The sequence below is a fragment of the Aulonocara sp. 'chitande type north' Nkhata Bay genome, linkage group LG20 (assembly GCF_057382095.1).
Source record: "Aulonocara sp. 'chitande type north' Nkhata Bay isolate Kocher_YH1m ecotype deep benthic linkage group LG20, A_spYH_male_GT1.1, whole genome shotgun sequence".
Classification (NCBI taxonomy): Eukaryota; Metazoa; Chordata; class Actinopteri; order Cichliformes; family Cichlidae; genus Aulonocara; species Aulonocara sp. 'chitande type north' Nkhata Bay.
In genome coordinates this window covers 9952693-10024781 of record NC_141363.1, presented here as the reverse complement: position 1 = coordinate 10024781, position 72089 = coordinate 9952693, and the positions used below count along the sequence as shown (strand labels likewise).

The 72089-nt window shown below is 40.2% G+C and overlaps 1 non-coding gene across 1 annotated transcript; it reads left to right on the top strand.

Moving 5' to 3' along the window:
• The first annotated feature begins 25327 nt into the window (after positions 1 to 25327).
• Positions 25328 to 25433, top strand: LOC147305181 (U6 spliceosomal RNA). The gene has a single exon (XR_015126756.1). It is a non-coding gene; the product is annotated as a U6 spliceosomal RNA (small nuclear RNA).
• Positions 25434 to 72089: the final 46656 nt, after the last annotated feature.

Below are 72089 nucleotides of genomic sequence, written 5' to 3'. Positions count from 1 at the left end.
GCTGCACAAAGGTCATCCACTCGCACATTTTTGTCGTTGGGAAAAGATCTGAATGACTGAGTAAGCTAGTGGCAATGTCTTGACCCTTAACTTGCATCCAACGGGCTTATTGATTTTTCCCTGAGATTCTTGGTGTATTCAAACCAGGAGGGGCAGGTTATGCAAACACTTCCATGCTAATGTGTGATCCCTTGACTTGCAATATTCATTGTTTTCTTTTCACTTACTGTTGTATTAATGTGTCACAAAGCTGTGCCTCATCTTTTTTCTTTTTTTTACTGACAGCTGTGGCATGGTGTTAATATCTTAGCCTGCAGCAGAAAGCCAAAGCGAAACCGGAGAACTTGCAGCAGGTTAGTAACAAATCCAGATTTCAAATCTCAGTGACATTTACAATAAAACAAGTCACAAAAACATCCCCAAGAAGAGTGTGCATGCAGTTTAATGGGACTGTTGTAATGCAAATAACGATGGGAGTAACTTCCTCTTCCTCCTTGTTGTCAGGCTTCATTAAAAGATCCTAGATCCTTTTTAAATGTATAACATTTTCCAACAATTTCACCTTAGATCCTGCTAAATTAAAGTATACAACAACACATTTAGCCAATAAATATGCTTATATGATTAAAACTGTTAGGATAAGATCTTATAAGATGCTTAAGATCTTAAGCATCTTATAAGAGAAGAAAACAGCAGAAAGACAAAGGAAAATGAGAAATTTTCTCCAAATGCTGAATGACAGTGAGCTAATGGAAAAACTACAGATTATATGGTGCAGGGATAATGCTTGTGTTTGAATTCATTAGAGATGTGCTCACAACTTCTACCTAACGCAATAATACTATAGCAGCAGAAATTAAGGTGATCACAACATTAAGATATCTGGCAACTCTAAAAACGAAAACAGAGCAGCTGTGATGACTTGGGTCTGTTGCTACCTTCTATCGTCAAAATGAACAAATAAACAATTACAGCACTTTCGCAGTCTCATATTTCGAGCTGTGCCAGGTGTCCCCCATGAATTTAAAATAGATTAAGTGCGAAAATTACCACCAAATGGTAAATAAATGTAAGCAAACAAATGCAATGATTACCATGCAAATAGGCTGCTGCACAAGTAGGTCTGTTTTTTCATGCAGTAATCGCTTTTAAAGAATGCCTTACACGTTATTCAATAAATGCTTATTGCTTAAATTATTATTGATAATTACACCACATCTTCTTGCATGAAGTGTCGTTGGGCCTGTTAACATCAGTATAGGGAGCATCACAGTCATTCTTATTGCAATATTTTCTAGATAAGCTGGAAGGTGCAGCATTTATTTTGTAGTGTGGTATCTGCTGGTGCGAGTTTGCATGGTCACAATAAACTTGAAGTTACACCGAGGTCTGCCAGACCCTTTCCTGCTTCCACTGGGTTAAAGGTGACGAAGCTTGAACTATTTTAAAAACTGTAAATTTATTTTGAAAGAAAAAAATCTGTCAGGAGATGAACATGCTTGAATTGCAGAGGAAAACATGAGGTGGAATGATGAGCGACATCTTACATTACTGACATACACAACTGGGTTTCTGATATTCATGTTGCCAGTTTTACAATAACCTCGTGGCTGTGGATTTGTCCAAGACCCCAGGGTAGAACATTTCACCAAATGCAGTGCTAAATTTATGGCGTACTTTGACACATTACCTAATATGGCATATAGTTTATATGGGGTTTGTGCAATGGCATTGTTTGCACTGTGTAGTTCATAACCCACTTTAAGGCTGCGAAGACTTTAATTAAAGCCATATATATTATATACCTGCATTACCTACAGAGAAAAATGAATCATAAAGGATCATAATAATTTATGGTGCTATGTTATTCAATAATGAATAAGGTGGATAAATCTTATTGTAAAACCCCAACTGGTGTAAATATTTTGATGCACGATCTGTTAAGACTTTGTAAACTGTGCAAGGCAAAGCGCCATCTTGTTTTTCTACAGCTGATTCAATCATCTGCAGTGGATTAAACTGCTCCTGCTCTGACCTGAACCTTTCATTATAAAACAAAAAAATTTTGACATTTTGAACACACAGCAGAATGTATACACAACCAAGAGACTCATTACTCTTTTGAATATACTAATTAATCCCTGAGCGATTCAAAAGACTGGTTGCGGTCCACTCCTTGCGCTTAAAGTGCAAGCGGCGCAAAACGCAGTAATTGCCTGGCGGCTGCAATGCAATAAACACTTAATTGCTCTCTGTTTGCGATGTAACATAGAACATCACGTATGACATTCTGCTCAATGGTGCCATTTTGCTGGGAGCCTAAACCGCAGCGAGGTGAGAAAAGAAACAAGGCGGCAGTTACGGTGTGAACTCTTCAGGTGGACTCGGAGCATAATTAATCAACCTTTACAGTACTGAGGTCACGGAGAGGTTATAGTCATCACGGAAGTATCGAAGGAAGCTTAAAAGAGAAAAACGACCAAGTGGCTATCTGTCACATGGCCCTGACCCCCCCATCCCCCCTCTCTTAAAACCACATAATTATACAATCCTGTAAAAAAACTCATTTGTGAAATAAATTGGCTCCAGACCATAGGTTAAATTATGTCACCTTTTAACTGATAATGAACTTTATTCACAAAGATTAAGGTAACGAACAGTGTCTCCACATTATTTACATGGCGCTGTGAATGAAGCATCTGTGTTTAACAAATGCAAAAATCGGGGGGGTCTTGTTGATAATTTCAAACATCAATGCGTGCCAGCTCGTTGCCGCTGAATATCGAATGGTAAATGCTCAAGGCGGATGATGCATAAAAAGAGATGACATATTTGTTGATGCATGTTGTTTTCATGCTGGGTGAATGTACAGAAAGACTTTGTCATAGTTTACTATAAGAATTATGATTCATGCTTTCGGTGAGTAGGCCGGAGAGTGAGCCATACAAGCAGCCATATGGACAGCAAATAAATTTAAACTAAATCAAATACCAGACACTATATCAATGTGTCAAAGTAGATATAATATCCCGCCCTTCCTCACTAAATAGTAGATACATTCTGTGTTGTGAATTTAGTCTGAAAATGATCCAAGTAGCTTCTAAGTGCTACCAAAACTGAACCAGACCTGGGCAGTACTGTGTCATTATTAGTGTTGTTCACCGATCAATGGCCGTGAGTACCATTCACAGAGAGTGTTGGCCATTGATCAGTGGTTGTTGATCAATGGTCATGAGAATTTGCATAATTAAGATTAAGGAACTGACCCCCCAGCCCATTGTTCCTTCAGTGGGCTGGTTTCAGTCATTATGCAAATGTACTGTTTATAAGATTGGCGAAACCTGCAGTCAGCTGAGACTGAAGAAGTCACTTGGATGAGTGACGAAACGTTTCTCCCACAAAACGCTATGTCCAGATGAACAGAATCAACTTTTTGGAGATTTACAGTGGGGCAAAAAAGTATTTAGTCAGCCACCGATTGTGCAAGTTCCCCCACCTAAAATGATGACAGAGGTCAGTAATTTGCACCAGAGGTACACTTCAACTGTGAGAGACAGAATGTGAAAAAAAAATCCATGAATCCACATGGTAGGATTTGTAAAGAATTTATTCGTAAATCAGGGTGGAAAATAAGTATTTGGTCAATAACAAAAATACAACTCAATACTTTGTAACATAACCTTTGTTGGCAATAACAGAGGTCAAACGTTTACTATAGGTCTTTACCAGGTTTGCACACACAGTAGCTGGTATTTTGGCCCATTCCTCCATGCAGATCTTCTCGAGAGCAGTGATGTTTTGGGGCTGTCGCCGAGCAACGCGGACTTTCAACTCCCGCCACAGATTTTCTATGGGGTTGAGGTCTGGAGACTGGCTAGGCCACTCCAGGACTTTCAAATGCTTCTTACGGAGCCACTCCTTTGTTGCCCGGGCGGTGTGTTTTGGATCATTGTCATGTTGGAAGACCCAGCCTCGTTTCATCTTCAAAGTTCTCACTGATGGAAGGAGGTTTTGGCTCAAAATCTCACGATACATGGCCCCATTCATTCTGTCTTTAACACGGATCAGTCGTCCTGTCCCCTTGGCAGAAAAACAGCCCCATAGCATGATGTTTCCACTTTCCTGGATGATTGAGAATGCATCAAGACAAACACAAACATCCTCACTTTTTAGTAAGTTTAAATTACTCCTGGTAAGTGTCCCAGTAACAATAAGATAAATTTGAAGCCTATTGGTCAAACAATGAAAAAAGTCTAGTCTATCAGACTACTCTGCACATTTAATAATGGCATCAAAAGGGTCGCACATGACATTAAAATATGATGGTATTAGGTTGGTACAAAGTATCTCAGTGGGATGAATTCAGAGTGAGAACTGGTGGTCACCTAGGTTGGCTATGGTGCCTAACCATGCAGACATTAGTGAGCCCTGTAGTTTTTGATCAGTGACTATGGCTATTTCCCATGTTGTTACTGCACACTGGCTTTGCCATTAAACATAACTGTGAAGTCAGTCTGACTCAGCCATATGTCGACACCCTCTAAGGCGAAGATTTTACATTTTTCTGATCATTTACACCATAGAAGTTGATGTTTGTAGACGTCTTAGCAAACACTTTCCTATTTACTCTTCCAGCAGACACAGCAAGAATACCACATACAGCATTTGTTGTAATGTTTCTGTCTACCTGCTGTGATCCACGTTGTATTTTATTTGCCACTGTGTACCTCCAGTATGTTAGTGCAACTAACATACTGGAACCCTATATTTTCTTGCTTCAGCACTCCTTACAATCTGTGTTAGGTACTTAATGTTTCTTCATGTGTGACGGTGTTTCCTTTCTGAATGAACAATGAGCTGGTCAGGTTTGGAGTTGAAGAGTAGTACTTTTCTTGTGGAGAAAGAACATGTTTGTTTTTTAAATTTAGAATTCTGTAAATCTTTGATTATAATTGCAGAGGAGATTGAAAAGAATTAAAGCTTTTTATGACAATAGTGGCAGGAGCATTGTCTGACGATTACAACCAGATTGCAAATAGACAGTAGCACCAGTATTGTCCTACATGGGGGAAGTATTGTACTCAAAACTACAAACACTGCTCTGGTAGTCAGATTTTGATTTCCAGAATGATTACAATGTTTTCTTTTTGGATTGAACAGCCATTTAGAATCTCTTTATTTGGCAGAAATGCGTCCTTAATAAGTTAGCTTAGCTAGACCTGAATTCTCCATCACTCCCACCTCCCGCTTGCTTGTAGTTTATATTTCTCCTATCCAATCAATGTCTTAATTTGGTCAAGCATGATACTAAATTAGCATGAATGACACCGAGGTAGAGTACTTAATGGCCCTGAAATAACCGCTGAGCTGTTTGCAAGTCTCGCTAATATTAATGGCAGGCTAGCTCCAATTATGAGCATGTTTACAAAATGTCTAGCTTAGACAGGAGACAGTAAAGACACTGATAAAGACAGCACTAGGTCTCTAATCACTGTGTCAGATCTCCTTTTGCAGCACTTCACACACTAAAGTTTAGCTTGAACTCTTCTTATAACAAAAATAAACAGTACGTTACACTGACAACTTTACCTTGTGGAAGTTGTTAGGGTTCTGAAGCTGTCTTTATGTTACAGATTCTTCCTTCTGTTGGTAACACATAGAAGAAAAATGGTGCTGCTGTTGTCCACAGGGAGAAGCCAAATGAGGATTTAGAGAGAAGTCAGGAATATCGACAGTCTGAGCTGTGACTGATCAGTGCCTCTAACTGTCGAACTAATGCGCAAAACCTTCCATTTTCTTGTGAATGAAAAATCTTTTACCTGTTTCGTTCTTTTCAAACCCTTCTTCCTTTTGCATGTTATGTTTCTTATCCCCCCCCCCCAATATGTGATGGTGAAAAATGTTCTCTTCCTCTTCATGCTGCAATGGATTATAGGCAGACGTGAGTGCCATGACAGCTTTGTGACTCTCTGTAAAGAAAGAAAGAAAAAAAAAAGGCTGATTCGTATTTGGTAAATCTCCTTGTCTCGTTGCCCTTTCACTGCTAATTTTAGATGACTCCTTGGAAGTCAAGTTGTAACTAGCACATGTGAATTTCTGACATCACCATGGTCCTTCTGCTTAAAATTGTTATGTCAAACTGACCCAAATTTGTAGATGACAGTCATCACTGTGAGACTGTACAGCAGTTTTCAGTGGGAATTTGACAATTGACAGTATCCAAGGCCATCAGGTGAGAAGTGTGACCATCATTTTTTTATTTTATTTTGTTTGTTCATAGGACAGACCACCATGAATTAGTGTGTCTGAAAAGATACAAGCTTCAATTCAGTCAAATATTTGTTAAATACACAACAATACAACACAAAATAGCATTTAAAGAGCATTTAAAGAACTAATGGAAAAGGTGTAGGCTTTAATCTTTTTTTAATCATATTCCTATTTCCACCATTATTGTCTCATTGTCTCCTCTCTAACGTCGTTCGTTAAAAATGACTTCTATTCTTGCTGGATGTTATCAGTCTAATTTCTTGGAGCTCTCCCACAGATGCTGGACAGTGTAGATGTTTTAAGTAATTTCAGTGAGTTTCTCATCTCAGGCGCTCCTCGTTCTCCACCTGCTTTCTTCTTTTTCTTATGTCCTGTTACTTCAGTGTGAAACCTCTTTTATTTTATTTGTTTTTACCTAAGCCATAATGAGTGTCTCAGGGGAAACAATATTTCACACCTGCCGTTATTTCAGCCCAGGCCTCACATTTTCAAAAAAATGTCCAAATGAAAGTTTTCCAGCTTGCTCCTTGGACACTATTATTTCAATTTTCTTCAGTCTAGTTTTCTCCTGCTTTTTGCTTTAGTGATACAGGCTTCGTCCTCAGACATCATCACCTCTTACTCCACTTCACATTCATGGATGTTTATATTTATCTAATATAGGTAAAGGGGGCGTGGCAGTTGAGAAATTTTGTGTTCACAATTATTAATTGTCCAGTGTAAGGATATTTTTCAATTTTATTCAGTTTTATTTATACAGCGCCAAATCACAACAGCAGTCACCTCAAGGCCCTTTATATTGTAAGGTAGACCCCACAATAATACATACAGAGAAAACTGTCATGGTAACGTTGTGATAAGATAAGATAAGATAAGATAAGATAGAACTTTATTAATCCCTCGGGTGGGTTCCTCTGGGAAATTCGACTTCCAAAAAAAGCACAGCAACGACCGAAGTTACAGTTACAGTTGTGGTGATATTAAGATATTAAGTTTAATAGCAGGCAGGGATGTTACACCACACCACCATGTCACATAAAGGCAGTATTGTCAGACTCTGCTCTTTTAATACTGCATAGTCAACATTCTATGCAGTGATTAAATATACTTAAAATCTTAGAAGGACACACACACACACACACACACACACACACACACACACACACACACACACACACACACACACAGATTCAGTAGAACAGTATTTTAATCTCAGTTTTCTCACACGATGCTTCTAAAATATCTACAATAGTGGTTTTGTGAATATTTAAGAAAGCAAGAAATGATTCATGGTCAACAGACTGTCTCCTCTCTGGAGTCCTTGGAGAGTGACAACAGGGACCTCCACCAGGAACAGAGAGGTACGTGGCCAACTACACTGCCACAAAAGAGAGCATACAAGCTATAAATCACCAACTGCAACTCCAGCTTCACGAGCTTCAGCAAACAGCTTCAGAGGTCTGAACGTTTGGAGAAAAAGTGCGATTTGTAACAAGGAACAACACATACCTCATTTCATTTAGTGTGCAAAATTTTAGAGTATTGCATAATGAGCTATGAATGTCACACTCTGTGGCAATAAATTCAGGACACTAAAAAAGACTTAAAGACAATGCAACGGTGGACAACTCTAGAAAGTATTTTGGAATCTTAAAAGAAGAACTTAGAGGGAATTTACGGAAATCGATCTTCCTCTATGGAGGGAGAAAATTGAGGCAACAGTAAAGAATGTAACAACAGGAAATCTAGGGACTTAAATCAATCAAATCACTTTTATTGTCACATCACATGTGCAGGTACATTGGTACAGCACATGTGAGTGAAATTCTTGTGTGCGAGCTTCACAAGCAACAGAGTTGTGCAAATACAATAATGTAAACAAGCAAAATACAAGAATGGCTACATCTGAAACTAATAAATATATGTACAATATATAATAGTATATGCATTTCTGGATGTGTATACTAAATATTTTTCTACGTGTGTGTGTGTGTGTGTGTGTGTACACATATTTTACAAATTAAATAGAGTAAACAATAAATAAAATATATAAAATAAAATATACAGAGTGAGACATGTGCAAAACAGTGGCATTACTGTACAGTATGGAGTGCATAATGTTAAAGTTCCAGTAGTGAAGCTGAGGTGTCTATGAAGTGTTCAGCCAATCCAAGTCTCTATAACAGAATGGGAAGACATAAAGGTCTGGATGCCCTTGGCCCACATGGATGTCTTGAAAAAACAAAAATTATGAGGCCCATTCTCATCTCTGTAAATTTATTGCTCCAGATCAGAAGAAGTTTAAAGGTCAGATACTTTGAACTGGAGGTATAAGACCTGATTAAAATACATACAAATACATACAAAAATTCTAATTGAAGAAGACTAGAGATACAACTACAAAAGAAAAACTGAAGGAAAAGGTTGCTTTCTCGAAGAAAAAAAAAGAGTAACCCGAGAAATTCATATTTTCACAGAGGATTATGAAAATTTGAATGCTTATAAGGCAACGAAGGCAGAAAAAAGGCACTGATCAAAGAAAACAACACCCTGCAGCAAGAGAATACGCTGCTAAAGACAAAGCTCTCAAAGGAGCAAGAAGAAGAATAATGAGCTAAAAGCCTTCTCAAGATCAACCTGAGCTCTGGCAGACACAGTCGAGAGGCTCGGCAGCAAACTTCAAGGTGAAAAAAGTTTTTGGCCCCACGTATGACTTGCTGAAAGTTGAGAGAGATGACATAAACCGACACAGTGACATCCTTCACAATGAAGTCGAAAACTTCAAGATGATGCTTGAGATTGAACGCTCTTGAGGGGAAGCGTGCGGGAATGAAGGTGGAGAACAGAGAACATGAACAACGCCCAATATGCAACAAGATGCCCTAAAACAGGAGATCCAAGAGTTAGCGAAAAGAAGCCAGCTCTGGTCTATATCTGGACAACTCAGTTCAGTTTCAGATAAGAAGCTGGTATTTCAGTTTTCTTCTCTTTGAACTCGGACTTTCCCGTCATGTTGCATTTGGTTTATTGCTGCTCCTCTTTTAAGTAATAAGACAACCTGACTGACTTATACCCTTATTTATTTACTTTTTGCTGTTAGTCCTTCTAGAAGCAAGTGTTGCCTCTGGGCAGTTATTTTCCAGCTTCTCTCTAAATAAATAAAAGGACATCTAAAACTTTGATTTCATCAGCTACATAAAAACTGCATGTACATGAGAAATCTCTGTTACAACCCATTAATCTCCTGCACGGCAGGCCGACTATTCACCTGGGCACAACCTTAACCCCTTTTCCACCCATCTGTTGAGTGAACAGTAGCCCTCGGATGTCACAATATGCAGAAGCAGACTGTATGTATTGTGAATAGTGGGCCCAAATGCAGACACAAAGGAACGTGGACCCAAACTTGAATGAACAAAAAGCGAGCCGTTTAATGTGGCTGATGGAGAAATACAAAGCAATGCACAAAGCAAACAAAGACGAAAATAAACAATAACTTGAACTGGGAAAACTAAAAATAAACATAAAAAACCCTAACATGAAACTTGGCGTGGATACAAAGATACCTGGACTTAAATACACAGAAAAGTAATGAGGAAAGTGGAAACGCCTGGAGAAACAGCTGATTAGAGTGAACATAATTGCTGTGTCCCAAAACCTTGGCCGCATCCTTCGGAGGACCCGGCCTTCGCAGGCTACGTGGGTTAGGTCTTCAGGAGGCCGGGTAGGCCGGAAGTGAGCGGATATGAAATTGGACGGTCTAGCCTTCTCGATCTGTTCCCACCCTTACTTCCACATGTTTCCGTTTTCTAGGGCCACAGTGTGAAAACGTTATGAAAATGGACCCAGATATGTTGCTCGTTTACGAGCTCAGTGCAAAAAACTCTAAATGGTCAAAGCCTAACAACACAACCGCTATAAACATTTAACTTTTGTACCACCAGATTTTCATATAATTACATTTAAAAGTGTATTCATCTCCTGGTTTATCTCCTGCTTCGACTGCCATTGTTACAAGAAAAATACTGCAATGAATTCTGGGCCAGCTAGCCATCGAGCGGGTGGGTGACAGACGTCTCCAAAAACGTTGGAGCACTTTTGCAAATATGAGATGTCTTGAGAAACCAAGCAGCTATTTGAAGTTTACAGAGCTACATTCTCGCCTGAAAATATCTTAAAAGTTTTTTTTTGTAACCCAGAAAGAGTAATAATAAGAGTAATATTAAAACTAAACATTGTTGGAAACTGGAATTGGCTGGGCCGCGCTATGAATTCTGGGATATGGTGGGCCACGAAGGATACACCCGACCCATCCTTCAAATCTAGGGGAAAGGAAGACGCATTTGTCGGCTGCATTCGGAGGAGTCTACGAATAGGGACAGCCTTCGTTGTGTCGCTGTGACGTAATTGGTCTACAAATGCGGCCTAGGTTTTGGGACACAGCTAATGACGCCACAGGGGAAGTGAAACTAAACACAATAAAAATGGGACACCAGACCTCTTCAAAATAAAACAGGAAACAATGAGAGACTTAGACATGGCACACAAACTTGACAAGATGAAGCACGCAGACAAGAAACACATGACATATAAGATAAGACTTATAAATCAGGAGTTATAGAAGAAGTAAAACTAGAATGAAACTCAACTAAATCCTAACTAATAATGGCAACACAAGAACTTGAGATATTTACAACAATATAAGGAAAAAAATACGAAACAAACTCAAAACTGCTGGGTCACAGACCCAGCCCCTGACATCGGAAACCAGATCTGTAACTATATTATCATAAAAATTCAAATGAATAAAAATGTACACAAATGTAAACATAAATTCATCACTATTTCAGTACAAAGTCTTGATCAATGACCTACAACACGGCTGTGAATTCCACATTGTGGAGATGCATCATTAACATTGTTCTCCGTCATCTATTTCTCCTGCGGCTGCTGGAAGGAACGAGCAAGTTCTGGGATTGGGGGTAAAAAGCCGATCAGTCGCTCACATACATTTTCCTCTAGCTTTTCACAAAAGAAATATTACTATTATGTTGTCTGATGTTTTACTGGAGCTCCTCCACTCGAGCTAAACCCGGCCCATAAATAGTATTTTGGTGAAGAGGTGAATGAATCCATCTTTTGAGGATTTCCTCCTCTGCACTCGAGAACACTTAGCTGCAGTAATGCAGGGTAAGCAGACAGTGAGTGTTTCTGTTAAAGTTTGGAAATGACGCTTTAGCTCATCGGGTTGAGCAGCTGACTCATATCTCAATAACAGCTAAAAAGCCCCCCACCCCCCAAAAAAACAACAAAAAAAAAGGTTTGAAATTTTTTTTTTTTTTACTAAAACCTGATTTAAATCCCTTTAAACGTGTCACGTGTTAAACACATACTCATGCTCAATCCTTTGATGCCTGCACTGCATTTTTCACTCTTACATGACTGCGCGACCTTTCTCTGCGAAGTGATAGTTTTAAAGACAGTAGGGGACCGTATTTTATTTTCCGCCGCATTCCCGTGATTTAAAAACCTGCTGATAGCCGAAACAGGATATGGGCTAGAAATTTTACAAGAGAAATGACTTTTCTTGTACTCGTCTTGCAGCTGGTATTCCATGTGGAGACTGTGTCAAAGCAGAAACGTCTTCTCCCCTCCTGCCTGTAAAGGCACCAAATATAGTGTCTCATTTGTTATCACCCTGCTGCATGAATGTGCACTAAGAATTGTCATTTTCACACAAACCCTGCCCCCCCATCTACGCGTGCCACGAGTCTTGCAAAACAAGATCACGACCCAAGAGCAAATCAAGTAAAAAGGGGTACTGCGTCTTTAATTAAAATCTTTTAAATGAAGATATTTCCTCAGCTCCATTCCTACCAGGTTTACATCTGTTTCCTCTGCCAAGACAGGCTGACATTTTGTGTTCCTGTAATGACGATGCAACGAGCTTCCGAAGGGGTTTTTATAAAGTGCAGATCTCAGAGGTGGTGTGACAGCTCTGCTGAGAGTGGTAGATGACATGTCCTTATTGAAAATGATTTTTGTTAGAGAATGATGGCAACATCTGCAGAGGGACTAAAAGAATAAAGCTTGACCTTCTCTCTGTGACTGCTGAGGGAGGAACTGAAGACAGCGGATAATGATATATTAACCTTGTACAAGAAAACGTGGCAGCTTTTGTCCATGAGGAAAGTGAGACGCATTTGTTTGTTTCCCTCTGGGGTGGTTTAAGAAATGACAGAGAATTTTTAGGCACTCCACTACAAGGCAGAATGATGCTGCCTTTTAGTGCTGTACTTCACAAAACAAAGCGTCTTTTCTTCTTGTGTCAAGTGGGCCCGACCTTGGATCAGTGAATTAGCTCCTGCTAATGGAAGACTTTGCACTCGCACAATGCAGTGTTTTACACGACTCAGCCTTTATGCAAACTTTCTGCTTAGTCGATGAGCTACTTTGCATCGTTGGGCTTGTTTGCTGTAGTGTCAACCGCGCGGAAGATGAAGCTGATAAAAGAAAAATAAGAAAATGTTCTGAGTGCGAGCAGGCGGTAGGATCTCACTGGACTTCTTTCACACTTGCTGAACTCAGTCGGTAGAATTCATTAAGCAGTGATCATTGCAGATTCTTACTCTTCATTAGGTGCAAAACATGACCTAGTGGATGAGTGTGTGTGTGTGTGTGTGTGTGTGTGTGTGTGTGTGTGTGTGTGTGTGTGTGTGTGTATATGTGTGTGTGTGAATTGCCTTTTGACTTGGGTGTCATAAAATGTGGTGCTTCAGCACGCTCACGGGGACAGCTGCTTGACAGGAGGTAAATTCTAGAGGTTTAAGGGTGATGAGAAGCGCAGAGTGAAGAAAGGATCATCTGTCTCTTTGGTCATGTTTGCTGAGCTGGTAGTTTCCACTTTAATAATTCAACCCCCATGTGCACAGGATTGGACCTCTGTGACAAGGATCAGCTCCATCCATGCCACGAGAACCAGGGAAGGCGGGTGGGGGACAGAGTTGACAATAAGAGGAATCATGAGGTGGTAAAAAGAAAACATAGAATCACTTAAAGGAAGTGAAGTGGCCACTTGTCCTGTAAACTCCTTAAAAAAAAATGCTGGGAACGTTGGGAATGTTGAACATGCAGCAGAGGCAAAAGAACTCTGGTAACGTTCAGTGAGGGGATATGAGAGCACTAAATTACACAGCCAGTGCTAGTAGATACAAATATGGTATCAATTTTAAAATCCTACGTCCAGTAAATGCACCTATGCTATCTATCTGAAGCATCTATGTCCCGTCATTCTCGAGTTATTGGATTTATAAACTTAGTTGTCTGTGTCGTCCGCCCCCAGGCAGGGTGACCACAATACCCCATCAGCCTTTTACCACCGAGCCGTAAAAATGCCTATACCTATTGAGAAAGCACAAGACAATATTAAACACTATCCAGCATAAAAGTGTAATTAGCATAACAACATTAAAAGTCCAAAGTCCTAATAGCTGCACAGTCTGCAGTGTTTATTAATTCATCTGAAGTTTGTCCTTGCATACTTTGCAAGAGGAAAGGCCATTAAAATGAAAAGGGGTTTTCCCTTGGGAGCATGAATCTACACAGCAAATCTTTTAGTAATCTGCATAATATGTCTTCACATATGAACAATGTGAATGTTTGCAGTTTTGTGAATGTGAACGGGGTCACTCCTACGCCCTTTTCTCTGGGCCCTATTCCCAAACATAATAGTGATTATTATAATGGGTTTATGTTGTCTGTTTTTGGTCTAATTTAGTTACTATTCTGTCCAGTTTTCTTCTGGGGTTTCCAGCTGTTAATCATTTAGTGAAGGCAGGTTTATATGGTTATGTTCTGAGCACTTTTATATGGTTATGTTCTGAGCACAGATGGATAGGGGCACAGGAGCAGTTAGGGCCAAAGAGGAAAGAGCCACTGAAACCCCTTGAATATATTGACATGGTGAAATAAAAGAGGTGGCACTTTGCTGTGTTATTTTCCTTTTGTTTGGCTGGCTTCCCTTGGGTTGTTCTTCTGTTTCATTAGGATTTTGCTAATGAATGCACCTGCTCCTGCCTGAAAACCTGCTGCTTAAGCATCCATTTTTAAACTTTCTGATGGCAAACAGTAACGTGACATATAAAAAAAGCAGACAACATATTAAAAAACATCCGGTTAAGGTCAGGCAGGTGTAGAGGAAAACACATATCATTGATTTTCTTTCGTCTTCAGATAGTTCCTGGGGTTTCTTTCCTGCTGAACTGGGAATCTTGCTCCACAAACCTGCCGACCAGAAGGTGCAACATCTACTTGGAGAATGGGGAAATATTTAACCTTTGTCTTGGTGTAGTCGAGTCAGTGTAGACATCCAACTTCAGAGTTGTAAACCACCCCCAGACCTCAATATTACCACCATTATCTTTCACCGTGGGTTTGATACGCTGAAATATCAACCCTTCTCTTACTGGCAGAAACATCCAACCTGGATTTATAAGTGGTTAGATTTTCTCCCCAACTGCTCTGCTGTGAAATGACAGCATGCCGTAAAACACGTCAAACATTTGGCTTTGCTCCCCCTGTTGAGAGGCTGCTACTTATCCTCTGAGATGTCACTTCCAGACTGTCATTTGACAGGATTCTGCAGATTGCATTCTTTATTTAAAGCAAGCAAAAATACATCCTTTAGGTGTTTTGTTGTAGGGCCTAAATCGCTTGTTTGCTTAGTCTATTGTGTTTAAACTCATACATATATATAAATATATTGTGGCGTGTTGGGGGAACAGCTAGTTCTCTCCCATCATGCCTTGGGACATGTGCTGCTATTTAGATGTTCTTGTTTTATTGTTTATGGTTACACTACTTTTAACTGTTATCTTGAATGTTGTGTTTGTACTGCGGTTCAAAGTCACTTACAGTTATTGTTTTATAGAATGAATGCAACCATAAGTGAGTTCTGTTATGCTGTTAATGACCCTCAAAGCACAGTGTAGCATCAGCAAGTGTTGTAATAAAGAGCTCCCCCTACCAGCTTGGGGTTGAATAACAAGCTCAATCTCTCTCTGTGAGCTTCTTTGTAAAGATTACTCTGCATGCCACATTGGTGTCAGAAGTGGGATTCCAAGAGCATGGCCACTATTCTGAAAGAGGAAGAGGAGCTGAGGAAGATTGAGGAGCTTATCACTCGCCTGGAAGCGGTGAATGGAGCACGATCGAAGAAGCGGGGAGAGCCCCGGGCAGCAGCAAGCCAGCCAGGGGAAGATCTGTGGGGCTTACCAGATGGCGCCTCACACCCCCGCCCACTGGGGAGCTGTCGGAGCCGCCAAGGCATGCTGCAGGCTCCAAGACCACAAGCAACCAGCCAGCCTCCACTCATGGTGATGCCTGGGAGCAGCACACCCTCACTGATGGCAGCCGAGGGGGACAACGCCAACTGTCTCCAGGACCAAGTGCAGCCGCCGCTGCCATCAGGGGCTCCTGTTCGGGGGAGCATGAAGCTGCCACGCTATAATGGGGAGGCACCTCCAGAGACCTACCTTATCCAGGTACAGATGGCTGCTCAGCTAAACGGATGGTCAACAGAGGAAACAGCTGTCCAAGTCGCCCTCGCCTTGGAAGGCAGGGCCCTGCAGATCCTCACAGATCTTCAGCCAGAAGAGCGTTTAAGTTGGCCTGCTGTTGCCAGAGCAATGCAGAGCAGGTTTGGTCTCCGCACACATGCAGATGATGCCCAAGATAAACTTGCTAGCCACCCACGGAGACAAGAGGAGAGTCTGGGTGCCTATGCTGCCGACCTACGTCTTTATGCATGTAGAGGGTACCCTGCTTTTGATGCTGCAGCACAAGAAGAGCTTGCCCTCCAGGCTTTTGTCCGGGGTCTCCAGCCAAAACGACTACAAGAGCACATCCGTCTGCATGCACCAGAAACCCTGGCGGCAGCTCTAACTGAGGCCGAAAGAGTGGAGCATGTGCTCAGCCCAGGTGCACGCAGCCCTGGCATAAGTCACCAAGTGCGCCAAACGGACTACGAAAGGAGCGACAAGGAGGAGGAGGCCTGCCAAACCACCAACACACCACCCTGGCGACCTCGGCGAGGGAATAGACGAGCAGGAGGCCAATCCAGGGGTAACTGCCATCGGTGCGGAGAACCAGGCCACATCGCACGCTACTGTCCAGCACCAAGCCCACAAAGCCTGGCACCCCAGCTCCCTTTAAACTAAGGCGGGGTGGCACAACGGAGGAACTGCCCCCTGCCACCACTCTGTCCTCCGAATCACACTTGCGGGTTGGCCGGCTCGGCCAGACACGGGGACTGTATCTGGACTGTGACCTTGCCGGCACCACCTGTAGAGCCCTGATAGACACTGGATCCACGCTTTCCTTGGTACAGGCTGGAGTCTTCCCTGGTACTGATGGCCCAATACCGCAGGGTTGGCAGCCTACTCAGCTCCACATCACCACAGTCACGGGGGAGCGTGCCAAAGTTAAGGGGGAAAGATCCCTCCCGGTGACTGTTGCTAACTGCACCGTGGACCACCAGTTCTGGCTAACCAGCATCCAGGACCAATGCATCATTGGCCTGGACCTGCTAGCCAAATGGAAGGCCACAGTGGACGTGTCCCGAGCAATCCTTTATCTGGGCACGGAGGCTGTGAAGCTCCACACCACAGAGGAAGTTCCGCTGCCTGCCTCCACTTTTTCAGCCAGCGTCAGGAAGCCCGAGGACCCGTTGCCGCTGGCGGGGGAAGGGGCCTCCCCTTCACCAGCGGTACCGCAACTGTCTGCAGAGACCAAGCAAGCTGTCGAGGACCTATACCAGAGGAGCTGCGAGGGTCTCCAGGCTGATCAGCGACGGCAGCTGCGGGAGATACTTGACTTGTTTGCCGACATCTTTGCAGCCAAGGATGAGGACTGCATGCAAACCAGCCTGGTACAACATGACATTGACACTGGGGATGCACGGCCCATCCGCCTCCGCCCTCGTCGCCTTCCCCTTGCCAAGCGTGCCGCAGCAGAGCAGAAGATCAGGGAAATGGCAGAGGCGGGCATCATCGAACCCTCAAACAGCCCCTGGGCAGCCCCGGCTGTACTGGTTCGGAAAAAGGATGGTACCTGGCGGTTTTGTGTCGACTATCGTCTACTCAACAGCATCACATGCAAGGACTCCTACCCATTGCCCCGGATTGACGATGCCCTCGACGACATTGCTGGGTCCTGCTGGTTCAGTTCCCTCGATTTGCGCAGTGGCTACTGGCAGGTGGAGCTGACGCCAGAGGCCCGCCCAAAGACTGCTTTCTCCATTGGCCAGGGACTGTGGCAGTTTAAGGTGATGCCCTTCGGCCTCTGCAATGCCCCAGCCACATTCGAGCGCCTAATGGAGAGGGTTCTGGCTGACATCCCCCGCGACCGCTGTGTGGTCTACCTGGATGACCTCCTCGTTCACGCGACAGACTTCGAGAAAGCCTTGGCTAACCTGACTGCTGTTTTCCATGCTATCCGCCAGGCTGGCCTTCGCCTCCACCCCAAAAAGTGCCACCTCTTCCGAAAGGAGACGACCTTCTTGGGTCACGTTGTGAGCGGAGCAGGGGTTTCCACTGACCCTGCGAAGGTGGCCGCTGTGAAAGACTGGCCCATTCCGGGCAACACTGCTGAGTTGCGGAGCTTCCTTGGCCTGGCATCATACTACCGACGTTTCGTCAAGGACTTTGCTACCATTGCAAGCCCCCTGCACTGGCTCACACAGAAGGGCCGGGAGTTCCATTGGAGTGAGGACAGTGCCGTGGCATTTGATCGGCTCCGATCTGCACTGGTTGAGGCACCGGTGCTAGCCTACACAGACCTGCAGCTCCCTTTTGTTGTGGACACTGATGCCAGCAACACAGGGGTGGGGGCTGTACTGTCGCAGGAAGGCCCTGAGGGGGAGCGGGTCATCTCCTACTACAGCCATTCTCTCAGCAGACCGGAGAGGAACTATTGTGTCACCCGTCGAGAGCTGCTGGCCATCATCCTGGGTCTCCGCCATTTCAGACCCTACCTCTACGGGAAGAAGTTCCTCCTGCGCACAGACCATGCGTTCCTCACTTGGCTGCTCAGCTTTAAAGAACCGGAGGGACAGCTAGCCCGGTGGTTGGAGATGTTGCAAGATTACCACTTTGAGGTTCGTCACCGGGCGGGACGTCTCCACACCAATGCAGATGCCCTTTCCCGACGCCCTTGTGAGGAAAAACAGTGCAGGTACTGCCAACGCTTGGAGGACCGGGAGGGCATGACTTCAGTGATCGCGTCACCACAGGGCGGCCCTGAGAATGACTCTGTTCCTGGTGGGCATTGTAGCAGTCTTCAGGTCCAGTCCGCCGCAGGGGATACTGAGGGTCTGGAGGCCATGGATCCCCAACAGCTGCAACACGACCAGAACCAAGACACTGCCCTTTCCCGGGTTCAGTGTTGGACTGGAGCCGGTCAGAGACCATCATGGCCAGAGGTATCTGCACTGGACCTCGAGACCAAGGCTCTCTACTCCCAATGGGCCAACCTCACAAACCGAAATGGCCTCCTCTATCGCCGCTGGCAGGCTCCCGGGGGTCACCGTGAGGTCTTCCAGCTCGTGGTACCTCAACAGTTGCGGTCCAGGGTGCTCCAGCTGGTCCATGGTGCAGCGGGGGCAGGACACTTTGGAGTTACCAAGACTCTGCGGCGACTTCGGTCTCGGTTCTACTGGCCCGGGTGACGCCAGGACGTAGAGCTCCATGTCCATCGGTGCGATGCCTGCACGGCTCAGAAAGGGCCTTCCCAACGCTCTCATGCCCCCTTGCAGCAGTATCAGGTGGGGGCTCCCATGGAGCGGGTTGGTGTGGACATCCTGGGACCCTCCCCCACCACTGACCAGGGGAACCGCTACGTCCTGGTTGCCATGGACTACTTCACTAAGTGGCCTGAGGCCTATGCAGTCCCTGACCAGAGTGCTGTTACCACTGCTGAGCGTCTGGTCAACGAGATGTTCTGCCGGTTCGGGGTACCAGAGGAACTGCACAGCGACCAGGGCCGGAATTTTGAGGCTGCGGTGTTCAAGGAGGTCTGTCAGCGGCTGGGTATCAGGAAGACCCGGATGACGCCACTGCACCCCCAAAGCGATGGGTTGGTGGAACGCTTCAATCGCACCCTGGCCACCCAGCTTGCTATCCTGACCTCCCGCCAGCAGCGTGACTGGGATCAACACCTTCCCCTGGTCCTAATGGCCTACCGTTCTGCAGTCCAGGAATCTACTAAGTGCACTCCAGCGGCCTTGATGTTCGGTCATGAGCTTCGTACCCCAGTGGACTTGGTGTTTGGATCCCCTCCCGAGCAGGAAGTGTGCGGGGACCCCGGGTTGGACTACCTCCACAACCTCCTCGCCTGGCTCCGAGAGGTGCATCAGTTGACCAGGCAGGCTCTCCAAGATGCGGGCTCCCGGCAGAAGCGAGCTTATGATACCCGCTGCAAGGGGGAAGGACTTTCTCCCGGTCAGCATGTGTGGGTCTACAGCCCGGAGAGGAAAAAAGGGCTTTCTCCCAAACTGATGAGCCAGTGGGTTGGACCCTGCACTGTTCTTGAGAGGCTGTCCGACGTGGTCTACAGGGTGCGGCTGGTCAAACGGAACAGGGTGGTCGTACTCCATCGTGATCGCCTGGCACCCTATCAGCCCTTGAGTCCATCCAGGGAGGCGTCAGGGTCCCAGCTTCAACTGCAGGCCCCCAACCTGGCCTCAGAGGCAGCTGGGGGACCCACGGAACGTCCTCAACGAAGCCGTCGCCTTCCCCAACACCTCAGAGACTTTGCTATGGACATGCCGGTTGCTGGGGACAGCTAACCACTCAGGTGGGGGCTGTGTGGCGTGTTGGGGGAACAGCTAGTTCTCTCCCATCATGCCTTGGGACATGTGCTGCTATTTAGATGTTCTTGTTTTATTGTTTATGGTTACACTACTTTTAACTGTTATCTTGAATGTTGTGTTTGTACTGCGGTTCAAAGTCACTTACAGTTATTGTTTTATAGAATGAATGCAACCATAAGTGAGTTCTGTTATGCTGTTAATGACCCTCAAAGCACAGTGTAGCATCAGCAAGTGTTGTAATAAAGAGCTCCCCCTACCAGCTTGGGGTTGAATAACAAGCTCAATCTCTCTCTGTGAGCTTCTTTGTAAAGATTCCTCTGCATGCCACAATATCATGTATATCTTAATAATATCAGTGATGAACACTTATTTACAGCTATGCATGACAACACATTTACAGTGACCCAAAAGTAACACTGCACTAAAAATTGTTTGGTATTTCCAAATAATGTACACATTACCTTGTCGAGCTCTTTGCTGACATCACTGGTTTAGTCCAATCATCTTTCTGCCCGCCTTCTTCAGGCTAATCAACCTCTGCTCCCCTTACTCTGAATCCCATTGCTCATCTGTCACTCTGCCTTGCAAACGCCTTGGTGCAACCCACCTCCTCCTCTTCTCCGCCTCTCCCATGTTACTCAGCCTCCATCCAAGCCTCCATCTTCATCTTCACCACCAGTGTGTAGACTACATCCGGACACCGCTGGGATTCCCTTCTGCTGAGGTCTCTGATCAGTTCTCAAAGTCTAATCGCCAAATAGCTTAATTGAATTCTGTATATCAATAAATCATGTTCAGTTCCTTTTAATGATCTCTCCTCATTGAATCATAATTTGTAAAGATTTGAATGTTTTAAAAATAATTCCCTAAAGTTAAATAGACCTTGATAATTCTCGTACAATTGGCAGTTTATATAGTAGGTTTCACCCAGATTGGGAGATTAGGAGGAGTTATGGAATAAACATACATAGCTATGCAACAGTCATTACAATAAGATTCTCTATTGCTTTTCTTTTTTTTTGTAGTGAACAAAGCGACCTTCAGATAGTGTGGTCACTTTTAATCTGTCTGATTGTGACAGATACAAATAATGTAGCTTTCACAAGGCTCTTTAGAGCTTCATACTGCCCCCTTCTAGAAATCTTCAGTCTAGCCATAATTTGCAAATATAATCCTCTCTACTTCTGCTACTTTAGCTATAATGTTGCCACTGTTGCAGTCTTACTCTAAGTTTGTTCTGTACGTTACCTGAATTTTCACTAAAATTGGAAATATTTGACCTTTTGGACAAAAGCCTTAACATGTCAATGTCAAAAAAAATGTGTTCATACAGGATTGCTGTTTCTTTCTAAAAAATTTACACAAAAGTATGAGAAAGTTTCGATCCCACTGTACCTGTGATAAGAAATATTAGCCAGTATAATAGTCTGCTGGACTTCTTATCACAGTTTCAATATCTGATTTTCTTTTTCTTTTTTTTTTGATGAGCTCACATAAAACAGAAACCCACATATAAAAATGGGAAAGAAATGAAAATGAAAAAAAAAAAAAAATTACTGTATTCAAAACAATAAAACCCGCACACGATAAAAAGTAGGGAAACCAGATATTACTGATATACATCTGTTTTCTTTGGGTGGTACTGGTAACGCTGATAACTCCGAAATATCCTATTCAAATAAGCCTGATTCACATGGCTTAGAGCAGGACGGGAGCTGTGAAACACACTCTATGGATTTAGATACTTATGGTGGCAGAACTGTTTTTGTTTCTGGGGCTTTGATTTTTCACATTGCTCCATGCTGTTACATTATTTTGTAAAAATCGTGACAGGACTGATAGGACAGAAAGAGGGCAACTGAACCTTAGAATAAATAAACCTACCAAAAAAAAGAAAGAAATAATTTTTAGAATGAGTGGCATTCATTTTTAATGCACGGCCAGGCAAATTTTAAAAGTGGAACAAATCTCTCTCTAAAAAACACACACACACTTTCCATGCCCGTGACATCAACTGTAATCAAACCGCAAACATGCATCATTCAGCGTACTGCTCAGGAACAGATATAAATCTGTAGTGTTGACATCTTCACTCTAGCATTTCAGCGTACTGAAGAAAAAAAATGATGACATAGGAATCAAAACAAATTGATGTGCTCCTAATCTGCATATTGATTGGGAACTTCATCAGGCATCTCTAATGAGCACACAAAAAACAGACTTTGAAGACGAGATTAGTAATTATGATGAAGTTGCCATTCAGAATGATATGCAGCTCTTCAAATCAAGATCCCCATACATTTAAACATAATCAATTATGATGTTTCTCCTTCAGATCTACAAGAGAGACCGCTCGCTGCAGATGTTTATGAGGTGGATGTTTTGAAGCTAATTTTAACTTTAGCAAGTCATGTTTCTAACTAGACTAGTTAGAGGACAGAGATCCTGTATGTAAGTAAAGGATATTATTTATTGATGTGCAGGAGATTGACTAAGCTAACCAAAGCATGTAGGCAACAGTTGAAACAGGAATCCAGATGCTTGGCGATAGAAAAAACGATCATCTCAAATCAGAAGGTTTTTCTGCTCAACTGTCTCGGATTTGCACAAAGATTTTTATGGTCCAACATATTTAATGATTGCTGAGCCTCACAGCAAGAAGGTCCTGAGTTCAATTCGACCATCAGGTGAGGGTCTTTCTGTGTGGCGTTTGCATGTTCTCCCCGGGTACTCCAGCTTCCTCCCACAGTCCAAAGACATGCAGTTAGTGGGGATAGGTTAAATGGAAACGCTAAATTGCACATGGGTGTAAATGTGAGAGTGAATGGTTGTCTCTGTCTATGTGTTAGCCCTGCGACAGACTGACCTGTCCAGGGTGTATCCTGCCTCTCGCCCTAAGACAGCTGGGATAAGCTTCAGCGCCCCGCGTGATCCTGAAAAGGATAGGTGGATGGATGGATATCAAATAGTTTTCAAGATGTTTTGTTTGAAAAATGGCCTGTACACCCACTTTCAGGCTTTATTTTGTCTTGCACGTTGAATCTGAGGCAGTCTTTGAACACAAATATCAAAAACTAAAAAAGATAAAAGCCTCAAATTTTCAGGTTTTTCTTACCATCAACATGAATCAGGTTCTGTAATTTGAGACAGAGACATCCAGAAATATCTGAATGTTGATTAGTTAAAATACAAAGTAAACATCCAGCACTCCTGCTATATTTGCCCCCACAAAATTTCTACTGAAAACTTCTATTACAAAAAAACTAAACATTGCAAAAGATCACTGGTGGTAAATATCATATTGTTAAATTTCACTGCAAAATAAAGCATGAGTAGTATTTGATATATACAAAACTTAAATTTCACAGCAATCTTTCTACAAGTCCAAACTTTGGACCATAGAATTTTTATGCAAATAAGACGTGTTTAGTAGAGTTAGGGGCGGCTGATGGACACTTCAGATCAAACTTTCTACAAAAGGACGAGATGAAGCTGGAAAAGAAGATGACTGCATGGTTGAAAATCAAAATGTCAATAGGAATGAAGTTTCAAGAACCAGAGTGGTAAGGTCTTCAGACTAGAACCTTAGTCAACTTAAATTTAAAGTCAGCATGAAGCTACCACCTTCTTATCGCTATGGTGAATAGTTTTGATCTGTTTGTGATCCAAAAACGTCACCCTTGCCAGAGGCAAGAATATGAGTTTCACGTCAATCTGTTGAACTTATCCTCCAGGGTCCAACGATGTGTGTACAGTATTTCATGGTCATTAATGACATGCTTGTTAGGCTTTTTCACTTCAGAGAGAAGCAGTGTTCTGAGCCCACATACATTGCCATCTCTAGAGCTGGTTAAAAACAGTGCCAAAATATCCCCATTGCATCATAAAGTCAACAAAGAGAATAAAGTAAAAAACAAAACAAACTCTGACTACCCATTTTGACAAATCCCTCGTCTCTGGGGTATTCTGCCTGACAGATTGTGCTATTTTTTTTGAGAATTACAGGATTTCATCAATGCAGTGTTTGTTTAGTGTGGCCTCAGTTCCCCCGTGAGTTGTAATCCCATACCTATGAAAGCATTCTTCTCTTCCTTGGGCATATGTGTCCCCTGGTGTCCCCAAGTCAACCACGACTGCAGCAAAGCAATTAAGTGCTGCTCTGGAGTCCCATCCCACTTGACTCTTAGTCAGCATTTTCACTTAGCACGCTGTCTCCCTCTCCAACCAAAAAAGTTTCAGCGTTAAAGCATTCTGCTTACACTTGACAATCAAGCCTCTTACAGCACCGAGGGGGGCCACCAGTGCCATGACATCCTGATAATAACCTGTGTTGTCCAGCCTCACAACATGAATGACCACCACATATTTAAATGCTCAGCTTCAGTCTGTTTCCTGAAATTGCCACTGACTGCATTTAACAACATGCAATGACAGCGTATAGCGTAAAGAACAAAATACAAATAAAAATCCATAACAAATGAAAAAGTCGTGGTAATTGGACAATGACTGTTTTCTGCAGTTACAACCAGTAATATGAAGAGATGGATCTTTGTCACCAGCTACATTTTGTAAGTGCTGCTGAGCTGTGTTTATCCTCGTGGATAATGATGACATCATAGTCTAGCATATATGCAGCTCTCCAATTTTTGTCACTTTTTCAGTGAAGTGTTTGATTACTTGAAGTCTGAACAAGATGAGGAGCTGCACTTGATACAATGAATGCATACAGCTCTTGGTTTCTTCCTTCTTTTGTTGTTTAAGAAATTGAAGACTACTCTGTCCTTGCTTTTTAAGTATGACTATAAAGACAGGTGACAATTGAATGGAAATTCCAATAGAATAAGGTGTTGGGTCACTTTGTGCTGTGAAAACAGCTTCAATGTGCTGCTCTTCTTCTTCTTCGTCTTCATCTTCGTCTTCGTCTTCTTCTCCTCCTCCTCCTCACCCTAGCAACCTCCTCTGTTACACCAGCCCTGTGAATGTAATCCTTCATTACATCCATGAATCTTCACTGTGGTCTTCCTCTTTTCCTCATTCCTGGAAGCTCAAACTCCCAGCAAAAATCTCAGCATCCTAAGCTCCTAAAGTCTGTTGAATACTACTGAAAAAGCCATACTGCAGCCATACCACACATCATTCACATAATGTTTATGCTTGTCAAACCATTCAGTGACGCCTCATGCACTATGGATGTTACTTCGGTAGCACATATACTAAAATTGGAACGATACAGAGAAGATTAGCATGGCCCCTGCGCAAGGATGACACGCAAATTCGTGAAGGGTTCACACCGATCAGAATGTGCTGGGTATCCGGAACAGCTTTGTATTACTGTGATCTTTCCATGTCAGAGGGTGTGTTTACCCACACCACGCCAGCAAAGCACCCTTAAAAACGAGGCACCTACTTTTACCACTATAGGGGTGAAGGTTTCAGCCCTGCATGTCTTCAGGCCTATTAGATAACAGAATTAGATTGGAATTGGTTTCAGAGTCTTTTTGAGTTAGAAGTCCTTTTTAAAACCATTTTGTGAAGAAATAAAATTAAATAAACATCCATTATCAGTTCATAGGCTTTTTGTATCTTTTTAATCTTTATCTGCTGTGTACTGAGCTGTTTCCTTTAAAGCTGTTTATCGTCCATCATTTGATGCTTTCATCCGTTTCTTGCTCATTAGCAGTACATCCTTGTTTATGTTATACAAGACGTGTTTTATGTTTGTCTCAGTGCAAAAATCGGCAGCTACATTAAAGCCCTTTGGCTCAGCTCTTTAGCTGATCTGTACTGGTGGCGTGTTAACCTCAGACTGCCAAACAAACACTTCAGATGTGTGCGGATATTGAAAGGAGCAGAGACACTGCAACTTCTGCAATTTGTTCAGACATGCACAAAGAATTTTTTATGCTTATTATATGCCTGTGGATGGAATGCTAATTTCACAGACAGAGGTAGAAGAGGCAAAGGTGACCACAGCTAAACACTGCTATAATTAAACATATCAGGGGTGGCTGAATGGCACTTAGTGTAAAAAGCTGGGAGTGATGACAGTGTATTGTATGCATTTTACTGTATCCTAACAAATGCGTTCATATTTAACTTAAAATGTGATTTTTATCTGCGTTCTTGAGGACTATGAATATTAGATTAAGAGTAAAATGTAAGAGAAACGTGATATATTTCTGTCCAAAGTCTGCAAAATCTATCTGCCTGCAACTTTAAAATATGATGCTTGCTGTTTAATCCATGCAAAGATTTTACCGAGATCACATTTGAGAGTTGGTTAGGGCCCAGCCAGTGAGAGAATGGTAAATGGACTGGTACTTTTCTACACTAATGGAGCACTCAAAGCACCTTTTTATTACAAACCTCATTCACCTGATCACACACACACACATACACACACATTCATACAAGTGTTTTTTTCTATACTTCAGAACACTATCTAACATTCGTGCTTACACTCATGGGGGACGCATGGGGAGCAACTCTGGGTTCAGTATGTTGCCCATGGATGCATTCGTATGCAGACTGGAGTGCTGTGCGATTTGGGTATTGATCTGATACCAAGTAAATGCAAGGCCAGTATTTCAGGTAGTAATACTTTTAACTTTTAAAGCTTTTTAAAGCAGATAATTTAGAGGAAACCAGTATGTCATGACTTATGGGATAAATCATCATCAAAGTGCAGATTCTGAACACATTTAAATGACCACTAAATCAATGTGATTATTACTTTCCTCAGTAATTAGATAAAACAACAGCTTTCAGCTTTGCATGTAGCGTTTGCAGGTCTCCAAACTTTTTTTGAAACCTGAAATGTAAATGCACCTGCCTCTAAAGCACTTTGGGTCAGCCTCTGTTGTTTTCTGTAAGCTATAAATAAATAAACGGTGATTATTATTTATTTCCCTGAGATCTTTGAGAGAAGAAATACACTTGTCACATATTATTAAATCTTGTAGATGCCTGAACTGTAAAGAAATAACTGCAAACTGCCCATAATTCATTCAAGACATCATCATGCTTGGAAAAATGTGGATGCTATGAAAGAAAACAGCTGTACAAGACCATGCCCTCCAGCTAAATAAAGAGAATCTCTCCATTTTCAGTCTTTTAGTCTTGAATACGGGCGATCGTGGCTGAAGAGTTGGCAGTTCGTCTTGTAATCAGAAGGTTGCCGGTTGGAGCCCTGGTTCCGACAGTCTCGGTTGTTGTGTCCTTGGGCAAGACACTTCCCCCGTTGCCTACTGGTGGTGGTCAGAGGGCCCGGTGGCGCCAGTGTCCGGCAGCCTTGCCTCTGTCAGTGCGCCCCAGGGCAGCTGTGGTTACAATGTAGCTTGCCATCACCAGTGTGTGAATGGGTGGATGACTGAATGTAGTGTAAAGCGCTTTGGGACTAGTAAAGCGCTATACAAATACAGGCTCATTTACCATTCAATATTATTATCATCATCATCACACTAACACTAAGCTAGAGATACCCATGCATAACTAGATGTGTTTATTTTTTGCCTCAGTTTATCGGTACTCCTGATTTGAGAAGAAACTTGAAGAAATACAAGTTTGACAGGAAGGGAGAAGAAATGCACTTAAAGGTTACCTGCTAGAACAACTGTCCATCCAATTCAGGAGAATGGACGGTTTTATTCAGAGATAATCCTTTTACCATGGCAACAACTGTGCTCTGTAGCCTAAGGCCAGCTCACTGATTTGGCTTCCCAGTGCCAATATAGTGGGCAGCCAGTCATTGCTTGGGCAGAAATAACTGTCACTGCATCACCACTCAATAGCTCTCTCAGCCCACACTCATTTCCTGCTTTTCACATTTGTAAAATGTTTTACCGGCACTTGGCAACTGTCAATGGCATTTAAATTCCATGATAGTTGCCCACTCAAAATAAATGAAGACATATCAGAATAATCTACTGCCGTGACACGCTGTGATTCATCTACCAGATTAGCATCTATTTTTAATGGGTGCCGTTTTAAAATCAATTTTTATTTTAGACAAACTGCCATGGTAATATTGTACGATCCCTGGCTTTGTGGTTTTGGCCAGCATTACTTAGTCTTGAGGGACAATTGGATTATGAATCATAGCTCATCCAGTTTTGTCAAAAAGCGAAGCCAGGGAATCTCAGGACTGAGTCGAGGTCACTCATTTTAAAAACCACAGCCCAGGTAGCTTTCTCTCCTTGCCAAGGGTTCTTTAATCGGTCAATGCGGGCCAAGTGCAGCAAGTCACTGAAACCTGTGTTGACATTTACCACTAGATCTCAGGGACGCACAGAAGATATTACAGTAACAGAAAAAGAACATCGCCTCTCATGGGGAATAAGATTGTCATGGGCTGGGTCTGTGACCCAGTGTTTGAGTTCTTATATGTATCTTTTGTATTCATTTGTGCCCTAGTTTAGCTCACCTAGTTAATTTCTAGATTGCTGTTTAGTCTTGTTCCTTAGTTGTTTATGTCATCTCCCCCTCTACTAAGTCTCCCTGGTTCATGCGTCATGTCTGCGTGGTTATGTTTAGTTCATGTCATGTCTAATCTCCATGTTTCCTGTTTTACTTTGAAAGTCTGTATTCAATGTCAGTGTATTTAGTTTCACCTCTCCTGTCCTGTCGTTAGGTTCATGTGTGTCAGCTGTGCTCCCATGTGTGGCCACTTCCCCTGATCATCCCTCATGTGTATTTAGTCTCTGTGTTTCATGTAGTCTGTGTTGCATTGTCTGTGTTCCCACCCTCCATGTTGTCACAGCCAGTCTTAGTATTCATAGTTTTTCCTAGTTTTACTTTCCCAGTTTAGTCATAGTTTAGTTTGTCACTGCGTTTCTGCCTTATCTGCACTCCTTGTCACCAGCCACAATAAAGACTCGCTTTCAGTTAAGTTTACTCCAGTCTACTCTCGTGTGTTCGCACCTGGGTCCACCACACACACCACCGCACGGTCTGCCTCCTCAGATCGTGACAAAGATACTTTTATAATATTTAATACTTTTATATTTACATGCCAGGGGGGAGACCTTTCACCTGAATGTAATGTGAGATTTCCTGCTTCTGTGCTGTGAAGCTATGCTTAAGTGTTTTATTAAAAATGCATCTGCTGTGTGTGTGTAATCCTAACATGTTCATGCCAAATTTCTTAACCAGCCCAACGGGACAGATCTGGACATCCAGCTGTCAAATTTTAATCACTTCTTAGAAAAATGGTGACAGTAAAGTGGATACTAAAGTAGTACTATTTACCAAACATGCATCTGTGTCACTCTTTCAGTCATTACCACTTGAAGTCTTAGTGCCAAATCTGTTGTTATGATTTCTGCAGAATTTCGTCACGGCGATGTAATCCACAACACAATATGTTTTCTTTATTACCTGATATTTCCCTTCCATGTCCAGCTCAGTTAAATCATTTCCTCGTGCACCTGGATAAAGGGATAGATTTAAAACTTAATCTCTTTGGTTACTGCTACATCCCTTCTAATAATGAGACGGAGATAAAACAGTCCATGAAATAAAGTGCGCATTTTCATCCCAGTGGCTCTGCGTGCATTGGCTTAATAACAGCAGTGAATAGGGCTGCTGGGCTGTGCCAAAAGCTGCAGAGGAGAGCAGCAAAGAAAAGGGGATCTTTTACAGCTCCCACTGTTATTAATAGAACCTTATTAATTACTCACTGTGGTATCAAATATAGCACAGACAACAGGCCTTGTCTCAGCTGGAGAGCGGCAGAGCCATGCAGAGCAACTGAGCATGAAGCTGGCCTTAGAACAGCTGCTCGGGCCTTAAACACCTGAGTCCACAATGAACCAGGCAGACACGGCTCATCTTGTCCTCCATCAGCTGTTGACTAGCACAGTGTTTACCTTCTCCTTGGATGGAAACAAGTCAGTGGGACCCATCGACGTGAATATGCAAAAAGACGTTTCTATCAATCTAATTCTGATTTAGTGGATTTAGTGTTTGCCGGAGTTTCCACTGGTTTTTAAACTCTTCTTCCCTTGTCAGTGGTTTTGATTGTATTAAATGTCTGTCAATAAATCCTGCTGGGAGCATTTTATAAAACTTCCCAGACTTGTTGAATATATTTGCTTGTGTTAATCAGATGTTTTGCAAGATTAATTGTATGATGGAAAAAAACGTTTTTCTTCATTACAAGGCTTTAATAGCAGCAATGGCAGTGTTGCATTTATTTAAACATTTATATAATAAATTTGTTTTCCTATTTAAGAAAAAAAAACATCTTCACAGCAAAATAATACTACTATTTGCGACAATAAATTACTTATAGAAGTCAAGTAAGTGATGGTACAGACAGCTAAATGTGCACAATTTGAACTTTTTATATTGAGTTTTGTGCACAAGTCAAACTGAAATTGCTCAAAGTACTTCCTTTTTTTTGAGTGCTCCCACCAGGAGCACTCAGGCACTTGTCTTAGAGTTCATTATTCTTGTATGACCTATAGATGTGGCCATCAAAATGCTGTCAGTAGTGATGGTCACCAAAATGTAGCAGCCATTATGGCAGATTACATAAATACACATCTTCCCTCACAGGTACAGCAAAATGCTTTTACGCCGTGACAGAACTGTATGTACATGTTCCCTTTATTGCTGGACTAATGTGCCAGCCTGCATTAGAGCTACTTAACTTCCTGCATGTAGTGAAAATGCATTAGGCAGAGGATGCTGTGTACTGTGTGGATTCAGCATCTGTATCTTGGTTGTTTCCAATGAGTGGACTGTTCTGTTATACCCAGTGACAAGTACCACAGTTCACATCACAGGCAGGTTTCCAGCTGTATGATTTACAGTGGTTAACACGGTCGTTATGCTGTTGAGGAACACAATAACATTGCCAAAGCTGAGAAAGGCATTGTGTCGTACTTGACCTATGACCTGGACAACGTTGGAATTTGGTCTGTATTACTATGTTTATGCCATAGTGCTGTATTCTGTTAGCAAAAGAAAACAGACCCTACATTCATAACAAAGGAACAAAGATATTAAGCATAAATTACCTCAACATCAGGTGATTATCTTTCAAATAGAGTACTCTTTGTATAGAGAGAAAATTTACAGTGCAATTGTTTGTTTTTCAGTAAAAAAGACTCCTGGAGAAATGTGAAAATAACAGAGTATCAAGCACTCACAGAGAACCCTTTCCTGCTCATTGAAATTGCCTGTGCACGGCTGCCCTGCCAGTTGCCCAAGACTCCATTTCTGTAACCTTTTGTGGAACACAATACGGGATCAATGAAATTGCAACAGCCGTGGCAATGGCTTTAATGCTCTCATGTATTGATCGTAGGTTGTCTGTGACTGCAGTCAATAACCTGTAGATGTAACTAGGGACCAGGGTGGGAAAATCAGCCCAGTCCCATAAGAGCTCAGCAATGTGCTTTTCATATAGACTTGCCATTAGCAGATGATTGCATGGCTTGTGAAATGCTCAATAACAAATCTAGAGGAGGCTGTAATGATAAAAGTTTACTTTGTTGCATGGAAGTCTCACAGTCTCGAATGCCACAGTGCCTGTAAAAGGGGCATTACTTAATCCATGAAGTTTATTGACCTGTTCCGATTATTGACCCCTTTTAGCAACTAAAAAGATTTATAACCTTCCAGTCCAGCATACTACGTCATATTCTCACATCAATATGGCGCATATTTAAAGGAAGTGTCTGAATAGTTAAAACTCACTTTTGGCTTTTTGTTTCAGATGTTGATACTTTTTTGATGCATTTGATGGCACTTATTTACAAAGTCATGCTCTTTTTGTCCCTCTTTGGGGTTCCTCTAGGTCAGCCATTCCCAAAGTCAACCATGCTGCAGCCCACTTAAAAACCAAAGAAATCCCATGGGTCCCACCCAATTTTATTTAAAAAACTTGAACAACACAGACTGTTGGTTATACAATGGGAAGGCCAGTGTGTGACCAATCTGCCAATTGAACACAAGCTTCTAAGAGCAGTAAACTGAAGTCAGGGTAATGAGTAATATCAAATCACTGCCTCCTATTACCAGTTTTGATGTAGTTGTCATAAAAATAAGTATGTAGCTCTACAGACTTGTAAGTAATTACAAACTCAATTTCTCTTATTACTACAGCTCACCTGTGCTACCTTTGCATCCAACCAGGGGTCCCTGGCCAACACTTTGGGAATCACTCCCACTGACCAAAGGCATGTTTGTTGCATTTACTGATGATTATTGGTGAAGCTGCTTCTCTGTTTCTACTCAGTGTAGCTGCGATAGGCTGCAGACCACCCCATGACCCAAGTTAGGAGACTGATCAAACATTTTTAGTCACTCACTTCAAGATTAACTAAGTTTATGAATGTTTTAATTGTGTTGACAATCTGGCAACGATAGATGAAAATGTACATTCTCCGATTCCCCCTGTGAAATCAGTTGCTAAGGCCCCAGTTACACAGCCCTAGAAACTGGTTAGTGAACTGCCAACCAGGGTTTTAATAGTTTTGCAATTTTCATTAGTTTTTATTTTTATTTAGTTTTGACTTCAGATTTTCAATTTTATATCAGTTTTAATTAGTTTTTACCAATTGTTTGCTAGTTTAGTTTAGTTAACGAAAATGTTTTTTCACTTCTAGTTTTCGTTATTTCGTTAGTTTTCGTTAACGATAATAACCTTGCTGCCAACTGCCAGTTGCAAGTATAAAAAACAAAACAAAACACTAAACTAAGAAACTCTGTGTAATTGTTGTGGCCACTTGCAGGTTGAATGAACAATGCTGTAGTCTCTGGAAACACTTGCACTCTGCTCGACCGATTTCACCCAGCAACAGCCAGAAATCACTCACTAACCAATTTCCCGGGGGTTGCCAACCGGTCTTTAGGCTTGTGTGACTGAAGCATAAGTAAATGTTATTTAAAATTTAAACACTTATATTTACTTATAAATCTTAAATGCATTTCAATTCCTTGCAAAACCTGAAAACTCCATTTAAACATTAAACTGACAATTAAGGTGGGTTAATTTTTAAATATGGTTAAAGGGAACAGCTTACAGTTGCAGTAATTTCCTAACTGTGATGTATATGGCTTGACCACCTGCTCCAGCAAACACTGTTAGGGGGTTGGAAGCTTTTAGGAGGTTATTATGTAGGGGCTTCTGCAAAAAAAAAAAAAAAAAAAAAAAAAAAAAAAGCATGATAATAAGATTGAGACCCGCTGATGAATTGCACTGCAGCCTTTGATTAAGTAGTCATACAATATTAAAGAAAAACTGTACATGCAAAATGTATGTTGGGTGCTGAGTTTTCAAGGTGCTGCCAAAAGACTGCAAGTCTGGGACTGTGCATTGCTATCATGGGATGGAACTGTAAAAGTACAAGAGATGGTGGTGTTTAGAAGTCATTTTTGTCTGTGGTGACTGTCATGGTCCTGGGTCGTTGACCCAGCGTTTTGTGTTTTGTGATTATTTCCCTCTGTTCTAGTTATTCTGTGTCCTCCCCCCTTGTGTCCGGTTCGGGTTCTAGATTTCCTGTTTTGTTCTGAAAGTCTGTGTCTGTTGTCATTGTGTTCAGCTTGTGTCCTCCAGTCATCATGTGTATTCCGATCAGCTGTTCTTCCCTCCTGTGTGCGATTACCCGATTACCTTGTGTGTGTGTGTGTATATATAGTGGGTGTCGGTCTGTGTTCGTTGTCGGCTCGTCTGTGTTTCTTGGTATCCTGGTCCTTGGTCTGCGTCTCTCTGCTCCGCTCTCCGTTTTGTAAGATTTCAGGTTTGCTCTTTAGTTTCTCCCAGTTTAGGTTTGTCATTACTCATGCTTCGTTGCCTGTTTTTTGCCACTGCCACCTTTGAAAATAAACGTCACTCGTATCATCAGTTTGCTGCATTTTGGGTCCTCCTTTTCCTCCACACCACACAGCTCCCTCCGCCAGCCGTGACAGTGACTTTGGTTCAGACTGAAATATCTCAAGTGCCACAGTCTTGGTAGATCATCAGCAGAGAATGACTTCTACAGTTTAGTGATCACCTTTTTCTACTATTATTACTGATGAAAAAAAAGTGATGTATCTATTGTTGTTTTGGTACATGAGAAAACCGCATCATTTAAAAGGATTTGACGTGAGAAGCACTGCAGAAATAGCCTCTATTTACATAACTTCAGCTATCTGCTTTGGAAACCTGTGAGTCACAGGGTGTTAACCATGCTAAGCTCAGTTGAGTCAGGCCTTTACAGAGTGTCTATGATTGTCAGCACTCTGACATTAATAACCCAATAGCCCATGGATCATTTCAGAGCCGCTCTGAGGCCATTTTCGATCCCTAAAGACTTCGTGTGAAGCTCTTAAATCTGTTAGTGGCAAGCCAATCAGTAAGAGATCATCATTCTGCAGCTGCCACTCTCAAAGTGACCTGACAGTAAAACAAAAATGCCACCTATACATGGATAGTAGAAAACGTCTTTAGTGTGACAGCCACAGCTACAAACTGGATCCCTTTAAGCTAATTAGATTTCAATTTGACCAGATATACAATCTCAGAGTTGTTTATCACTACAGTGGCGACATGTTCCCTCTAATTATTATGTAGTATTGTTTGTGTGAGTCTGTGTTCAATAGCAGCTACATTTTTTCCCCAGGCAATTATCTCTCCAGTGTCTATTTATCTCACTGTTTCTCCAAGTTGAGAATTATAAATATATATGATTAAAATAACCAGGTCTTTTGTTTCTTCGTGTAGAATTAATTATGATTTAATGACAGTTTTTAATGCTGCTGAATGACTGGCAACCAATAGATCACAGTTTTATATCTCCAAGTTTATCACCGAGTGTGTGGCAATAAGAATGTATTTATGAGGGATGCTGCTAACAACCCAATATTTTGCTGATGGCGGAAAAAATGTTTCTGTATGGACCTCTTGACACTGCAACAAATAAATCTGATTCCAAGCAAATTAACCCAAAGTTGTTATAGAGTAAAATTAACTAACACCATTTCTTTTCATAAAGGAGACAAATCATCAAGTATGAAGGACTAGATCAGAGCAGTGCAGCAGAACACTCAAGTCCATGTTATAGATTTTATTCACCATGTTGAAACCACCATGGAATCTGCCTGCACTGCCATACTGAAAATTTAAAACTCAATAATGTGTAAAATACTGGCCAGTGACACGGCCATTGCCACACTATATATGAACTCTGAGTAAGTGTAGTGAGAGTAGTGTGGAATCAGAAAATATTCAGGGTCCTTCAGTGTTTTTATATTTTGTATTGATCAGATTTTAAATGGTTGAAATTGCACAACTGATACTCAGCCAACCACAATGACTTTCATCTTTTTTCCCCCCAACCATTTTCTTACACTTCTACCAATTCTAGGCAGCTGGAGCATTTCCCAGCTGTAACAACAAAAGGCAGGATCACAGGCCAGTGGTGACATTGCTGCCACATAACAAAATCTATTTATGTATCCTTCCCATATGGTGCTTTTGTGGCAGCAACAAAATGAGTGAGGTTGCAAAAACCAAGAGGTGCACCGAACTGCAACTTGGATGACAGATGTGATGTCATCATGAAGTCAAGAATAATGGTCCCATAGCACAGAAAGACCTCATACCTGTGGCCAATTCAGAATGACCAGTAAACCTAATATCGATGTCTTTGGACTGAGTGCCGATGGATTCAAACCCTTGACCTAGCTGCTTTAAGGTAACAGTGCTAACTACTGCACCACTCTGTGGCCAGTGGTGTCCTATTTTTATATCTTTACAATGTTGCCATGTTAGGTTTTATGATGACAACACTTGTGCACAACAATTTGACAGTCACTGAGCAGTGTCTAATTCCACTTATTGGACTTATTAATGGCATTTTATGCAATTAACAGAGCCTATTTGTCATGATCCTGGTTTGTTGATCCAGTGCTTTGAGTTTATTGTTATTATTTTCCAGTTTCTGCTGTTTTGTATTTGTTCTTAGGGTTTGAGTTGTGTGTTTAGTGTTCTATTCTCCCTACCTGTGTCCTTCCTCTGTGTTCTGTTCGTGTCCCCGAGTTGGTATTGTGAAACAGTCTGTGAGTTTCCTGTTTTACTTTGTAGGTTTGTGTCTCGTTATGCCCATTAGTTCCAGCTGTGTCCCCTCCTGTGTGCCATTTCCTAATTACCTGGTGTGTGTATTTATACTGCATGTCTGCCTGTGCTCCTCGTTGTGTTGTCTGTGTTTCTCTATGAATCTTCTGTGTACCCAGCATTATTCCGTGTTTCACCGCGTCGCTCTGCTCCTCGCCCCGTGTCCTCCGTTTGTGTTAGTTTTCCCAGTTTAGGCTATGTTTTGGTTCTGCCCACATCTTGGTTATTGCTCGCTGTAAATAAATCTCACTTGCACCTCCACCACTGGATCCTCCTTCTCACCTCCACACGACTGCCGCCCCAGCCGTGACACTATTTGTTTTCAGAACAAAATTTTAATAATGATTAAAGAATTTGGTGGGAGTCCACCTCTGGCAGACTTATAGTTTTACTCAGTGCTAAAATTTGAGATGTCTTTATTCTTTTTAATTTCTTCCAGCCAGAATTCCGGTTAAAGTGTGGTAGAGAGTAGACGTGGAGGAAACCCCGGGGATGAAGTTGGGTTACTTGCTCTGTATTAGAATCCTCAGTTAGTCTAATTGTCAGTACTATTCATTTGCAGGGGTAAGATAAATCACTAGGCGAAATTATTTCTTTTTTCAGTTATACCAAGTGTAATCCAATCATTTGTCCCTTCCAATTTGTGACTGGAGAGCTGTAATGAAAAAGTGAAAGCTCTGGGATTAATGGACAATTTCAAGCTCCCGCTACATACGCCACTTCAACTAGACGAGCTTGATGTAGTGCTGGTGTTCTTGGATGTTTTGTACTAGCATTATTTAGCATGTCGTGTTGGTAGCAGTGGAGTGGAGTTGCCTAATTGGCTTACTTTCAGCTATAACGTTTAATGCTATAATGTATGCTGTCATGGGTAGATCATGTGTAACAGTGTGGAGCAAGATGTTTATTCATGGTGGGGGGTTTTTTTGTTTGTTTTTTCTTGCACAGCATGTCACAATAAATCTATGTGCTGCATCCATCAAAATAAATAGAGCCTATGTAAAATCCAGTCTGGTGGTTAGAGGCATGATCAGAACAGCCACTGAGTAATCTCAGATCTGGTTGATTAACTCTGTCACTTAGAGAAAATCATGACACATTCAGTAGTATAATTGTATGCATCAATACTTCGCCAAGGCCTAATAAAGCATAGAGAAAGAAAGCGAGTATGACTGAGCCTTGTAAATATGCATTTTCCTGATCTGAATCAGCCTATGCTGACGTTGCTAGGCCTTGACATTTGTGAAGGGAGAGCTGTCTGAATGTAGCTCTGAGTGTAACATGTACTGTAAGCATCATTTGGAAATAAATACCAAGATGAAAACACCATGAAAGCTGTTTATTTTTTCAGCATCCTGTAGGTCTTTCTTATCCCTACTCAAACATGCACAATGTTCTTTTCATGCTAGAGGACATAAGTTTATGAGCAAGGACCTACCTACAGAGACGTGCAAAGTAATTTATTAGTTAGATGATTACAGATCCGGCTCTTCGATTTTACTTGCCTCTATCTGTCTATTTACCTTTTCCCACACTCTGGGGCATAGCGTGTGGGGAATAGCAGAAAAAGCAGGATCTATTTTTCTTCATCAGATAACACTATTTCAATTTGGGAAGCTTTGCTGCCATTTTAGCTATCTGAACTGCTTCATTGGCTGCCAGAGAAGTTTGCAAATTGTTGCTGATTAGACTGTTTTCACTGACAGAACAAAAACTGCCAAGTAAATCCTCTTGATAGTAAAGATTAATTACTATTGAGAACATTGCTACACCTTGAGATGTGTTCTGGGGGGTTTTCGGTGAGAAACGATATCTCTTATTAGATTAGTTCTTATTCAGTTTTGAGAATATGTTTGCCAGTTTCATTAGACAGTTAAAATGACTGTATACAGTACCTACATCTGTTTTTCTTTTTGTTTTGCCTCTGATGTTCTTCTATGGTAATGAAGGACATCAGTATGTGTGTGTCTTTGTCTAAGTTAAGGGTTTTAGGTTTAGAAAGCAGTTGTTTTTGTGTCACACACAGCCTCCCCTGTGTTTTGTGACCCTAGACACTGAAAAAAATATTGAGCACTTTATATGCACAGAAATTGTTAAGTTCGTTTGTCCTTGAAAGTAGAATTCATCTCACCAGTATGATTGCTGGGTACCGTACTCAAGCATGCTTATGCAAACCCTTCCTTGGAACCTTTCCAGTGGGCTCGGGGAAGGTTTAGCTGGACTCGGGCGCAGCACACATGCTGTATGATCACTATCCACCCCCGTAACACAGAACTCCACTTAGAGTAATTAACAAATGTGTGACAGGAGAGTGTATCACCGCTTACCTAATTAAGACACAAAATACATAAAACTGTGAACCTCGTGCTCCGCAAGAGCACAATTTAAGAGCATGTGTGGGTGTGAAGCGTGAGCACGAGAGAGGAGTAGACATATGAAGATAAACTGAAGTGTACTCTGGCCCAGATCATTAAGGGCAGTGTGAGTGAAGACCAGCGAAAAGCGGGGACAATCGTGCAGACATGGTGCAAGATAACCATACTTAGTGTGAGCACGCTCAAGATAAACTACTGCATCTGCGAGGTATCTTGAAAATCTGCACAGGTGTACCTGCAGGTCATATTTTAAAGGCAAATGGTCATCAAACTGAATATTGATTTGATTTAGATTTTTTATTTAGCGGCACATCATCAGATGACATTTAGTGCCCAGGACCTTTGAACAGCATTGCTCAACACAGGAGTCAGAGCGTCTGCTGGTGGTGGAAGCGACCCCTGCCATGCGATAAATTGACTGTGGAAATGTTTTGCACAACCAAGATAACCTCACCATTAGATACTCGCTGTGTTGGCCTTTTACTTTGATGTTTGTAAAAGAAAAATGTTTTAGCAAGATAGGACAAAGGGATTTTTATTTCACGTTAGTATCAATTGATTTGCTCTATAAGCTTAAAAAGTCTGTGCAAAAGTCTTGAGCCATCCCTTCTTTGTATTTTGCTTCAAAGGAGAATTTTTTTGAAAGAGGGATGCATATGTTTACATGTTGTACGCATGTGAAGAACAAAAACAGACCTACAGCAGATGAAAAGGGTTTTAAAGCAGTGTCCTTAAGAAACTGAAACAAAATCCTGACAGGATTTGGGAGATTCATCAGCATGTACAGGTACAACCATAAGTGTCTACAGCCATCTGTAAAATACATTGGAGGCTTTGTCATGGTTTGGGAATGCATTTCAGCCAGCTGTGTTGGAGATTTTGTCCCAACCAATGGAATTATGAACAGTCTGTAAAGAATCTGACTGGCAAAGACTTAATGTTACATCATGACAATGATCCTAACACACTGCCAGTGTAAGCATACCTGGATAGAAAAACACACAATGGAACGCTAACAGTCATGGAGCTACTTCCTCATGTATGTTTTCACAAGTTTAATTGAACCTATTGCCCATTTTCATAGCAAAGGATAAAGAAATGAGGGATGGCTCAACACTTTTGCACACTACTGTGTCATTCTTTTTAAGTTTAATTCTCGTTGTTTGATTGTTTACATCGGTTTGTTTTTGTCTTTAGTCAACAGGTGACATCTTTGTTTTATACCACTATCATGGATGCAGGTATTATTCTTCTATAACGAGGTTACTTTATAACCAGGGGTGCACATAAGTGGTCCGCAGGTGGGCACGCGCTGTCAAAATAAAAGACACGCACCAGATAAGAAGTTGCAATGCACGTTTGCGTACATATAAAAGGCACTGTTTTTGTCCACTAGAGTGGGATTTTCACGGCATATTCTGCACCACATCTCTGTGCGTTCATCATTTGTTTGAAGCCAGCTCACCTCCTGCAACCACTTTCCCGAGAATACGCGCTTTTTTTGCGGTTCGGACTCCTGACATTTCTTTGGAGGTGGAGGAACACCAAAGTAATTGCTTAAAGGAGCTTCTTCGACATCTTTAAGAGTTCTAAACAAATGTCTGTCCTCCTCTAGAAATCTTATGTATGCAAACGTGCTTTGCAACTTCTTATCTGGTGCGCGTCTTTTATTTTGACAGCACATGCGCACCTGCGGACCACTTATGTGCAGCCCTGTTTATAACTTTTTTTTCATTTTAGGTGATATTCAAAAAAAAAAGGTCAGCAGTGTGGATAAAATTGAAACCTGCAGCAATAAATAGTTACACTTAGTTTTCAAGGCTAAGAGCCTGGTGTTCAACCACTATAGCATAGCAAAAAGGAAAGAGATGTTACGATGTCCAAGAGATGATTGGTAATTTAAAAGTGTTTAATTTGTGCAAAAGGACATCAGAAGTAATGGTAATGAAACATTTGTTCATTTGCCCCAACAACTAAACAGTTGGGTGCCTACACTGCAAAATACACCAGTAACAGACCCCCCAAAACAAATTAGATATCAATAAATGAATATCAATAAAATAAAGGATTTTTTTAGTGTGTTTTGTGGGGGGTTTTTTTGCTAATATTGAACTGTTACAGTGAGCCAGAGGTTGTGAAAAATGACCCATACATTTTAGAGATAATCTAAATCTTCACTTTTAGTTGTTATCTATAATATCATTATGGCTGTCTAGATTGCTTTAACTCCACTGTATCATTCTCTGTTTTAAGTCGTGTTGTTAACACTCATCACGTGGCTGAATTTGATCTAATGCCTGCAAAATGAAACATTTGATCAAGCGAGGGTGTGAAAGCAACACAGTCCATCTGAGGAACATATGTCAAAATCGGTTGTAATTAGAGCTGCGGCATTACGTTTGGATCGCTGACACACTCTGCCCCCCCCTGTTGAATTATTCATAAATGTTATAATTCTCAACCATATGGACCCCATTCTTACCGCCAGTTTTGGCAATGTGGATTATGGCACTTTCACATTGTGGCGGGGCTGAGATACTGCACTGATAAATTAAGTGGCTGTGTCATTTGCAGGAGTATAAATGGAATGAACCCCAGAATAGAGAGGTCTTTCATCTTTTCTGGTAAGACTGTCCTGATTACATCTAAATGTAGAGCAACATTTAGAGGACTATCAATCAAGAGGAACCATGAAAAAAGGGGGTGGGGACTGAAGGAATTATGCTCCAAAATGGCTTCCCTCGCTTTAATTTCCTGTGACAGTGTGCATTAGCTCTCATCACTGCCTTACTGCCATTAGACTAGCAAATGATTATGGTTACTGCCTCCACCAGCAGTAGAGAGGGAGCTAATGTAGCGTTTTCATGGTGTTTTCAACTCACATCCCACCTCCGCGATGCCGCCTTTGCATCTCTGACTCTTTTAAGTGTCTTTTTAGACTTTTTCCACTCTATCAGATTCTATTCATTTTCACTCTTCAGAGCCCCATCTGCCTCTCGGGCCCTCAGGGCGAGCCTTTAAAAAGCTGTATGTCTTTTTTGTGTTCTCCCCCTGCTAAGTACAGTAACTGGGGTCAGTCAAGCTTCAAACTAACTCAGTGTTTGAGGATGCTTGCACAAAGGAGGCGACTGCTTGTAAGTGTTTTGACGTGTTTGCTTCAGCTCTGGTCCTTTGCAGTCTTTGAGGGAAGACGGATTCACTGGGAGCGCGGGATGAGGAGACGGTGGGCTTGAGACACAGGGAGAGATGGTGTGCGTGTGTGATTATGGCAGGTATCTCTAAAACTGCAGAAGTAAATTTCATCAAACATTGTTTCTCATCATTAATGAGGTTCATCCCAGCTTAGATCCCCCATCGGACACCTAATTAGGATCTGCAGCTGGTTAGTACTGTCAATTACTTTCACATACACTTACTGACATTCACATAACACTGCTGGATTGCAATCGCTATGCATTGGTGAGCAAATCCACTGCAGATAAGATATATTTATCATTCAATTTACAGTGCATCTCCATCTCCCAGTGTAACTAATGATCAGGATGACAGATTGCAGTAAATCCATGTCTATCACTAGTTCCTTAGGCCCTCTTTATGTATGCTGTCTGTTAACCCTTTCATCTATCTTCTCCACATCACTACTGATGGTTTTGATAGGATAAAACAGAAAACAGTTGATCCTGGCAAAATCAAGTGAACATCAAGTGGGGATCTTTTTTGGCTTGTTTAAATCATAGGATGACAAGGCCTCCCACCAACTGCTTCATGGCCATCATGAAAAGCGACTGCAGGCTGCAGTGTCCTCTACAGAAAGATTTCTCAGAAGGCAGTCTTACTTTATTAAGTTCAGGGTTCTACAGTACATGTACAATATTGTATTGATCTGGTTTGAGAAAGGACTTTCTCAAAGGAGTGCAACTTGAAGAAATGTTAAACCACCTAAATTACTTTGAACTAAGTAATAATCAGTGATTTAAAGGCCAAGAATGCCCAGACAAAGATTTTCTGTCTGAAGACAGTCGAGTATAGAGATTTAACATTTCTATCCAAATTTATTGGATATAAAAAGTACAGTCCAATATTACATGTTTCTCTGTGGTTTATAGATACAAAAAAAAAAAACACTTGTTATCCAAAACCTGTGAAAAAAAAATAGCTCTGATTGTCAATTCTCAATAAATGAGCTCTACCTGCTACGCTCTCTGCTCTATAAGATAAAAAAAAATCAAATTCTGACAAAATTTATTCTGAACAGTGGCGTAATATGGCACAGGAGTCAAAGGCTAAATGTCATAACGTCTGTCATGGAGCATGTCCCAGTCATAATGACACTGTTCGCCTTGAACTGAGGACCGCAGGCCATGTCAAGCGTCAGTATAATATCCTCATTACAATAACACAGGCAGTAGCTCTGATCCATCAACAGACACAAAGCACCGAGAAGACAGGTGCACTATGTACTACCACTAGCAGAGCTTGGAACGTGTCTGTTTTATACTCTAAATATAGTGTGATTCTCAAATCTAGAAAATACGTCAGCTAGTTAAGTGACCAGATGCTCTGGAAGCACGTGCATTAGCACATCAGCCTGAATCTCAAACTACAGAAGAAAAAGAAAAAACTTTATTCACTAAAAGTTCATATTCATAGTGATGCTGCAGGTACGATAGGTTTTGGAGAGCTTAACTCCAGTTTGGTGGCTCCTGCTTTCACAAAGGCTTGCATTTGTGAAACGGCTCACCAAAGCACCCATCGATTCCACCCACACAAGGATTAAAATGTGTTAGGCGTAGCATTATGTTTCTCAAAATTAAGATCACATTTCACCCGAATCCCCAAGCATCCCGCCTCAAAAACTACTTTGCAGTATGTCCTTGCTTTTCCAATAAAATCCTTGAACTAGGCGGCGTAAAAACACTGCTGTAAACTTCAAGACTTTATTTAAATCTCCCTTGTAGCAACTAGTGACAAATGTACTACAGATATGTTATTGTACAGCAGGGAAAATACTTTGTTTTTTCAACTGCAATTTGATTTTCTGATACCAAAGCACACTCATATCTGAATTACTTTTTTGCATGCAAAATAAAATAGTCCGATAACACAATCTAACAGCTTTTGGCAGCTTAATAAATGTAACCACTAAACTATTGGTAGAAACAGTGTAACACACTACTTACATATTTCTTGCTTTCATTTTTTAATTCACTAGCTGGGCCCACGTCCTCATTTTAGGTTTGACAGCGTTTTAGTAGGGAAAAGTGAATGCTTTGACATGAATTGAGTTACGGGTTGGGGAAGGCCTCGAAGGGGACTGGAGATGGCTCCCGGGCCTGGCAGATCCCCATGCACTAAATAGAAATGCAGAAGTTAAAGAATTGAGAACAAGGAGGGAGGGTGGGGCACGTAAACGAGAATGAACAGCTTGCAGAACTGAGGGAACCTATGTAGATGACAACCGGAAGGAGAGTGTTTGGAGGCGTGGTCCTGCTCCCGAAATTCCGATACATAATCTCCAATAAGCTCTGACACAGTCAACTGTTATGAGTGACAGAGTTACTGCTTTCAGTCAGTTCAATCATAAAGTCTACCATATTTCTTAGAAAGTTATGTCAGTCTTCTCGGTGCTCTCACAATTTTTCCGTCAGTCTAATTTTGCAATGACCCACAATTTGGCAAAAAAATTGTATTTAAAAACGGCTTTCAGGTCTTGTTTTGATGCTGCCACATATCACTCAACCTCTCTCCATCTCATGTGTTCTTCCAGCATAGATAGAGTATCAATGTTATTTATAAAATCATTATATTTTTTTATTTTTATTTTTTCCGAAATTAAATGTGATGTCCTCTTGGAAAGCACATTTACAGAACGCTGATGATGGATGACATGATATGACGAACTGGAAAAATAGGAAAATAAAAGGAATTTAAGAAAACCTTTGTCATTAGTCAGTTTCACCCAGTAATAGTCTGCCTTTTTTTTTTTTTTTTTTTTTTTTTTGGCCTGTCCCGTTTGGCTCTTTTGCCATCAGAATTGTTGTCTAAAGGCAAAGAAAGATGCCCAACGGATTTACTTTACCAAACTGACCATCCCAGCCTTGCCGTAATGGTCCATTTGATTCACCTTTTATTGTTTATTTTATTTTCACTTACTGAATACGGGACAGACTTGACTGGGGGAAAGAAGGGGAGAAAGAAAGAGGGAAAGAGAAACAGCTGAGAAGAGGGACGGGGGAGAAGGGCAAAAGACAAAAACCAACAGAACGGGCAGAGAAAAAAAAAATGCATATATCAATCACCTGGATCACCTGCTGAGAAAGAAAAAAGAAAGCAAGCAGAAGAGAACAAGAGTAATAGAATAAACAACATCACAATGATATATGGGAATATGACAGTAAATACTAAATATTAAACATTATTGTGCAGCACATAAGATCAACAGAACACAGTGTGCTTTGAGGTAGGAGCCAAAAAGGGTGTAGTTTGTGGGTGTGATCACCCGTGTGTACACCTGTGAACATGGACGCGCTTGTTTTTTGTTTTTTAAAAGGTTCCTTCATGTAATAATCTGCTAGAGGGTGTGGGGGGGCCACAGTCCCGTCCTTCAGGGCATGAAGCAGGTATGGAGGAGATCAAAACTCCAGACATCCAGAGGCCCCCAGAACACAAGAGACCAAGGAAGACCAACAGAGGGGCAGCCGCGCCACTGTCCCAGAAAGAGCTGAGGAGAGTCCCAGTAATAGTCTGCCTAATGACTTGGGAGCTGCAAGTAGCCACACTCATGCACCAGCAGTTATCTGCAACTTAACAAAATTATACTTATGAACTGTGTGCAGCTTTTGCAGACAAATAATGAATAAAATGACTGTTTTGGTCTGTAATAGTTGGCACAAACCGAGCTGTTTTCTGTTTTACAATTAAAATTTAGTGTCTATTTCAACATTCACATTTATGTAGCACCCAGTCACACGGGCCTGGTTGGGGTATAGACATTGTCACTGATTACTGGGCTGATGTGACTAGTGCTTAAGTGGTGTGAGATTTGTTCTGTGTGGCAAATGTACAGGCATTTAAGTCATATAAGTAGTAATAGATGCCTGTGTTGACGATTCTTGTGGTAAAACTTGTATTAATATAGTAAGGCCTACAACTTTATTTCAACTTTAACACTAACACGTTCACACACAGTTGGAACATCTCTTATTTAGACTATAAGAGAGAAACAGAGGGAATTAAACAAAATACTAGCTCTATTTGCAGATGGGTGGCTTTACCTTTACACCTAAAGAGAATATAGTGAACCTAAGATCAGTTTTAGTGGTGCAGCATGGGGAAAATTATCACTTAGGAACAAATTGTGATAATTTCTATTGTGAGCTCCAACAGTGCCTTGAGGTGACTGTTGTTGTCATTTGGAGCTGTATAAATAAAACTGAATTGAACTGAAGTTGAGTTTGAGCTATGCTTTCTGCTCTGAGGTTTACTTTTCTTGTTGGATTCAAATAACTGAATTTGACAAGTTATAGTCAGACTGATATCACATGAGCTATCACAGATGATTTATAGGTGTATTTCAGTAAGTGAATCTAATCAGCACCATTGGGTTAAATTTAAATAGATGTCTGCAACCCTTGTTATAGCCTAACATTGACCACGAACACTGCAGATTGCCCATTTCATCTTGTCGTGTGAAGTGCACACCAGTGATGGATACACCAATTGGACTGTCTCTGTTATTGTTCCCTCCAGTAAGGCTGAAATTTGTTTGAAGCACGGAAGGTGCACAGCGATGTGAAACAATAACTCAGATATGTTAAACCTTAAAAATGAGTCTCGGCAGGGATACAAAGTGTAGATATTTTTGTTCAAATGTAGGGAAGATTCATCAGACAGATAAATATTCAAGTAAAGTACAGATATCTGTAGATTGTACTCAAGTGAAGTAATGAATGATTTGTACTCTATTACTTCTCACTCCTGGTGTAGATTTTCTTTTTCCTTTTTCCTTTTCTTTTCTTTTCTGTTTTGTTTTTTTTTTTCCAGAAAAGACAGACTATCCAAGACGTGATTTTGAGGAGTAAATGCACTGAATGGTCATTTAGGAAAAATAGGTAATAATAGCATTAAATCAGGGTTTTATAAAACAAATTTTTAACAGGGAATTTTAACTTTATATTCTCCATCAGTGTAGTTAAAGGTAATAGTCTATCAACCTTCTTCCACTTATCCAATTCAGGGCCCTGGGAGGTCTGAAGCCAATCCCAGCTGCCATAATGCTGTAATACTCTATGTCAATTTTTAACATTGATTAATGTTTTATTTTGTTGGCTTGTTTATTTTAAAAAAAATACAGCAATGTTAAAAGCCAGAGTAATGTGTAATATTCAGTCCAACAGTCCGTTTCATTTTAGCTCAACACCATCAATGGTGTCAGATCCATTTTACTCAGGCAAAGGCAGACATAACATTATAACAATGTGCAATGAACTCATTAAGGTAGTTTTAGTATGATGATTTGTTGCAGATGGTTTTATGTTTTTTTCCACAGATGTCACTCACGGTTACAGCATGTTTGAATTCATCTACATGGACGAATGAGGACTCGGCTCATCTCATGGTCTTTACTTGGTGCTAAACCTCAAAGAACACAAACCCTAGTCCATGAACATGTAAACAATATCCATGATCTTACATTAAATCACAAGTGATATTGTTGATTTCCTAATGTATCAAACAGATCAGATGCTGAGAAGAATCTACAAAAGACGGACTTTAGGTTCAGTTTGGTTATTAGATTTTTGCTATGATATGAGCAAAAATGTGACTGTAGAGGGCTTATTGGAGCATTTACAGGCTATGGGTGGGAAAGTCCAGTGAACTCAAGTCCATTTCAGTATTGAGTAAATGAGTCATGCATGGGTCTCACATTCCTACATTCTTTCAAAATACATCAAGATGTCTCTTATTTATTATAAATGTGGCAGTGGATTCCTGAGCTATTCAGGCATCCTCAGGCTGACAGGTAGGGAACATCATTATGACTGGCTTCAAAGGGAAAGGGGAAAAACAACATGTCTCAGCTTTGAAATACAAATCCACGGGCAGTCGAAGTGAAATGCCCCTAACACCAATGAACAGAGACATTTTAATCATCGCATCTCTGTGTTTTGTCTCTCATGTCATGTATAGAAGACAACATTAGTAAAGATGGCCAACAGCTGCTACTCAGGGGTAGAAACTGGGAGCGTGTGCCCTCGAGCTTGTTGGTAGCAGAGGAATAACATACTGTGACAATAAGAGACATGAAGAGCAATGAATATGACTTCAAAGCAAGAGGCAGACTTTCTGTAATGTAACCCACAATGACAGAAAAGAAGCTAGTACCTGAACAGGAAGGAAAACATTGCTCTATGTGGTTCTTTATTTTCTGTTCAGTCTGCCTCTGCTAAAAATAACATGAACTTTAGAGCATATGTTTTAATGGTTATATTAGGAAGACTAGGAAATATATGCATGCTATATGTAAAGTTAAAAAAATAATATGTTACAAAATGTAAAATTATAGTAAGAGCTCTGCTTTCATGACAGTAAATGCAAACTTTATTGTGAGTCTATGGCGTGCACAGGAATGGAGAGAAATGAAGGATGCAGATTAACATGATTAAAAATGTTGTCATTTAAGGAACTCGATATTGGGCGATAAAAGTAGTACAAGTACAAGTCTGCAAACCAAACACGGAGACAAAGTAAAAAATCCAAACAAAGGCTCTTTGACAACATCAGAAAGGTAAAACTCATATTCTACCAGAATAGCATTATAAATGATATATTTGTTGAGCGCCAAATCACCACAACTTTATGTTGTAAGGTAAAGACCCCATGATAATACAAAAATAAAAAAATTCAAAAACCTAAATTTCAGTTACTAGGATAACTTAAACAGGACCCCAAACCTGATTAAGAATTCAAAATCAAAAACAACCCCAAGCCCTTGGACATGTGACGTTATGTTCAGAAAATGTACAAAATAAATAAATACATAAATAAAAAAATATTCAAAACTTCATGAAACACCTAAAAAGGTCTGTTAAAGCCGCATTTGCTTGGCTGGATTAGTTACCAAGATATAAATATAAGATAAAAGAATAATGTTTTCAGTCACACACTGTATATTAAAGATGGCCATAGCCATCATGATGTATTATTAAGTTTTGTTGGTTAGCTATGACAAATTTTTCGTTCTTCTATCATCAAAGATAGTGTTTAGTGATTAGTGAGGTGCGATGGTAATTCACTGTAATATTAAATAAGGCTCTATGTATGTGGAAAAAAAATGTTTAAAAAAGTCACTTACAGAAAACAGCCAATTATAATGTGTCGTTTATTGAATGCTGAACTATTCAAAATTACTTGTTTAAGCATTTTGGTTTAAGTTGCCATTTAAGTAACTGCAGCGTTGAGATTTCTTATTCTTTCACTTTCTCATGGTTTTGGTTTCAGCCCTGCATATTTCAAACAAATCACTAAGGACTGTTCGGCTACTAATACGCATTTAGTGTTTGAGATTTCTTTAAGTTGCTTGAAAGAAGTCCAGACGCTTTTCTTTGCAAGCTCCTTTGACTACGATGACCTGGATGACTGAGAACCTTCACAGACATGTTTGAGATTCTTTAAAATCTGTAAAATCACATTTGTGACTTGGGGAAACTTAAAACACAACACTTGTATAATGTATGCCTACAGTATAGAGGATGTCAGTATGAAATCACAGACATGATTTCAACAGATACATTTAGATTTTGGCTTGAAATGTAGATATATTTGAGCATTGGTGCGATGTTGTGAATCCATACTGTTAAATATTTCCACATTAAAATGCTGAGAATAAACCAGAACACGAATTAAAACGGGAAATTCAGACATTAAAATAGATGTTTGAGCTATGTAAGTGACCTCCACTAGTTGGTAAGTATTATATAGGCATTTGTGGTAATGACAATAGACGAAACGAAGAAAGAACCACTAAATAGCATTTCTAGTTAAGACATCTCACTTTTTTGAGTGAGAAAAAAAATTTATTTACCCTAAGAAAAATATCTGTGGTACAGCAAATTTTAGTAGGCTTAGCTTATTCAAGATATATTTGTCTGTGTAAGTCACAGCACCCAAAATATTATTGTAAATGGTCTGTATTTGTACAGCGCTTTACTTGGTCCTAAGGACCCCAAAGCGCTTTACACTATACACAATCATCCACCCATTCACACACACATTCACACACTGGTGATGGCATTTTATTTAAATTTAAATAAAATAAAAAACTATTTATTTAGTTTATTATATTCTTGTTTCTGAACTAAACCCCAACTGTTCTCCAGTAACTTTGGCAATACATCTCTTCCTCTGATCACCTCTGCTCTGAATGTGTCTTAATGTGGAGTCTCATCTGTAAGTAGGATTAAATCTTGAGGTTCTGTAAAGCCATTTAATAAGAACCGATGGATTCCAGTCTCTCTTTATCTCATGATTCTGTTGCTCTGACAAGTAATACAGTATCGTGTAAATTTCTGAGCAGTCTTTTGTTTCTGAGCATGCCAGTGTATTTGTTAATATTATGTATTACTTCCCAAATAATAGAAAAGCAGCCGAGTGTATTGTTCCAAATTCTCCACTATAAATGTTGAGGAGCTTATTTTGGAGTTATCCATAAGATCTGTTTTTAGTCTTTGACAATATTTATTTTAAAAAAACAAAAAGCAAACAAAAGAATTATGACTTTAGCACTAAGGTTTGTAAAGTAATATCAGCTGTATGTTAGGTAATTTATCATATAAGTAAAAGCTTTAAAATATATATTTAAATATATAATATAATTTAGCAATATATTTAAAAATGTATCTTAGCATCATCGTGCTCTTGTCCTGTTAGCAGCAGAAGATTCTGGTTTAATCACCCTCACTGTCCAGCAGCGGCAGGGTATTTGACTTTGTCCCCTCCGCTACCTGTCAACAGTTTATTTTCTGCTTAGGCTGAATGGCAGCTACTTTACCTTCTGCCACATGCTTGTCAGCAAGCAGAGACTTGCAATGTCAATATATCTTAGTCCCAAGCAGATACACATCTAAAGGTCTGCACTGTGAGCTGGAGGTGGAGGTTAATCAATTTTATTTGACCTTAATTTATACAGAGTAAATAATGAAGTGGCCTGTCTGTATAAAACATTCAAAGAAAAATCGTTCAGCAGTCAGGAGGGCTGGGTTCAGGTCGAGCAGGATGGGGATTTTCTTTGACTTCTAGTATTGCAAGTTAGACGGTTCCCAAAGTGGACAAGAACGTCCTCGGGTCTCCGACAACACTGCAGAGGGCAACATTACATTTTGTTTCTTCACAACACAGCCAAACAAAATCGCTCAAACTGGTTGAGAAGTAATCTAATACCACACTGTGGCAGCTGACTGGCCCGTTTCCTTTGATAACTGATCACAGTTAGTAATAAATGTAAAAATATATTCATGTTTTGCTAATGGAATACTTTTAAGTAGCGGGAGCCAGATTTTCACTCAGATTTAGCGGCAACTTGATGCAGCTGTGATGCAGCTGCTAAACGAGTTAGGATAAAACGCAGTGTGAAAAGAGAGTTTCAGTTCATAAGAATCTAGAGCCCTTTCCATGGGATTGCAGGCCTCATCAATCTGTTGAAGTGTCACTTTTATATTTTATGCTCCTCACAACTTCATTCAGCTTTGATGGAATGAGCCACAGTACTCATTGCATATAATGTAATATGTGAGCAACAGTTCACCTGTCCTAAGGGAAGTGCATAATGTAATTTGCTGTTAGGCTCTGATTGATCCTTTCTCCACGTCTGGGATAATTTATTATAAGTAATTAATGAGGTTACTGCTGTATACTCAACTCTCTCCCTTCTTGTACATGAATTGAGCTGCTGTCTCATGCTGCAGGTATGTAATAAAGTTAAAAGGACTCTAGAAATACCTGGAGGAGAAAACTAATTTCAGTTTGTTGCCTGACTTTTTTCATTAGTTGTTAATCTTGGTAGAGACTCTTCTTCAGAGTTGTAAATTCTTTGCTGTAAAATGTGTTTTATAGACACTATTTCTAATACCTGTGAAGTTGTAAAATGAAGTGAATAGATTGTAAAACAAAGTTTTGCCCTCTCAGTTCATGGACTTGTGTTTGTCCTGAAAAAGTCTGATGTTCAGACTTTGTCCTGTGTGCATGAAGTTGAATGTATTTGATTTTTCCTTAAAGAAGGAGCTTCTGCAGGACTAGTTTGAAGAGATATAACAAATATTTATTGTTGAACTAAAACTGTTCCAAATTAGGTGGGATCAATATAATAATGTCATGTGATAAAGTTGTATGTTGAGGTGCTGACTGACCTTTCTTAGAGTGGTGCTGGTGGCTGGTCGGACCTAAAAATGGTAGAATGAGAAGGGAAGGAAGTGAGACAGCGCTGAGAGGAATAGGTGAAATCCCCACCTCATTTGGTGTTTGGGTATGTTTGACTTCTATGGCTCTGGTCCTGAGCTTTAATTTAACATTTTGACTCACCTGAAATGGCCAGTCCTCTCTGTAGAATTGGATTTCTCTGTTATATGGACACAGAGATTGAAGATATATATATCTATAAGTCAACTTGTTTGCGATACATATATTGAACTGTGGTTTCCATGGATAAGGTAGCAGATTGAAGCCTTAGACCATTTCCAGGAAATCCTTTTGTTTTGGTTTTATTTGAATAAAAAACATAATTTTCTTCCCAGAGCTGTTTAAGATTCATGTCAGGATCATATTATTCACCAATGACAGTGTGCAGGCCATAGCACAGCTGTTTTTTTGCAAGACGACTACCTTTAAAGCAAAACTTTACTGGACTTACTGAACAATAATTGAAAACTTTGCTTGGGCGGATACTGATACATGTAAGGGTCTGTCTGTACTGTATCTGCAGTAACCATGGAGACAACCCTCCATTAAATACACAGGTAATGTGATCTGATACAGGAGGACATAATTTATTTTAGAACTGCTTCACTGAGCATTTTAACCTTAGCAAACGCTGTACAGTCTCTGCTTATTGTAAAGAAAATATATAAATAACAAAGATGAAGATATAATAAAGATGAAGTTTCTTCATCTAAAATCTGTGAAAACTGAAAGTGCCTGGCTCCAGCAGAAATTCAGGAGTGCCATTCTTCACTGAGGACACCGTTGGTCCTCCACCAGAGTGTGTGGTGTAACTATGTGAAGAGAACAGATAGTGGATTTTGGAAAGTGGAGCAGAGCCAGCTTGAGGGAAAAATTAAGTAACTTTTTATATTTGAACAATTTATCACAGATGTAACAACTTCTATGCCTTGTCTAGCTTTATAATCCTGGATAAAATAACTTTTAAATTAAGTTTTAAAACACATTTAAATGAATGTCCAACTTCAGGACACCCACACACCCTTTGCTGGCCTTTGGCCGCTTGCCAGCATTATTGCTGGATGGCAGCACCAGATAAGCCCTCAATTTGTATTCCCCAAGCTACAAGCCTTGGCTTCTGTTACAAGCTTGAACTTAACTTCAGAATTTACTTGGAAGAGATAGAGGAGAGCCAAGCTGCACAAAGACATCTGTAATGTAGATGAAAGAGCTCAAACGTCCAGATTCCTGATGGGGTTGCTAGCGATGAGGTCACAGCCTGGAGACAACAATAGTGCCTGTCCATGCTTTGAATCCATCTCCTTTCACTCTGTCTTCCTGAGCAACATTTTCTCAACATGTCTCATCAGCGATGTGGCACCAGGATGTCAGAGTGATAAAAAGGTCTGGTTATAAGCCAGAAGAAGCTGGCTGTCTCTGTCACTCGTAAGCAGATCACTCCCTGTAGCCACTGAGGCTTGTGCTTCCTAGACAACAGGCAGTGTTTTTCCATCTAGTTAGAAAAAAGGGATTTGTTCAGGAAGATATATGATAATAATTCGTATGAACCGTCTGTGGTACAAACATTAGCCTTTAATTAAAGAAAAGCATACTTTCCGGTCAGTGTTGGCCACCTCTGGACATGAAGCTGTGTGTTGGATTTGGATTGTATAATTGTTGCATATTTATTGTAGTTGTGATTATTAGATGCTGGCATAATGTAACCCCATCTCTGTAATGCTGTTAATACCATGTTGTGGTGTGTGGTTGGATTAAAATCACATTAACTATATTTTAGACTGCTTTCATAAAAGGAGAGGGAACAATTAGTCATTGAAAAGATGCCCTTGTGATATTCCAGCATGGCTTAAAGATGCTTAAAGATCACTTTCATGACTGTGGATAAATGGGTCAGACAGAGAGGTGATTGTATGGTGGTGTTCCCATCTGAAACCACCCTCAGTCTTATTTCATTACATTTATTCCTTACTGTGCCTCTACTCAAGAGGGGAAATTGCAACAACAACAACAACAACAGTAAAAATACAATTTCCATTTTTCAAAAGAGATATGTTTGTTGTATTGCATAAGACTGATGTTTTTATTGTGAAAGGAGGAAGTGGTGTAGAAAAAAAAGGTCTCTGTTAGAAGAAGAAAAGAACAAAAATATATTTATAACATCTTCCAAATAAAGGAAAATTAGATGGTTTTGCTCTTATTAGCTCATAGTTCATCTGGGCCCAAGAATGTGTTTGATGTTGTGAACAATACTAAGTAACAGTTTTAAGATTTCTCATGGATTTTCTAGATTTTTTAAGTGAGCCCGTGTAAGCTAGCAAAAAGTTACTGTCAGTTACTTTTTGCTAGCAGTTACTGTCCCTCCATTTACAAAGGCAGAGGCGTCACGGTGTGATTATTTTATGTGTAGTTGTTTTTTCCTGTGTAATAATATTCAACATTGCTATCAATACATTTTTCAAAAAATGCCTCTCTGTGCAAAATGGATTCAAAACATAAACAACTGTGGGATACTGTTTGTCCGTGATTTGAACCGGGGGAACAAATCGAGGCAGAATCAGCCAGATATTATTTGTATCCCACTGTAACTTTACTGTATAAAGGGCTAACATCTCCAAAATGTCAGGAGTAGTTAGTCATTACAAGAAGTGTTTGTGAACTAAAAATCAAGAATGTGGGCTAATGTTTGTCCGTGATTTGGAGAGCCCAGGGTGTGCTCCCGACAGAGGGAAAACCAATTCTGCAGGGGAGACCTACCTTGGCACTTGTGCAGGTGAAACCAAAGGGAAGATATGCTTCACCATATTTTCTTGTCTTTGGCTTAGAATGAAGTTGGTTTGGAAACATATTCAGCGATGCTTCATCTCCTGCTTTGCGTTTGTGTGGGCACCCCGTGCTAGCATTGTCCAAGCGTTTTTGTTTTTTTTCCCTTTTCATATCGCGCCCCCCCCCCCCCCCCCCCGCAATGGCTCTTCGCCCCCCCCCCCCAGGGGGCAGGCCCCACACTTTGGGAAGCTCTGCCCTATTACATGACCAGTTGAGTAAATTTCCCAATAACCCTTAATCAAAGGTTGTCTTTAATTGATTAGTTAATTAAAATAGCATTGAAAAGTGAATGTTGTTGGTAATGTAAACTCCTATTAATATTCAGAGAAACTATTTCATTAGTAAAAGGCAACTTAGTTGAATTAACATATCATCAGGATGCCACAAGTCTTATGGTGTAATCAGAGTGTGTTTACTGAGCCACAGACTATCAATAAATCTTTTGTGTTCTATAATTTCACCCTGTATGGTTATATATAAATTGTTTATGTTATAGTGTAATATAAAATATAAAACATCTACATTTATATTATGATTATAACATTTACACTTAGCAAATACAAACATGTTTTCAGAGTTCTTCTTGGTTTTCAACTGCAAGAAATATTACTATGAAACGTAAGAATGTGTGGTTTTGTAAGTTGTAGCCAGGATTCATGTTACACATAAATTACCACAGGTGTTTCCAGTGACTGTAATAGTTACATACATTCAAACTTGATATTACTCACCTATCACACTTGATACAAAATAATTATTTGATTTGATAGTTTGGTATTTAAGTGTAATAACATACTATTACCACTTTATTACCAAACTGTGCTGCAATCCTCTTAGTGAAATAACAATAATGCCTTTATGACCATCTCTTGATTAAAAAAAACAATCCTTTACTTTACAATTTAAAGTAATAATGTATCATCTTTGCAGTAAGGAATTATACAAAATCTCCTGATCATTTCTGAAGAAGTTCCATACACATTCATATACTTGAAATTGTGTGTACACTTTTAAACCCTTTTTTTTTTTTTTTACAACACAGTGAAAACCCTTTGAGTCTTTTTTCATGAAGAATGAAGAGCCAACATTTGAGCCTGTTTGCCTTTTTGACCTAAGCATAAATAGAGCAGACAGTGTGAAAAAAAACAAAAACAGGACTGGAGCAGAACAGTAATATCACAGTAACTCCCACCTCCCCCAAGACCGCTCGGCTCCTCAAGGCTGCCCTTAACAGAGCCACATGGTCTCCTTTTTAATAGCCCACCATATTTTTTTCGGTCAGCTGGGAATGACACAGATATACAAGGCCAACTTAACACGGGTTAACCAGTGAGTATTTTCACTGGGGATAATCGTTCTGACCCTAGACAATTCCTCTCACCTCCAAATTAAAGAAACTGCAGCAGTTAACTTCTTTTTTCCACAACAAAACCTTTTGGGGGGGTTGAGCCCATAGCCCATGGGTGGTAAATAGATAGCATAGTGACAGCCAAGGGTTTTTTTTTGTTTTTTTTTCAAGTAGCAGCCTCTGTACTTAAAGGTTTGATTATAGTTTCCATCATCAGGCTACACAATCTATGATCACCTAATTTGTGAAGGTAGCTACAAAAAGAGTATGGTATTCAGTTCTGATGTTTATGTGTCAAGGGAAGGGAGAAAGGCTTTAGTAAAAATGATAAATAGCACCAACTGCAAACCAACTTAAAAGTTTAAATTAAAAGATTTGCAGTACATGAAATGAGCTCCTAAATGACGCAAAGGCTGTTTTTGTTCTATGTCATTCGGGCCCATGAACTGAGAGGAAAGTGTTCTCTATTTCCCAATGAAATAATTTGCTTGTCGTCACTTTTTTTTACACCACATAGTTCAAACATATCAGTGTGTGGTGCCGAGATGTTTTAGAAGTGGAAAGCCCCCCTTTAACAAAAAAAAAAAAAAAAAAGGATGCAAAGTTATCATCCGGCTCACTAATTGGCTGTCATGAGGACTCCCAGAAAATCCATTCATTCATGAGTAGCAGGGGATACTGCAGGCTTGCACAGTTTAAAGTATTTGCAATGCATCGATAACTAATATATTACCTCCAGAAAAGCCAGGGAGGTCATCCTCGTTAAATAGTTCCAACAATTCAAGGTAGTGTGTTTTGTATGCCATGTAAAATAAACACACGCACGCACGCGCACACGCGCACACACACACTGGGCGATAATCTATGACTCATTCATCGTGTCAGATGCTAAATATAGTGCCACATTATCTGCAGTCAAATTTCGTTGTCATAAAGTAAAGTCCTCATGTCTGTGAAGGTTCTCAGTCATTTCTCAGTCATTTGCAAACCATCATGCAAACCTTTCCTCGTTGGCCCACCTGTGGATGGAGTGTCTCGTTCTCAGGCCTTCTGCTCTTTGCCAGATTGTTGTGTTTATTATGGTGGTAATTAGGCCTCCCATGTCCTGATTCTTGTGTTTTTCGTACTATAGCCCTGCTTGTTTGCTTTCCATCCCTACCCAAATCTGTGCGATTTACATGTGTTCTCATATTCCCACTGCCTTGAGGAATTTAAAGGATACTTCTTCTGTTCCTTACCTGAACCCTACAGCTACTTCCTACATCAACAAGAAAAAGTCTTACCAAAAATACACCCGACTGCCCATTTTTCACTTCATCGGGATCCTTGCCTGCCTACTAATAGCACCTTTGAATCTCCTACAAAGAAGGACTTGGACTGATTACAATTGTTACAAGATATTAACAAACCACCTTGGTTGCTTCCAACTTCCACCTCCTGTCTGGCAGAATCTCTAGCCTTGCTCCAGTAGTGAAAACTTTTGTGCCACTAATGTGTTTTATAAGTACTCATTCCTTGTTTACGTTAATTTCTGTAAAACTGCTGTTAGTTACTGGAATCTGCTCTTTGAATACAACTCATGGTTAAACATGACAGAATGATTTGGCCAACATCTGGACTCAGCAGAGTCAGTTGGTGTACAACCAGCTGTTTCCCAATCAAGAAGTGCTGCTTGGTCATCATGTACAAGTTCTCTGTTCTCTTGTTGAACAGTTACAAGTCACACATTGACGACTAAAATAAATGAACAGTGCGATCCAAGTCATCAATCCAAGTTGCCTTAAACTTCTGCTACTGAATCATGAGTTCAGCCCCCTGAACCTGGCGTAGCTGCTTTGCCAGTATCTTTGATGCATGGTAAAAAAACTTCTCCACAACTGAGTCTTTTGGAGGTGAGCTGAGTTGGTGTAGAAGTTTCCTTTTATATTAATCACTATTTTTTAGTGGTTCACTTCATGTTTAAAGTAATGACTACTCCAAAATCTCCCATGTTGTAGGGTTGCTTAAGCATCGGGCACGTCAGAGGGAAAAACACTATTTAATCCCGTTTATTTCTAGTTACTAATGCTAGAGCGTTGTCCACATATGAAAAGTTTGTGGAAGAACTAACGAGAGTATTTGACACCCCTTTGCAAAGATAAAAAGTAGATGACTGTTTGTCAAGGCAATAAATCTGAGTCCAAAATCTCAATTGAGTTTTGTGTCTTTGCAGTTGAGAGGCTTCAAAAGTGATAAGATGGACTTTCTATGATTCTTTAACTAACTAACTTAAAAATGAACTAGCGTCTTTTGAAGAGTTAGTGGCCCTAGCTGTTAGAATAAGCAACCTGCTCAAAGAACAAGTCTGTGAGAAAAACTTGGTCATTATAAATATAACCTAAGAAATAAGAAGCCTTAATTAAGAAGACCACATTTTCGGGAATTAGTGATTCCTATGTGGATCTTTCCAAGGCACTGGAGAGGCTCACTGTGGGAAAAGCTCCAGTTCCCCCATGAGCCTGAAGTGGGTAAGCAGAAGAAAAGGGATGGATGGATGAAGGTAGAGTAATGCCCCTAATTGATAAATTAATCTGTTTTTGAGGGCATGGAGTTACTTATGTCATTATAAGAAAACAACGAAAATAATACCATCTCAGTCACTGTCTTTTTCTTCTCATCCATGTTATGTGTTCATGGTGCAGATATAAATAAAGCTGGTTGCAGTACTTCAGCATCTTGCTAGCACCACAGAAGAAAAGCAAGAATAAATGACATAAAGTTTTATTAGTAGATAATTTTCAAATGCAAATTTTCAAGTGCCTCAAAATATCACCAAACACTCAAACTGTTTCTCATGAGTTTCTCACAAAATGTGTCTGCTAGCCAAACTCAATGCTGTATTTCCCTGGGAGAAAGAAGAAAGTATGATATGTAACACTAATAGATATGGGGAAAGATGTAAGAAAGACAGGTCAGTACAGGGGGATGAAAGATTATTTTCAAAAGTAAGGACAGTGTGAATGTGAAATCTGATAAACTGAACATTTAAAGTTGCAGCATGTAAAGCTGTAATCTCTAGATATCAGTAGATTGCAGTCTTGTGAAGTCTGACATTTTATTGTGAAAGTTGCAAGTGGTATTGAAGAAGGGAAGGGGGGGGGGGGGGGAGTGAAAAGGTATCTTCCAAATGAAGGAATAGTTTTTGCTCTCATTGGCACATAGCTCATCTGGGCCCAAGAATTTGCTTGATGCTGTGAACAGAACTGAGAGACAGCTTCTCAGCTTCTCATGTTTTTTCTATTAGTGATGTGTCGGTCACGAACGAAATGGCTCTTAGAGCCAGATCTTTGACGTGAACGACGCGAGCCGGTTCCTTATCGCGAGCCGTGTTTTTTTTTTTTTTTTTTTTCCTTCTCTCACCCTCTCTCTAGCACTTTTTTTCCGCTTCACTCCAGATGCGAGCCTTGTGCTTTGCGCTGGGCAGAAATGTGTTTTGGAGTTTGGATGTGCTTTTTGGAGTTTGCATGTGTTTTGTCTCTAGGGGCCACCACATATATTTATATATAAACACATAAATAGAACCACTTTTTTTTTAACATTAGTAATTCCTTTTGTGCATAATTTTATATCATTGTTAATAATAAATTAATTAAAGTAACAAAACAACCTGAAGAGTCGGTTCAGTAAAAAGAGCGGGAATTCCCATCACTATTTTCTATATTTTGAGTAGAGATTGTGTAAGCTAGCAATAATGCTAGCACAGCACATTTTTCAAGCCTAACATGTGGTTAGCATTCTGTAGTTGAGTTAATCCTGTGAACTAGAAGAAAGACACTATTCTTAGTGTGTTTTTCACAAAATTAAGCATATTTCAGTTAAAGCTGCATTTCCTATGTAACTGTATCCTGATCATTTTGCTGTAAGGCTAATTGTTCATTAACAATGTTTGCCCATTACATGATCAGCTGAGTACATTTCCCAATAACCCTTAATCAAAGGTTGTCTTTAACTGATTAGTTAGTTAAAATAGCATTGAAAAGTGAATGTTATTGTTAATGTAAACTCTTATTAATATTCAGAGAAACTATTTCATTAGTAAAAGGAAACTTAGCTGAATTAACATATCATCAGCATGGCACAAGTCTTATGGTGTAATCAGAGTGTATTTACTGAACCAAAGACTCTTGTATTTGCACATCAATAAATCTTTTGTGTTCTATAATTTGAATTTAGATCATCATCTTTTTTTTTTTAAAAAAAAACATCAATCCTATACATTACACTTTAAATAAATAATTTATCATCTTTTCAGTAAGGAATTATACAAAATATCCTGATCGCTTCTAAAGATGTTCCATACACATTCATATACTTGAAATTGTGCATAAACCACCACAGTGAAAACCCTTTAAATCTTTTTTCATCGATAATAACGAGCCAACATTTGAGCCTGTTAGCCTTTTTGACCTAAGCATAAATAGAGCAGAAAGTGGGGAAAAAGAGGACTGAAGTGAAACCGTAATATCACAGTAACTCCCGCCTCCCCCAGGCTGAGCCACATGGTCTCTGCTTAATAGCCCCCCCATATTTTTTTTTTGACAGCTGGGAGTGACACAGAGATACAAGGCCAACTTAACCCACTTTAACCATACAATATATACTATAATGATAATTGTTCTGACCCTAGACAATTCCTCTCATCAAATTATAGAAACTGCAGCACTGAGCTTGGTCATTTTTCCTTATTAACCTACAGATATCAAAAACATTAATTTTACATTGTATCCCACAATGAAAGCGAGAGGCTACTTTGTATAGCAACAATCCTGAACCTTTCTCTTGGTAAGCTCACCTGTTTTTGTCACTTTTAGCTGTTGTTAGACACTTTTAGCTTCTGTGAGCGATTGCTAGTGAAACTGTCTTTGGATATATGGATCTAATGTTGTGTTGATTTAGACACTTGAGAAAAAAGTCTTGTATGATGTGAAAATGTAATCAAAATCAGGGATAGTATAATTTTTAAGACGATCAAACCCAACATTAGCTGACATAATGTTAGCTCATAACAAGCTTCAGTTATTTAGCCACCTCATTGTCAGATGTCTAAAGATGTGAGGGTCACACATCTAATCTGCTGACAATGATTAATTGTGACAATGTTTTGAGAAAACACGCATGTTTGCGCATGTTTTCTTGTGTTAGAGATGATTTTCAATTAGATTCCTTTGCTTAATTTTGGAATGGGAGAGGGATAATGTACAAACTTTCATTGCTTTCAGTTCATTGCTGTTCTAACAATGAATTTGAAATGAAATGAGTGAAATTAGACTGAAGAACATCCAAGGCAATCTCACCTAATTTCTAATGAACCTGCCAGGAATTTTACCAGAACATAACCTAAATTCTAAGAGGCTGTAAGAAGACTTAACTTTCGGAATTCGGTTATTCTTGGTAAAGGTTTTCAAGGCAAACAGAGAGAGCTGCAAAAGAGAGATCTCAGATAGAGATAAGTGAGGAAAAGCTACTGCGTGGGTTTAAAAAAAAAAAAGCATATTCATTGAAAAGATTTAGGATTATAGTAATACTTTTGACTAAGGCAGCTAATTAAACTACAAGATCATCAGTCCTGTTTGATCTGAAAGCTTTTCACATAATTATCACTACTGTTACAAATGCAGTCATTGCTTCCATTTCTAAGGGATTTGTATTACTTGTTATAATATTTGTAGATATGATTGCTAATATTGATTTGAAAGTTTCTGATTGCTACCCGTTGACCCACTGTTATTTAAAGGCTGCCACACAAGAACTATTAAGCTATGCATGTAATCTAATTTTCACTCATTTGAAGAAAATGAGCTTGCCCTTTGAGCCTTCATAATTCTCAATAAAAAGAAGAACAAAGGTGCATAGAAAACAAAAAGAATGGCAAAACAAAAACACACTGTGGTTTCGATGTTGATTAGCAATAGAATTTTTTTTCCAGATTTGCACAAGGTTGAAATCACAAGTAATCACAAATAATGAAAATAGATAAAGGTTCACAGGTTGTACTAGAATGAGACTGTTGTATTAAAAAGCAGCACGAGTCCTGGAAAAGAAAAGCACATCATTTGTCAGTTCTAACGTTTACTTATTCAGACAGTAAAAAAAAATAAAAATCTAGCCTTTACCAGATTTTAAATAGTAAATCCAACTTGATATGAACAACATCTGATGGAAACAGAAACACTATGTGGAAAACTTAGTGCACCTCATGATTTAATAGCTTGGTTTTCTGTAGAACTTCCTTTGGCATCAATAACTAGAATTAACAACTTTCTTTATGACATTAGTCTCGCACATCATTGGGGAATTTTGGCTGACTCTTCTTTACAATATTGCTTGATTTCATTGGGTTTGTAACTGTTTCTGTTACGATCCAACCACAGCATTTTGATGGGATGAGGTGTGGACTATTACTGGGCCATTGTCCCAACTTGATTTTTCTTTTCAGGCTTTCTGTTGTAGATTTGCTGCTTGAGATCATTGCACTGTAGCACGATCCACTTTTGGACAAGCTTAAACTGTTGCATAGATGGCCTTTCATTTGACACTAGTACCCTTTGATATACAGGGGCAGTCAACTCAATGACTGCAAGCTGCCCGGGTCCTGTGGCTGCAAAACCAGCCCAAATCATCACCCCTCCTTCATAGTTGATACAGTGTGTGGTGTTTTTTTTATATGCTGTATTTGCTTTTCACCAAACATGGCACTGTGTATTATTCCAGATATTGCCACTTTGGTTTCATCTGTCCAAAGCACAGAGGCAATTTTACAGAGGCCAAGGCATGCTGCCATGTTCTGTTTAGAGAGAATAGGCTTTCTCATGGCGATGTTTCCAAACAAGCTATACTTGTTCAGTCTTTTTCTAATTACACTGGCATGATCTTTAATGTGCAAGCTGAGGCCTGCGCAACAACAATTACTTCTCAAAGATCACTGCTGATGGGTTTTCTACATTGCATTAAGGTGTTAGCATTACCTGGCTGCTAATTAACCTTTTAATTTCTGTGGAAGCAGTAAGGGCGTACTTACTTTTCGCGCCCTGCTTCTGCATTTCAACTTATTTCTTGTTAAATAAATAATATTTATTTAACAACATGTTGATGATTGTTGTGAGGTACATTCAACAAATGTGAAGTGCACATTGTATATGTCTTGCATATACACTGTGTGTCTCTTCACTTGAGTCACTGTTATTAACTCTTTCGACAGAAGCATTGCAGGAGAGTATTGCATTGGGGAACCTGTGTATCCAAGCGCTACATGCTTTTAAAAAGTTAAGATTCTTCTGCCCCAATGACTGAATTGTCCATCTCCTTGCATATGATTCAGTCAAACTAGCTGTCCTCCCAGCACATTCCCCATGCTCCCAATGCTAACTGTGGCTCATTAAACCCCTCCCCACAAGTGCCCCCTACAAACAACAGACACACACATTTTGGAAAGAAATTGAGGTTGGTGTGTCAGTGCGCCTGTGGTGAAGAGCCTTGTACCAAGGGAGTAATTGAGATAGCCTGTGAAAAGGAGAGTGAAGCTTAGACTGCCATCCACACAAGTTCCTGGCTGCCGTCCAATTATACCCAGCAGCCTCCACTACCTCCTGAACTCCAATTATAGCAGGCAAAGCTCGGCTGGTCAGAGAACCTGTCACCCCTCCCTCTCTCCCTCCCACAACTACCAGCAAGAAATAGCAAAGTCAAAGAGAATATGTGGTGTCCTCTGATGCCTGTGTGTGCTTGTGTGTGTGTGTGTGTGTGTGTGTGCGCGCGCGTGTGTGTGTGTGTGTGTTCGTGTGAGTGTGTGTGTGTGAGAGAGGGAGAGAGAGAGAGAGAAAAAAAAATATAGTCCCTGATGAATCTTATGCCAATCTATTCAGATGCTCCAACTGTCCAGAATAGTTAAGTTGGGACAGGATTAAGTAAGCATGTTTACTTTATTTTCAATAGGTTGCAATGAAATCTAGAGCCATGAAAGTACTGGAGAATGGATGCACTATTCTTGAATGTTTATATGTTACACTTCAACTCATTAGAGCAAGGGTGCTGTGGAAGCTGATACTGCACCCATTCACAATCATCACCACCAACACCCACACCCACACTCTGTGTGCATAAAATAACTAAATGTGAATGTCAGCTTTAAAGTAACTGCGAATGGTCTCCTTTGTGTTGCAAGCAATGTAAATGTCCACAATGTATAGTCACTCATTTAATTTATAATCTGAAATTTAAATTAAGACCACATATATCCGCACTCAAAAGTTTCTGACACAATCGTTGAACAAAAATTCAGAATTTTAAATTCACTAGCTGGGCCCGTGTTCTCATTTTATGTTTGACAGCGTTTTAGTAGGTAAGGGTGAATGCTTGGGCATGAATTTAGCTGCGATTTGGGGAAGGCCTCGAGGGGACTGGCAACGGTTCCCAGGTCTGGCAAGTCCTTATGTACTAAACAGAAGTGAAGAAGTTAAAGAATCGAAAAGGGGAGGAAGGGGGCATGTAAACGAGAATCACAGCTTACAGAACTGGGAGAACCTATATAGATGAGAGCCGGAAGGAGAGTGTTTGGAGGCGTGGTCCTGCTCCTGAAATTCCGATACATAATCTCCAAGAGAATCATAAAAGTTCCTTTGAGACCTACAACATATGAGATAGCCCCACATTGTACAGCAAAACCCAAAAATATATTGCACAGGTTAACTGTAGCAATAACAACCCACGTCACGATTTTCTCACATAAATCAAGGCTCAAATGCAAATTGCTATATGCAGAGCCTTGGGAATTTTGGAGGATGTTAAATCATGTCATTAGCATTTACTACTTTCTAAAAGTTGCTTTATTGCTTAGTTGTTCTTCTTTGCCGACAAGGTTTATTGTTCTATTACCTCCCTCACTTCCTTCCTTCCCTGATTTCTGTTTTCCTGTATTGAACAAGAACTCTTTGTCATGGCCTGAGGAGTCTTTGGAGATTGCCATCTTTATCAAAGGTATCTGATCGTTTGCTGTACACTGTAGTGTTATTGTGTGGTTGTGTGCCTTCTTGTTCTAACTTTCCATTGTGGGTTTCATTTGTCCTTTGGGACTCATAACCAATCCCAACATTTTGATGGATGCATTCATTTCCCAGTTTCCGCTCACCCCTAAAGCAATACTTGCTCTCTCTTTGTACCATACCCTGCCTTCGACACAAACTGCACCGTTTGTGCATTAGTCAGATATTATTCAAAACAGGTTGTAGTAATGATTCCAATCTGGAATGAACTAGCTTGGCCTGAATTTGGCCATGTGAGAGTTTCATGAGGCTGTGACTCTGATCATTACTTTTAAGTATATGGTTTTTAAAGTAGCAGTCAAAATCCCTACTGAACTGAGACCATTTAATGTTATTGTCTATCTAAGCACCACTTTGGGGTACTTTTGAACTGCTTATTTCTATGTGTGTGGCACCAAATGAAAATGTTTATGACTTCCTGTATGATTCTACAAATGTGAACAGCACTTACAGTTTTGCAGTTCAAATATGAACGGGCTAACAATGTGTTGAGCACTTTAGGCAGCTCCATTGCCTTGTGCATTTAGCGCCGTGCCTGTATTGCCCCATTTAGTCTAAAGTACCAAGGACTTTGGATAACTTTTAACTTCCATCATCTTTCGACCACACTGAGTAGCTCAGATTGTCCTAAAGGCCTATGTAGGTGTGAAATCCAACTCATAGCAGCATATAAATACCAAGATAGTTTTGTCATTATGTGGCATAAACAGCAAAAGCCAGGTCATGTGGGGCAACACTTCAGTTGTATTCCAGAAAATGTAACATTTGTGATCATTTGTGAAAGACTTACTTTTGTATGTTTTTATTAAATCTCATTTTCGTCTCATTATTGATAAATTAGCACTTGATGATGGAACTCAAGGGTTTTTTTGAAACTGGATTGATCACAATAGGTATGTAAAGTCATTTATTTAGTAATGCCACACTCTTAAACTACAGCAACAGATGGAACAAATCATTCATTGTGTGTCCTTTCTTCTTAACCTGTGGCAATCTGCCTGTGAAAGTCAAACGCCTTTTATCCTGGTCCAGCTTTTCAACATGTGCTTAACATCAAATTCACAAATGATTTCTTTATAATTACTTTTAAAGCCTAACCCAGCTTAGCTCCAGCATATATGAGTGAACTACTGATGCTCTCAAGTAATCAGAATAAAGCAGTCTTTCTACTGGTCAGGTCACATTGTGTTAATAAAGATTTTTATTAAAAGAGATTAACAGTTTTAATTGATTGATCAATCCAGATATTTTGATCTTTGCTGTTATTCTTTTGATAGCCCCGTTTTTTGACATGTAGTATACTGCACTACACATATGTAACAATGTAGAACTGATTTAACCTGGTTTCATGTATAAATAATAGTCTGCTGAGCTTTTCTCTTATGTTGACATAATAATAATGTGCTTTGAGCAGAAATAAACACAGTAATAGCTTCAGAAACAAGCTGTAAAAGATGTTCCCGATTTCCATTAAAAACAGAATGACCGGTACAGCTGCTGAGGCTGACAGATGTCTTAGCCTTTATTATATTGCTGTATTTACAGCAGTGCTCAGCAGTGGGGGTACACTGCTGAATCAACATCTGTTTACTGTCAAAATATTTGCTGGGAAGCTTTTGTGGGTACTTGGAGGTGAGGTGAAGTTATGAAGTTATATCTACAAATGTCACCACAGTGCCTGTTGTTTCTGGTCTTTGCAGACCCAGCTTCCCTGCTAGACATCCCAGCAGGAGCCTAAGTGCCTAGTTTGCCAACTGGCATATTCCTGCTCACAGCCTGGACTGCAGCCTAATTATGCATCTTAGGTTCTTTGTTTTTGTCAGAGTGACTGAGTAAATTTCTCTCTCGCTTCCCATTTTCATTTGCTTTTTGCTGATCGAGACTGACTGGCCAACTGGCGAGATTCCGGATTCATTGGTCTGATGGCATATGCATATAGATGATTTTCTCTTTCCACCCACAAAGTGACCTTTCCAACATGTATACAGGAAATGCAGTACCTCTCTTTCCTGCATGCAAGTTATCCAAGTTGCAGCTTGAAATCTGCATTATAGTAGGACTTGTTCCTTATTTATCTGTACATATAGCACAGAAATGCCGAGATGATCCACCTCATGTCCAACTTTCTTAGAAACTTGTCTAAACTTTACAAAACTCCTGTCTAAACTTTACCAAAGACATCTCGCTGTTGGGCCATTTCTCACAATTCCACTTGTATGGCTCTAATATCAGTATAACATTACTAAGGAGAGTCTGTAGTGTCATCCAGGGTGTTTGTTTTCTATAAAGTCAGGACTTGCTTACTGTGACCTTTTACCATGCCCTTATGCTATCCATCTTCTCCCATTAATGTGTTGGAGTTCTAGTGTCAACATAGGTCATTCTTCTCCAATAAATGGGGACAGTTTATGTGTCTGAATTAGCACTATCTGATACTGTCTGCAAGTTAGATCACCAAGTTTGGAGTGAAACTATTTAGACTGTTTGGCTATTGGTGCAATTCTTTACATATATATGGATAAATGACTTTGCTGATAGAATTGCCTTATAGAAATTATGTATAACTAAATAGTTTTACCACTTACACAAAAGCATTGTGTTGACAAACACAGCTTTCGCTGGAGTTTTCAAAGCAAGTGAACTGATGAATTCACATTCTGTTTTTGTGTGCTAAAAGATCCCCTTTCTCTTGAAAGAAAACATCCTTTTAATTATTTGGTGGCGCAATAAAAATTCTAGAGGGCAGACTGACTCGTTTGGGGTCAATCCATAAATGAATATGTAAATACATTTGCAACAGAAAATAAAAAAATGTTCATGATCATATATTTTTAATGGTCTACCAGTTAAAGTAAAAGAAAAAGAGTTAAAACAGTGAAACATCAAGTTTTAATAAGACATATAAAGCTTTCCTTTGCAAAAATCTAACTTTGTTATGAGAAAAAAAATAGACACAAATGTAACTAAAGATTACAACTGTTATTAAAGCAAAGACCAAAAAAAATAACAAATTCAGCTCTTTAAAACGGGGGTCATCATTAACACATATTTTAAATGAAAGATTTTGCTTTCAGTGAGATTATTCATTTTTAGTAAATCAATAAATGAATTTCCCGAATAATCCCACATTGCTGAAATGACATAATATAATGGTCTACTGCATTCACTCACTGGTTCCACACAGCGTTCTTCCAGTAGTCTTGATGGTCCTATATAGCAGCGGTCCCCAACATTTTTTGCACCACGGACCGGTTTGTGCCCGACAATATTTTCACGGACCGGCCTTTAAGGTGTCGCGGATAAATACAACAAAATAAAACTAGTACCGGTACCGAAAAAAAGAAGATTTATTCATAACACACGTGAAAAGACCCAGGAAAACCGAGTTAACGAAAAAAACGATAACAAAATAACGCTGAAAACCGATAAAAACCCTGAAAACCATACATTTCACACCCAAGTCTCAACTCTCGCGGCCCGGTACCAAATGACTCACGGGTCCGTGGCCCGGAGCACACCTCGCTATTACAGAAAGGAGCTAGGTAGAGTTCAGCAGCCACAACACTATAAACTGCATCTTTAATTGCAACAAAAATATAATTCACTATAAACACAATGGCTTAAAATACCCAAAGGAAAAGGATTTGTTTTTTCAGCCAGTTATGGTAGAGTGGGCTCATATCAGATCAGACTATGTGGTGATCAATTGGCAGCTCACCCCCCTCCTCTCTTCCACTGGGTGTCCAAGACATACAACTGCAGCTGATCATTGACCTTTTGCCTAAGGGGCTCTGGTACCAAATGCACTTATCGATCTTCTGCTCAGACATCGCTATGGACAATCCATGACCAGCATGTCCATGTGCAATGACAAAATCAACAACAACTCTGGCTCAGTTGAAGTGGGCAGTTCCTCCCAATCAACAACTATTTTATTCCCCACATGAGCCTTAAAGTCTCTGAGAAGAATTATGGAATTCTCATTCGGCATCATTTCAAACATTCCACCATAAAGAAGGTTTGGTATTTTCTGCAGTAACTCTATGCATAAGCACAGATAGTGGTCACAGCTGTCACAGCCTTAGCTTCTTCGAGTTACACAAAGGTGACCCTTTCACTCTGGGGAAAACTTCAAAATGACCCTGATGAAGGCCACAAGCCATAACACGTTGGTCACCTAATAAAGTTGTTCCCTAATACTTTAAGTGTCGCTGGAGTCTTTGCATCATTAAAACTTCAAAAGCACAGTTACTCAGCCAGGGCTTTGTGTCAAGCATATCTAGTAGCTCTCATGATGGGATGCACTACAAAGGGAATCCAGCACCTCTGCAGGATATGGTTCCAGAACCTTTGCTAATCAGTGAGATGAGTCCAACTGTGTCTAGCTGGTACCACTAAACCTTCCACACAAGCTCTGCTTCAGAAAGGCGCTATTCCATCTTCCAAAAACCAGTTTGAGATGCACGAGGTTGGCAGCACCCATGCTTTTTGGCACAGCACTCAGCTGAAATACCTGTCACTAAGGAAGGTGGGCCCACAGAGCAATGGAACCATGTTATTAACTCAGGGTGTTCCCAGTCAAGCAGCTGGCTCAAGGCCAAAGCTATCGAGGAGGGGGTCCAGGTTATCTGCTTCCCTGTGAGTTACTATAGCTTCTATTTGTCTGAGCCATTTAGATTTTTTTTTGAATCACTCTTCATCTGGCTCCTCTCTTGGAACCAGTTTGACTCGGGGACATTTAATGGACGGTAATTCTTATGAGGGTATCGTTTTCTAGTCAAAATAAGGTTGTAATAGGCATTAGGGATTTTCTGCTTGAGACATACTTAAGTTTACCACTATGCTCTCTGATCTGTCACTGCTGGGCAAGTCAGAGTGCACTCTTTAAGTACATGTGTTTGAACTGGTACTGATCCAGGTGACTAGCACAATCCTACCACAAGGCAGACAGCTGATCTGAGTGTTTCAGTGGCAATTTAGATTGAGGGTCCTGGAAATAAAGCTGTGAGGCTTGACAACTAATCGAATGGTTGAGCCTACTTTACTTGATCTTTTGAATCAATATCAGACTTTACCTGCTTTAACAAACAGGCCTGTAGTCTCTGATGTTACTTTTTTGTACTATTTGTTTTATATTTCATGACATATTTCTTTATTTTATATTTTTCTGTTGTACATCATACTGAATCATAGATCATATGACTGAATAGAAATATGGAGTATACTGAAGGTATGTTATTCTTCAATTTGGCATTTCACATTTTCAAAATACGTAACTTAAATACTGTATTGTTTAGTGATTGAATTAACCAATAAAATATAATTTACATTAAACATTAAACCTACAAGTATTGCTTTTTGAATTGAAGCAAAAGTTCACTTTTTTTAAACACAGTACCTGCTTTACTAATTAAACAAATGCAAAAAAAATACAGCTTGGACAATAAATAATTTCTAGCAATATAAAGAGTGACTTTTTTTCTTGATAATGTGGATTCCTTAGAGATAGCCGTCACACAGAACTAGAGACCTCTGGTTTTATTTGAATTCCTCGCATCATTGTCAAATGATTGCTGGACGTTGTCGGCAGTCTGTGTGAAACTGCTGGCAGATTACAGCAGTTGTTTAGCACTTAAATGGAGGACGGTGACTTGTCTGCAAAAACTTTCTAACTAGTTGTCGAGTGATAGAGAAAATTGTAACAATGGCAACACAAAACAGAAACAGAGACAGTTTGTGTTCAAAGTAAAAGTTGTGCATTTTAAAACAGGTTCGCTGCAACAGTGAGACAGCTTTCACTTTGCAGGTGAACTTTCACTATCGATGCTCTACTTTGGACTTTTTCAGGTTTTACTGCCACAGCTAAGAATAAGCACATATGTGCAAATGGGGCACATCAAACCTTTATCTAGTGAAGAATAAACTTGAAGAATTTAAAATCTATTCAAGTTCTAGAAATTCAGATTTTTTTCCATGTGTGTCTTGTAAAAAAAAAAAAAAAAAAAGACTGAAAAATAAATTGAGTTTTCCTTTAACGCAGATTTAAACAGCAAAGTTTTATTTTGGTCATCAGTCCTTTTCTTGTTTCTTAGCCAGTGATGCAGCTGAGATTATATCATAGGATCTGTCATATACATGCCGAAACAGAAGAAGAACTGGCTGGTGTAACCCTAGCATGCCAGATGGCTGAACAATACTTAAAGCAAAGATAAGGTTGAGTGAAAATCTACTTTGTAATCTGAGTTTACGGTGACATTGTGATTTAGGGCAATGCATCAGATTGTGAGGCAGCACTTCTTCACCATTAGCTGAAGGTAAAGGTCAGGATCTAACAGCAAGGCAATTTATTTTTGCAAATACCAAGTCATAATAGGCTTTTTTTCCCCCTCTCACCGCTGTGCTTAATATAACTGTGTGAGAAGCCTGTGTCATGATCAAATTTAAAGAGTACCTCAAGTACACTTTTAAACAGTTTAACAGGTAATGAAAAATATATCCTAGTAGGTATTTGTGGCCCATCTTGCGGTAAAACCGATACCTTTTGCATATATTCTGAAAATATACAGATGTGAAGTCAATATCAAATCCAGTGGATGGGAAACTAAAAAGATTGGCTTTTGGGGTCGGGGCCTCTAAAAGTTTTACTCAGTTCTCTTTGTTTCCTTTCAAGGATGACATTGCAGAAAGTGCAATTTGTGGCACTTAACTTCATTAAAATCTGAGCAGGAAGATGTCCCAGCCCAGTCAGCTGGATGATTTACAGGTCTGTAAA